This window comes from Scyliorhinus torazame, chromosome 1 (assembly GCF_047496885.1).
Source record: "Scyliorhinus torazame isolate Kashiwa2021f chromosome 1, sScyTor2.1, whole genome shotgun sequence".
Lineage (NCBI taxonomy): Eukaryota > Metazoa > Chordata > Chondrichthyes > Carcharhiniformes > Scyliorhinidae > Scyliorhinus > Scyliorhinus torazame.
Window position 1 is genome coordinate 267,919,005 of NC_092707.1, and position 72,089 is coordinate 267,991,093.

At 49.9% G+C, this 72,089-nt stretch overlaps 1 protein-coding gene across 1 annotated transcript; it reads right to left on the reverse strand.

Moving 5' to 3' along the window:
- Positions 1-25,908: 25,908 nt before the first annotated feature.
- Positions 25,909-30,194, reverse strand: LOC140421279 (complement component C1q receptor-like). Its single transcript, XM_072505871.1, has one exon. The coding sequence runs from the start codon at positions 30,056-30,058 to the stop codon at positions 28,238-28,240; it is 1,821 nt and encodes a 606-aa protein (XP_072361972.1). The 5' UTR covers positions 30,059-30,194; the 3' UTR covers positions 25,909-28,237.
- Positions 30,195-72,089: the final 41,895 nt, after the last annotated feature.

Consider the following 72,089-nt stretch of genomic DNA (forward strand, 5'->3'; position numbering starts at 1 on the left):
TGTGTTCTCAGCCACAGGCCAGTGAAAGTCCTCCTGCAAAAAGTGATTCAAAGTCACTTCACTTGTGGAAAGGCGTGGATTCTCCACACTCCTTTCGTCCGCAAAAACACCTCCCTGTGGCTCACTCCAGACCCCCCCCCCAACAAAAAAAAAAATACTTGTGAAGCTGAAGGTTTGAATTAAACAGAAAGGGCGGATATTTGAGCACTTTCCAAATCGCACTCAGCTCTGTTGGGCAAGTAAACACACTCAAACGGAATCGCAAAGGCGCTTTTTAACTTGTCCTTTTTTAAAAAGCATTTCCCGTTCACCGAACCACACACAGCAACACAAATCACAAAGAATTTGAATATTCAAGTTCCTGGAGAAAGGGGAGAATGATTCCCAACTCCGGTCTGCTGCTTTTCCCTGTTGTGCTCTCGATGGTTTTTGCAAGGCACAAATTCCGTGAATATCAGGTCGTGCTGGACGGGATCAATTTAATGAACGTGTTGAGCCCCAGTTGGTGACATTAAAGTCAGTGACTGAGCAGGAAACAAACAGCATTGTATAAATGGAGGAAGATCTGGAGAAGCCGAGTCGTGGCGTGTGGAGCGCACACAAACCAGAGTGATCACAATTATAGGACAAAATAAGTTATTGCAAACTTCAAAAAAGACGGCTTTCATTCCGTTTCTGCAATCTCCTAGTCAAACCCCTTGACTTAAACTCCACTGTGTCACAGCACTGTGAGTGACACACATCCTCTAATATATCAACTTATTGGCAGGTTGATGCTCCTGTTTATTTGCGCCGTGTCATTCGCGCGATTTTGACCGTGCTGAGCACCAACATGATTATCCGGAACAACCTCCCCCGTGATCGTCCCTTAAGTGCTCCGATGTCTCCTAATGGACGTTTTACATTTTTGTCTGCGCGCCCAGTCTTCACCATTGCCTGTGGCTGTTTCCTGAAAAGTTCAAAAAAAGCTGGAGCCCGCAGTTTGGCGGCGCTGTTGTTACTTTGTCAGCAGTTCTAAGAATACATTTCAAAGCAAACACCCTCAGCCTGGCTTACCAAGATATTGACTTCTTGCTGTTCCGTCAGTTGAACTTTCAGATGCAACTATTCCAGTTTAATGATTTGACTCTTCAGTCAATCTCTGACAACGCTCCCTGGTCCGGACCTGCTCAAAGACAGACCAGGTTATATTCTGCACTGTACACCAACCACCCCGCTCCTCTCTCCCCCTCACCCCCATTCTTCCCCCCACATCCCCCCGCAAACATTCTCCCCCACACACATTCTTTTCCCCACATTCTTCCCCAACAGTCTTCTTCCATATTCTTCTCCCTACATTCCTCCCACACATTATTTTCCCCCATATTCTATCCCCCAACATTCACTTCCCCTCACATCCCCTCACAATCTTTCCGCTCACATTCTTCCCCTCAAAAAAATTCTTCCCATCATCTTCCCAATCACCTCCCCTATTACCATCCCCATCGCCTCCCCTCATATCTTCCCCCTCCTCCACCTTGAATCTTCACCCCATCTCCCCCTCACATCTTCACCCCATCTCCCCCTCGCATCTTCACCATCCCCCTCTCCCATCTTCGTCCCATTTCTCCCATCTCCCCTCCCATCTTCACCCCCATCTCCCCCTCCCATCTTCACCCACACCTCTCCCATCTACACCCACATCTCCCCCTCCCATCGTCACCCCCATCTCCCCTCCCATCGTCATCCCCATCTCCCCTCCCATTGTCACCCTCATCTCCCCCTCCCATCTTCACCCACATCTCTCCCATCTCCCCTCTCATCTTCGCCCCCATCTCCCCCTTCCATCGTCACCCTCACCTCCCCCTCCCATCTTCACCCCATCTCCCTCTCCTATCTTCATCCCCATCCCTCCCATCTTCACCCCAACTCCCTGTCCTATCTTCATCCCCATCTCCCCCTCCTATCTCCCCTTCCCATCTTCCCCAACATCTCTCCATCTCTCCCCTCCATATTCACCCCATCTCTCCCCATCTTCATCCACAACTCTCCCCTCCCATCTTCACTCACATCTCTCTGCTCCCATCTTCATTCCAACCTCTCCCTCCATCTTCACCCCATCTCCCTTTCGCATCTTCATCCCCATCCCTCCAATCTCCCCCTGCCATCTTCACCCACATCTCTCTATGCCCATATTCACTCCAACCCCTCCCCTATCTTCACCCCAATCTCCCGCTCCCATATTCATCACCATTCCTCCCATCTTCACCCTATCCCTCCCATCACCCCCTCCCATTTCCCCCCTCCCATCTTCATCCACATCTCTCCGCTCCCATCTTGACCCCCATCTCCCTCTCCCATCTTCATCTCCATTTCTCCCATCTCCCCTTCCCACCTTCACCCCATCTCCCTCTCCCATCTTCATCTCCATCTCTCGCTCCCATCTTCACCCCATCTCCCTCTCCCATCTTCACCCACATCACTTCCCTCCCATCCTCACCCCATTTGCATGTCTTCATCCTCATCTCTCCGATCTTCAGCCCATCTCCACTTCCTATTTTCACCCCATCTCCCTCTCCCATCTTGATCCCCATCTCTCTCATCTCCCCTTCCATCTTCACCCCCATCTCCCCCTCCCATCTTCACCAACATCTCTCCCCTTCCATCTTCACCCACATCTTTCCGCTCCCATTTTGACTCGATTCCCCTCCCCATCTCCACCCCTCATCTTCCATTCTACATCCCCCATCTCCCCCTCCCATCTTCACTCCCATCTCCCCCTCTCCCCATCTTCACCCCCATCTCCCCCTCCCCATCTTCACCCCATTACCTCTTCCCCATGTACACCCCCATCTCCACCTCCCCCTATCTTCACCCCATCTCACCCTCCCCTACCATCACTTCCCTCCCATCCTCACCCCATTTGCATGTCTTCATCCTCATCTCTCCGATCTTCAGCCCATCTCCCCTTTCTATTTTCACCCCATCTCCCTCTCCCATCTTGATCCCCATCTCTCTCATCTCCCCTTCCATCTTCACCCCCATCTCCCCCTCCCATCTTCACCTACAACTCTCGCCTCCCATCTTCACCCACATCTCTCCGCTCCCATCTTCATCCCCATCTCTCTCATCTCCCCTTCCATCTTCACCCCAATCTCCCCCTCCCATCTTCACCAACATCTCTTCCCTTCCATCTTTACCCCAGCTCCCCCCATCTTCACCTACAACTCTCGCCTCCCATCTTCACCCACATCTCTCCGCTCCCATTTTGACTCGATCCCCCTCCCCATCTCCACCCCTCATCTTCCATTCTACATCCCCCATCTCCCCCTCCCATCTTCACTCCCATCTCCCCCTCTCCCCATCTTCACCCCCATCTCCCCCTCCCCCATCTTCACCCCATTACCTCTTCCCCATGTACACCCCCATCTCCCCCTCCCCCTATCTTCACCCCATCTCACCCTCCCCTACCCCATCTCTCCTCCCCATCTCCACCTCCACCCCCATCTCCCCCACCCTCACCTCCCTCTCCACCTCCCCCACATTCACCCGATCTTTACCCAATCCCTTCCCCCATCTTCACCGCCCATGACCCCCTTCCCCATCTCCACCCCAATTATACCTCCTCTCATCTCTCCCTCATCTCCCCCATCTTAACCACTCATCCATCCTTCCCCGGACATCTCCCCCTCCCCACATCTTGAGCACCCATCTCCCCTCCCCCATCTTCACTGTCCATCTCCTTCTCCCCCAATTTTCACCCCCATCTGCCCCCACCTTCACCCCCATTTGCCCCTCCTCCCACCTTCACCACATTTCCCCCTCCCCAGCTTCACCCCATTACCCCCATCTTTGTGCCCCATCTGCCCCTCCCCCTATATTCACTCCATTTCACCCTACCCATCTACACTGTCCATCTCCCCCATCTACACTGTCCATCTCCCCCATCTACACTGTCCATCTTCCCCCTCTTCATCCCATTTCCCCCTCCCCATCTCCACCCCATCTTGCCCTCTGCCATCTCCACCTCCCCCATCTCCCCCAGCCCCATCTCCCCCTCCATCTCCCGTCCCACATCTCCCCATCTTCACCTCCTCCCCCCATCTTCACTGTCCATCTCCCTCTACTCCCATCTCCACTCCAATCGTACCTCCCCATCTCCACCTCATTACCCCACCTCCCCCCATCTTCACCACTCATCCTTCCTTCCCTGCTGATCCCCCCTCTCCAGATCTTCACTGCCCATCTCCCCCTCCCCCATCTTCATCCCACATCTCCCCCTCCCCCATCTTCACCCCGATCTCCCCCACTTTCACTCCCATCGCACCCTCCCCAACTTCACCCCACATCCCCTCCCCATCCTAACCCCATCTCCTCCTCCCCATCTACACTGCCCATCTCCCCCTCCTCCCATCTCCACCACAATCATACCACCGCATATCCCCTTCATCTTCCCCACCTCCCTCCATCTTCACCACTCATCCTTCCTTCCCCGCTGATCTCTCCCTCCCCAGATTCTCACCACCCATCTCCCCTCCCCCAACTTCACCCCCATCTCCCCTTTCCCCCATCTTCATCCCCTTCTCCCCACCTTCACCCCATCTCCCCTCCTCCATCATCACCCCATATCCCCCTCCCCCATCTTCACTGCCCATCAACCCCCCCCATCTTAACCACCCATCACTTCCTCCCCCCATTTTCACCCCCATGTCCCCTCCCCATCTCTACCTCATCATACTTCCCCCATCTCCCCCTCATCTACCCCATCTTCACGCTCATCCTTCCTTCCCTTCCCATCTCCCTCTCCCACTCCCCCCATCTTTACCCCCATGTCCCCCTCCCCACCTTCATCCCCATAGCCCCCTCCCCATTTTCACCAATCTTCCCCTCCCCCCATCCAAACCACCATAACCCCCTCGCCATATTCACCCATCTCCCCCTCCTCTGTCTTCATCCCATCTCCACCTTCCCCATCTTCACCCCATCTCCCCCTCCCCATCTCCCCCTCCCCATCTTCACCCCAGTTCTCCCTCCCATCATAACCCCCATCTCCTCCTCCCCTGTCTTCATCCCATCTCCCCCTCCCCCACCTCCACCCCATATCCCCCATCCTCACCCTCATAACTCCCTCCAACATCTTCACCCGATCTCCCCCTCCCCTGTCTTCACCCCACCCCCCTCCCCATCTCCACCCAATCTCCCCCTCCCCATCTCCACCCCATCTCCCCCACCAACTCCCATTCCCCCACCTGCCCATCTCTTCCCATCTTCACCGACATCTCTCCCCTCACCACTTCACTCCATTGCCCTCCTCCCATCTTCACCTCTCAACTCCCCCTCCCCACCTGCACATCCCCCATCTCTCTCTCCCCATCTTCACCCCATTCCCTCCCCCATCTTCACCATATTAACCCCTCCATCTTTTCCCCATCTCCCCCTCATCTTCATTGCCCATCTTCCCCTCCACCCATCTTCAACCCCCATTTTCACCCCATCTGACCCTTCACCATCTTCACCCCATCACCTCCTTCCCCATATTCACCCCCATCTCCCCCTCCCCCCACCGTCACCCCATCTCTCCTCCCCATCTTCACACCCCATGTCCCTCTCCTCCATCTTCACCCCCATCTCCCTCAACCCCACCCCCCTCCATCTCCCCCTTCCCATCTCCTCCACCTTCACCCCATCGCCCCACATCATCACTCCATCCCCCCTCCCCCATCCTTACTGCCCATCTGCCCTGTCCCCATCTCCAGCCCATCATACCCTCATCTCCCCCTCATATCCCCCTGCACCTCCCGCCATCTTCACCGCTCATCTTTCCTTCCCCGCCCATCTGCCCCTCCCCTCATTTCCATCTCCATCTCTCCACCCCATCTCCACCCCTGCTCCCCCTCCCTCCATCCCGACCCCATCATACCTCCCGCATCGCCTCTCATCTACCACATCTCCCCCTGCATCTCCCCCATCTTAACCACTTATCCTTCCTTCCTTGCCCATTTTCCCCTCCCCACATCTTCACCACCCATTTCCCCTTCCACCCATCTTCACCCCATCTCCCCCTCCCCCATCGTCATCCCCCATCCCCCCTTCCCCATCTTCACCCCCCATCTCCCCCTTCCCCATCTTCACCCCTCATCTCCTCCTCCCCATCTTCACTGCCCATCTCCCCCTCCCCCATCTTCACCCCCCATCTCCCCATCTTCAACCCCCATCTTCCCCACCCCCATCTTCACCCCCCATCTCCACCATCTTCATCCCCCATCTCCCCCATCTTCATCCCCATCTCTCCTTCCCCATCTTCACCCCCATCTCCTCCTCCTCTATCTTCACTCCCCATCTTCAACTCCCATCTCCCCCATCTTCAACCCCCATCTCCTTCTCCCCATCTTCACTCCCATCTTCACCGTCCATCTCCCCCATCTTCAACCCCCATTTCCCCCTCCCCCATCTTCACTGCCCATCTCCCCCTCCCCCATCTTCACCCCACCTTCACCCCCCCATCTCCCTCATCTTCAGCCCCATCTCCCCCTTCTTTACCCCTCCCCCAGTTCTCCCTCCTCCATCTTCACCCCTATCTCTCCCTCCCCATCTTCACCCCCATCTCCCCCTCCCCACATCTCCCCTTCTATCATCTTCTTCTTTAACAATAAATGCCAGAATTGCTTGGGGCTTTTTTTGTCACTAAGGTAGAAATTATCCAATCAGCTGCCTCTGCAGTTTGCCTTTCTTCCCCCAGGCCACGTGGTGAAACTTGCATTAATGCTCCCAGCCAGCCCTCCTGCCTAGTTGACCCTTTTACTTTCTCTCCTCTGTGCCCCCATGTCCTCTCTGAGTTCACCTTGTCCCTGAGACCCATCTCCTGTTCCCTCAATCCTATTCCCACAAAACCGCTAACCACCCCCACCTTCCCCACTTGGTCCCCATGTTAGCCCATATTATAAGTGGTTCTCATTCCTCTCTCTTCATTAACTCTGCCATCACGCTTCTCCTTGAAGTAGAAAACCCTTGATGCTAGTACTATCCTTGCAAACTACCATCCCAGCTCCAACCTCTGTTTCCTCTCCAAAGTCCTTGAACATGTTGTCACCTCCCAAATCCGCCCCCTTTTTTCCATGTGGGATCCCTCCAGTCAGATGCCTTCAGTCGCCTGGAACTCAAGCGGAAATTGTGACACAGATTAGAGGAATTCAATTAGCACTGACCTGATCCAGGCAACCTTGCTGATTGATACTTGGAGTTGGTTGCTTCTCAATCATTGTAACGTAAGTGAGTTGATTCCCTAACTTTAAATCTATGTCCTCTGGTTATTGATCCCTCTTCTAAGGTGAAATGTGTCTTACTATCCATCATATCTATGTCTGTCATTATTTTGTATACATCAATCAGGTCCCCCCTTAGCCTTCTCCGCTCTATGGAACACTACCCCAGCCTAACCAGCCTCTTTTTATAGCTGAAATACTCCAGCCCAGGCAACATCCTGGTGAATCTCCTCTGCACCCTCTCTAATGCAATCACATCCTCCTTATAGTGTGGTGATCAGAACTGCACACAGTACTCCAGATGTGGCCTAAAAAGTGTTTTATACACCCTCATTATATCCTCCCTGCTCGTATGTTCTATAACTCTATCCTTCTCAAAACCAGAAGGTAATTAACCCTATGGTACTGAAAACCTAATTTGCATGCTCATTTTGTTTATGAAACCTAGTTTCTCCTTGTTATGTTTTTGTCACGTGCTTGTTGCCTGATGTTATCCATTGTAAATTCTTGTGCCCACATTTATATTGGAAACATCATGTTCTATTTATAACTCCTATCAGTGTAGCAGATCCACATTGCATCTCAGTTCCCCAACTTACACCACAGGCAAACCCCTATGCTGTCATGAGCTTGGCTTCTCAAATTGCAGTAGATTTTTGCCACTTAAGTATTTATAATAATTCAAAGGCAAGAAGTATGATATAAAAGTTAGGACAAAATGCATGACTTCAGATTACATCTGTTCTCCTCGTTCAGTTATTCCTTATCTTCAACCTTGTTTTACTACAAGGCTATACATGCCCTTGAGTTCCTCTGTGCAACATAGAATGCACAATGAAACAAATCTTTCAGCCCAACTATCCCACGCCAGAGTTTCTCTTCCCCTGGAGCCTCCTCCCATCCATCCTCAAGTGTTGCTGCTTCTAAAACAATAGATCTGTTTTCGAGGACCATCCAGGATTTGATGACCAAGGAAGGTGCGGTCAGAATGTGGCCAAACTGGTTGTTTAGCACCCTGCAAATCATTCTGACACATGACTGGTGGTAAGAATGGAAGAGATTCCTGGTCAAATATGTGTTGCAAAGAAATTGGAGCCTCTACCATCAATGTCCATAGCTCCAGACTACAATACGCATGTAAAATGCAGGTTGCTATAGCCATTCATACTCCCTGAGTGAACTGTATGCACCACCATTAATGAGTAGTGTTTCTCTGAACCCCAGAACAGGCTTGTCTAACCTTTCGTTTCTGGAACCACATTTCCATTTTTTTCTCACTCAAGGGGCTGATGAACACATTTCAGCAAGGTGTGATTTAATGGCCTCGTCGTGCCCAAATTGGTGACACGATGAGGCCATTTAATCTCGCAAGAGGCCTCTCATGAGATTCGCGAAGCTTGGATCACCTCGCAACATCTCACGAGACATTGCGACCTCATCCTCACTGGGCGAGATCCAGATTAACATATTTAAATAAGTCATTGTGCACATTTGAATATATCTATGCCAGATTCTCCCGAGGCCCGGGAACTAACGGCCTCACTTGGGAGACCTCGCCATGGCACCGTTTAGCATTGGTCCACACAAATGTGAACCAGGTGTAATAATGACACCTGGAGTGGGGTGCCTCAGATGCCATTGGAAGCCCCGGGCAGGGTGGTATCCTGGCACTCCTGCTGGCACCCAGGCACCTTGGCATTGCCAGCCTGGCACTGCTGCCCAGGCACCCTTTCACTGCAAATATGCCTGGGTGGCACTGACGGGCAGGCAGGGGCACTGCCAGGGTGCCAGGCCAGCAGTAGCAAGATGCCTGGCTGCCAGGTTACCCATGCCAGGGATCGGTGCCAGGATGGCTTGTTCTTAAGAGGTGGGTGAGGGGGGCTCGAGGACCTCCTCGGAGGTAAGTTGGAACAATGGGGAGGGGGTTCGGAGGCCACAGTGGCATGCCAAAGGGGGTCAACAGATTGGTGTGGCATTTAAAAATGACACTCCAACCTCTTCCTTAGTTTGTCAGTGCAGGAAATGAGGTAAGTGTGGCCTCGGCAGGCATTCCCCGCAGAGTCCCGTTAGATAGCAGGGTCGTCTCGGCACTGCAGGTGCTGATAAATACCGCGCTATATTCGTCCAAAATAGCACTCTTTTTTTTGTTAAATGGTTTTAATTTGTTAAATCGCAGCGGACGTTTGACACAATAATAAACTGAATTCAAAATAAAAGTTGAGGGTATCAAGAAAAGAAACGTTTTCTGAACAAAAGTGAAGCAATGTCACAACAATAAATTAAGTTAATAAAGAGTAATTAAACCAAAAAGGTGTGCAGGGTAGGGGAATTGGCCATGTTAAATTGCCCCTCAATTGGAAAAAATAGAATTGGATACTCTAAATGTATTAAATAAATATTAGATAAATATTTATTAAATAAATAAATATTTATTTAATTCAGCTCACTCCGAGTCTCAGGGTGCTCACTCACTCATCGCTCCCCACTGTGAGTGTGTACGTATAAGTGTTGAAGTGTGGTGGTGGGTGTGATTGAGAAACCTGAGACTATGAGCAAGTCAGACACTCACTCACTTTCTTCTTCACTCCAACGCACTCACTCCCACATTCACACACTCACACTTCCATACACTCACACACTCACTCGCCCACACAATCACTCTCTCATCCTCCTCATATACACACTCGCTTTTGCTCACACTCCCATTTACACACATTCACTCTCTCACACATACTCTCTCCCGGACACACAAACAGTCACTCTCACTCCCAAACACAAACACTCACTCTCTCATTCCCGCACATGCTCACTCACTCCTGCACACACTCACTCACACCTGCACACATTCACTCAATCATTCTCTTACAATCACACATGCACTCACACTCCCTCAGACACTCATTCTCACACTCCCACACAATCACTGTCACTCCCACACACACATTCACCTCACCCCTACATACACACACACTCTCACACTCCCACATACTCACTCTCATTCCCACACACATACTCACTCTCACACTCCTACACACACACAAAATCTCTCACTCCCACACACACACACTCACTCTCTCTCTCTCCCAGGCACACACATTCTCCCTCTCCCACACACACACACTCACTCTCCCTCTCCCACACACACACACTCACTCTCTCTCTCCCACACACACACACTCACGCTCTTTCTGTCCCAAACACAGACTTTCACTCTCGCTCCCACAAACAAACTCATTCTCACTCCAACACAGTCTCGTTCTCACTCCCTTTCATACACTCATTCTCACTCCCATTCACACACACACTCACTCTCTCACTCCCAAACACAAACACACTCATGCTCTCACTCCCACTCCGATAACCTCACACACACTAATTCTTCCACTCCCATGCACATGCACTCACTCTCAACCTGCACTCTCACTCAACAGACACTCACTCACTCTCTTGCTCCCACGTGCACACACTCACTGTCTCACTACCAGACACACACAATCACTCTCGCTCCCCCACACACTCATTTTGACTCCCAGACGCACACTAATTGTCACTCCCATTTACACATATTCACTCTCTCACTCCCGAACACTTACTCTCTGATAACCGCACACACTGATTCTCTCACTCCCAGACATATACACTCACTCTCTACACTCACTCTCTCACTCCCGCACACACTCACTCACTTTCTCACTCCCGCACACACATTCACTCACTCTCTCTCTCCCAGCACACTCACTCACTCTCTCACTCCCAGCACACTCACTCACTCTCTCACTCCCAACACATTCACTCACTCTCTCACTCCCGGCACACTCACACCCTCACTCCCAAAACACTCACTCACTCTCTCACTCCAGGACACACATACAGTCACTCTCACTCCCAACACACACTCACTCTCTCACTCCCAGACAAACACAGTCACTCTCTCACTCCCAGCACACACTCACTCACTCTCTCACTCCCAAAACACTCACTCACTCTCTCACTCCCTCTCTCACTCCCAGACACACCCACTCACTCTCTCACTCCCAAAACACTCACTCTCTCACTCCCTCACACACACTCACTCTCTCACTCCCAGACTCATTCACTCACTCTCTCACTCCCAAAACACTCACTCTCTCACTCCCAGACACACACACTCACTATCTCACTCCCAGCACACACTCACTCACTCTCTCACTCCCAAAACACTCACTCTCTCACTCCCTCACACTCACTCACTCCCTCACACTCACTCACTGTCCCTCCCTCAAACACACTCACTCTCTCACTCCCTCACACTCACTCACTCTCTCACTCCCTCACACTCACTCTTACTCTCACTCCCAACACACTCACTCTCTCACTCCCACACACACACTCACTCTCTCACTTCCTCACACTCACTCACTGTCTCACTCCCTCACACTCACTCACTCTCTGACTCTCTCACACACACTCATACTCGCACTTCCAAACATACTCACTCACTGTCCCTCCCTCAAACACACTCACTCTCTCACTCCCTCACACTCACTCACTCTCTCACTCCCTCACACTCACTCTTACTCTCACTCCCAACACACTCACTCTCTCACTCCCACACACACACTCACTCTCTCACTTCCTCACACTCACTCACTGTCTCACTCCCTCACACTCACTACTCTCTGACTCTCTCACACACACTCATACTCTCACTTAGAATCATAGAATCATAGAATCATAGAATTTACAGTGCAGAAGGAGGCCATTCGGCCCATCGAGTCTGCACCAGCTCTTGGAAAGAGCACCCTACCCAAGGTTAACACCTCCACCCTATCCCCATAACCCAGTAACCCCACCCAACACTAAGGGCAATTTTGGACACTAAGGGCAATTTATCATGGCCGATCCACCTAACCTGCACATCTTTGGACTGTGGGAGGAAACCGGAGCACCCGGAGGAAACCCACGCACACACGGGGAGGATATGCAGACTCCGCACAGACAGTGACCCAAGCCGGAATCGAACCTGGGACCCTGGAGCTGTGAAGCAATTGTGCTATCCACAATGCTACCGTGCTGCCCGTAACTTCCAAACATACTCACTCACTCTCCCACTCCCACACACACTCACTCTCTCACTCCCTCACACTCACTCTCTCTCTCACTCCCTCACACTCACTCACTCTCTACTTCCTCACACAGTCATACTCTCACTCCCAAACACACTCACTCTCTCACTCCCTGACACTCACTCCCTCTCTCACTCCCTCACACTCACTCACTCTCTACTTCCTCACACAGTCATACTCTCACTCCCAAACACACTCACTCTCTCACTCCCACACACACACACACTCACTCTCTCCCCCTCACACACACTCATACTCTCACTCCTGGACACACATACAGTCAATCTCACTAATTGTCGCTCCCGTTTACACATATTCACTCTCTCACTCCCAAACACTTACTCGCTGATAACCGCACACACACTGATTCTTCCACTCCCAAACACACACACTCACTATCTACACTCACTCTCTCACTCCCAAACACACACACTCACTCTCTACACTCACTCTCTACACTCACTCTCTCACTCCCAAACACACACACTCACTCTCTCACTTCCGCACACACATACTCACTCTCGACACACACTCTCTCACTCCTAAACACACACACTCACTCTCTCACTTCCAAACACACACACTCACTCTCTCACTCCCAAACACACACTCACTCTCTCTGTGTCTGGGAGTGAGACAGTGAGTGTGTGCACATGGGAGTGAGAGAGTGAGTGAGTGTATGTGGAGTGAGAGTGTGTGTAGAGAGTGAGTGCATGTGCATGGGAGTGGAAGAATTAGTCTGTGTGAGGTTATCAGAGAGTGAGTGAGTGTTTGTGGGAGTGAGAGCGTGAGTGTGTTAGTGTTTGGGAGAGAGAGTGTGCGCGTGTGAATAGGAGTGAGAACGAGAGTGTGTCTGGGAGTGAGAATGATTTTGTGTGTGGGAGCGAGAGTGAGAGTGTGTGTCAGGGAGGGAGGGTGTGTGTGTGTGGGAGAGAGAGTGAGTGTGTGTGTGGGGGTGAGAGAGTGAATGTGTGGAAGCGAGAGAGTGAGTGTGTATAAGCGTGTGTGAATGAAAGAGTGAGTGAGTATGTGCAGCAGTGAGAGAGCAGGAGTGAGCGTGTGGAAGTAAGAGTGAGTTTGTGTGTGTTGGAGTGCTAGAATAAGCGTGTGAGGAACTTGAGTGTGTATGTGGTTGTAAGAGAGTGAGTGAGTGTGTGCAGGAGTGTATATGTGCAGGAAAACGAGAGTGAGTGTATGTGTTTGGGAGTGAGAGTGACTGTATGTGTGTCCAGGAGTGAGGGTATGAGTGTGTGTGAGGGAGTCAGAAAGTGAGTGTGTGCGTGAGTGAGAGAGTTAGTGTGCGTGTGACTCGCTCTCTCACTCCCTCACACTCACTCACCCTCTCACTCCCAAAACACTCACTCACTCTCTCACTCCCAAACACACTCACTCACTCTCTCACTCTCTCACACTCACTCACTCTTTCACTCCCAAAACAGTCACTCACTCACTCCCAAAACACTCACTCACTCTCTGACTCACTCACACTCACTCATTCTCTCACTCCCTCACACACAGTCACTCTTTCACTCCCAAAACACTGACTCACTCTCTCACTCCCAAAACACTCACTCACTCTCTCACTCCCTCACACTCACTCACTCTCTCACTCCCTCGCTCACTTACTCTCTCACTCTCTCACACTCACTCTCTCACTCCCTCACACTCACCCATTCTCTCACTCCCACACACACACACTCACTCTATCACTCCCAAAACACTCACTCACTCTCTCATTCCCTCACTCACTCACTCTCTGACACTCACTCACTCTCTCATTCCCTGACACTCACCCATTCTCTCACTCCCACACACAAACAGTCACTCTCTCACTCCCAAAACACTCACTCATTCTCTCACTCCCTCACACACAGTCACTCTCACTCCCAGACACACTCACTCACTCTCTCACTCCCAAACACACTCACTCACTCTCTCACTCCCACACACTCACTCTCTCACTCCCTCACACTCACTCTCTCTCACTCCCTCACACTCACTCACTCTCTCACTCCCTCATACTCACTCACTCATTCACTCCCAGACACACACTCACTCTCTCACTCCCACACGCACACACTCACTCTCTCACTCCCTCACACACATTTTCTCTCACTCCCAGACACACTCACTCTCTCACTCCCTCATACCCACTCACTCTCTCACTCCCTCACACACACACTCACTCTCTCACTCCCTCACATACACTCATACCGTCACTCCTGGACACACATATAGTCACTCTCACTCACAAACACATACACTCACTCTCTTATTCATGCACATACTCACTCCTGCACACACTCACTCACTCTCTTACAACCACACACACACTCACACTTCCTCACACACTCATTCTCTCCTCCAACACACTCACTCACTCTCTCACTCCCAAATCACTCACTCGCTCTCTCACTCCCTCACACTCACTCACTCTCTCACTCCCAAAACACTCACTCGCTCTCTCACTCCCAAACACACTCAATCACTCTCTCACTCCCTCACACTCACTCACTCCCTCACATGCACTCACTCTCTCACTCCCTCACATTCACTCACTCTCTCACTCCCAAAAAACTCACTCACTCCCAAAACACTCACTCACTCTTTCACTCCAAAAACACTCACTCGCTCTCTCACTCCCTCACACTCACTCACGCTCTCACTCCCAAAAAACTCACTCTCTCACTCCCAAAACACTCACTCACTCCCAAAACACTCACTCACTCTCTCTCTCCCTCACACTCACTCATTCTCTCACTCCCTCACACTCACTCCCAAAAAACTCACTCTCTCACACCCAAAATACTCACTCACTTCCAAAGCACTCACTCACTCTCTCACTCCCAGACGCACTCACTCACTCCCAAAATACTCACTCACTCTCTTACTCCCTCACACTCACTCACTCTGTCAATCCCAGACACACTCACTCACTCTCACTCCCTCACACTCACTTACTATCCCACTCCCAGACACACCCACTCACTCTCTCACTCCCAGACACACACACTCACTCTCATACTCCCAAAATACTCACTCACTCTCTCACTCCCAAAACACTCACTCACTCCCTCACGCTCACTCACTCTCTCACACCCAAAACACTCACTCTCTCTCTCATTCCCTCACACACACTCACTCTCTCACTCCCTCCCTCACGGTCACTCACTCTCTAATCCCTCACACACACACTCATTCTCTCACTCCCTCACACACACTCATACCCTCACTCCTGGACACACATACAGTCACTCTCACTCCCAAACACATGCACTCACTCTCTTATTCCTGCACATATACACTCCTGCACACAAACACTCACTCTCTTACAACCACACACGCACTCACACTTCCTCACACACTCATTCTCGCACTCCAACACACACAAACTCACTCTCACTTCCACACGCTCACTCCTGCACTCTCACTGCTGCACACACTCCCTCTCTCTTTCATTCCCACACGCTTATACACACTCACTCTCTCGCTTCCACACACTAACTCTCTCACACCCACACACACACTCACTCTCTATCCCACACACACACACCCTCCCTCCCTCCCAGACACACACACTCACTCTCTCACTCCCTCACACTCTCTCACTCCCTCACACTCACTCACTCTCTCACTCCCTCACACACACTCACTCTCTCACTCCCTCACACATACTCACTCTCTCACTCCCTCACACATACTCACTCCCTCACACTCACTCACTGTCTCACTCCCACACACACTCACTCTCTCACTCCCTTGCACTCACTCACTCTCTCACTCCCTCACACTCACTCACTCTCTCACTCCCTCACGCTCACTCACTCTCTCGCTCCCAAAACACTCACTCTCTCTCTCACTCCCTCACACACACTCACGCTCTTACTCCCTCACGGTCACTCACTCTCTAATCCCTCACACACACACTCATTCTCTTACTCCCTCACACACACTCATACCCTCACTCATGGACACACATACAGTCACTCTCACTCCCAAACACATGCACTCACTCTCTTATTCCTGCACATATACACTCCTGCACACAAACACTCACACTCTTACAACCAAACACGCACTCACACTTCCTCACACACTCATTCTCTCGCTCCAACACACACAAACTCACTCTCACTTCCACACTGTCACTCCTGCACTCTCACTGCTGCACACACTCCCTCACTCTTTCATTCCCACATGCTTATACACACTCACTCTCTCGCTTCCACACACTCACTCTCTCACTTCCACACACGCTCACTCTCTCACTCCCTCGCACTCACTCACTCTCTCACTCCCTCACACTCACTCACTCTCTCACTCCCTCACGCTTACTCACTCTCTCACTCCCTCACACACACTCACTCTCTGACTCCCTCACACATACTCTCTGACTCCCTCACACTCACTCACTCTCTCACTCCCTCACACTCACTCACTCTCTTGCTCCCTCACACACACTCACTCTCTCACTCCCTCACACACACTCACTCTCTCACTCCCTCACACATACTCACTCCCTCACACTCACTCACTCTCTCACTCCCACACACACTCACTCTCTCACTCCCTCGCACTCACTCACTCTCTCACTCCCACACACACTCTCACTCTCTGACTCCCTCACATATACTCACTCCCTCACACTCACTCACTCTCTCACTCCCACACACACTCACTCTCTCACTCCCTCGCACTCACTCACTCTCTCACTCCCACAAACACACTCACTCTCTGACTCCATCACACACACTCACTCTCTCACTCCCTCACACACACTCACTCTCTCACTCCCTCACACATACTCACTCCCTCACACTCACTCACTCTCTCACTCCCACACACACTCACTCTCTCACTCCCTCGCACTCACTCACTCTCTCACTCCCACACACACTCTCACTCTCTGACTCCCTCACATATACTCACTCCCTCACACTCACTCACTCTCTCACTCCCACACACACACACTCTCTCACTCCCTCGCACTCACTCACTCTCTCACTCCCACAAACACACTCACTCTCTGACTCCATCACACACACTCATACCCTCACTCCTGGACACACATACAGTCACTCTCACTCCCTCACACATACTCACTCCCTCACACTCACTCACTCTCTCACTCCCACACACACTCACTCTCTCACTCCCTCACACTCACTCACTCTCTCACTCCCTCACACACACTCACTCTCTCACTCCCTCACACATACTCACTCCCTCACACACACACATTCTCTCACTCCTGGACACACATACAGTCACTCTCACTCCCAAACACATACACTCACTCTCTTATTCCTGCACATACGCACCCCTGCACACACTCACTCACTCTCTTACAACCACACACACTCACACTTCCTCACACACTCATTCTCGCACTCCAACACACACAAACTCACTCTCACTTGCACACGCTCACTCCTGCACTCTCACTGCTGCACACCCTCACTCACTTTCATTCCAACACGCTTATACACACTCACTCTCTCGCTCCCCCACATTCACTCTCTCACCCCCACACACACACTCACTCTCTCTCTCCCACACACACACACTCCCTCCCTCCCTCCCTCCCAGGCACACACATTCACTCTCGCTTCCCCACACACTTATTCCCACTCCCAGACACACTCTCGTTCTCACTCCCATTCATACACTCGTTCTCACTCCCATTCACACACACACTCACTCTCTCACTCCCAAACACTAACACACTCACGCTCTCACTCCCACAAACACTCACTCATTCTGATAACCTCACACACACTAATTCTTCCACTCCCATGCACATGCACTCACTCTCTACACACACTCTCACTCCACATGCACTCACTCACTCTCTCACTCCCACGTGCTCACTGTCTCGCTACCAGACACATACAATCACTCACGCTCCCACACACACTCATTTTGACTCCCAGACATACACTAATTGTCACTCCCATTTACACACATTCACTCTCTCACACATACTCTCTCCCGGACACACAAACAGTCACTCTCACTCCCAAACACAAACACTCACTCTCTCATTCCCGCACACGCTCACTCACTCCTGCACACACTCACTCACACCTGCACACATTCACTCAATCATTCTCTTACAATCACACATGCACTCACACTCCCTCAGACACTCATTCTCTCACTCCAACACACACAAACTCACTCTCACTCCCGCACTCACTTCGCACATTGACTCCCGCACACACTCACTCACTCTATCATTCCCACACGCATTTACACACTCGCTCTCTCGCTCCCCCACACACTCACTCACTCTCTTACTCCTGCACACACGCACACTCACTCTCTCACTCTTGCTCACGCACATTAACCCTCTCACTTCTGCACACACACATTCACTCTCTCCCTCCCTCCCATTCTTACTCATCCTCTCACTCCCACGCGCACACAGTCTCTCTGTCACTCTGACACACACACTCACTCTCTTTCTCACTCCCACATCCACAACACTCAGCCCTCCACGGACTCCAGCCCCACTGCACCTTCAAACCCTGGGCTCTGCCCGCCACACATTTATTTCCTGTGGGCTCAGCACCCTCAGCACACACACTGCCGCTGGTGTTCGCTGCTTCTCTAATCTGAGACAGTTTCCTGCCCTGATTTGCTCATACTGTGTCTCTCAGCAGCAAAACATGGGAAAGATGTGGTGCAAACATGTGGTGCATTATTCTTTGATAAATGTGTCTTTTTAAAAAAAACACATTTCCTTTGCATGTGGCTTTGAATTTCTCTCTCTCTTGCTGGCTTTACAGTTAAGAGTGCAAAGCAAGTTGTCATGTAGCACGTAGAGTCAGATCTCGAGTCCACTGCAGTAGTGGGGAGCCTCAGTGAGATGCGGGTGAACTGAGAGTGGTTCAACATTCTGGGGAGATGCTAAACTATGGTAGAACAAAGGTGGAACAGCAAAGATTTGGTAGCATGTGTGTGATAGGAGTGGGGGCATGAGTCTGGGGGAGCGGGGAGCTCCATTTGTCGGGCAGAATTCTTCACAGTTGGTTCAGCGTCTCCAGCATGACTTTCCAGGAATCCCTACAGTGCTGAAGGAGGCTTTCGGTCCATTGAGTCTTCACCAACCCTCTCAAAGAGCACCCTACCCAGGCCCAGCTCCCCGCCCTAGCCCCATAGCCACATCTGACCTGCACATCTTTGTACACTAAGGGACAATTTAGCATGGCCAATCCACCTAACCTGCACATGTTTGGACTGTGGGAGAAAAGCTGAGCACCCAGAGGAAACCCACGAGACATGGGGAGAATGTGCAAACTCCACATAGACAGTCATTCAAGGCTAGAATTGAACCGGACCCCTGACGCTGTGAGGCAGCAGTGCTAACAACTGTGCCACTGTGGAATGGAGCCAGATCTCCTTCTATGTATGTTTCCATTGTGCTTCTAAGAGAGGTATGATGGCAAAACTGGCATACCTCTGAAGAAGCTCTTGACCACAGATAGAGGGGAAGGCAGTCAGGGAGACAAACCCAGGGACACTCCTTCAAAGATCAATGACAGAGCACCCGTGTACTGTTTCTGGAGATCTAGAAAGTTACACACCAATGTACTCACACATGACAAACTGCCCCTGCTTCACCTCCACCAGACATGTGCCCTGAGAAACCCCTGCAGTGATGTCCTGAGGCTGAGGTAATTGGCCTTTGAAAACCACAACTATCTTCCTGGAGCTATGACTCCAAGTCGTTGAAGTGTTTTCCACTGGATCCCCATTTGCTTTACTTTTGCTAGAGTTTCTCTGTGCCATACTTAGTCAACGGTTGATTTGATGTCAAGGGCAGCCACCCTCACCTCACCCCTGGTGTTCACTTATTTTGCCATGTTTGGAGCAGGACTGTAATGAGATCTGGAGCTGAGTGTGCCTGGCAGAACCCAAAGCATTAATGAGCAGGTTATTCATGAGTAAATGCCACTTGATAGGACTGCTTACATCTCTTTTCACCATTTTGCTGATGATTGGGAGGAAGATGATATGATGGTAATTCGTCAGGTTGGCTATCTCTTACTTTTTGCGGGCAGGAGATACCTGGAGTAACTTTCCATATTGTGGGGGTAAATGTCAGTTTTGTCGCTATTCTGGGACATCTCAACTAGAGGTCCAGTTAGATCTGGAGGACAGATTTTCAGCACTACAGTCAAGACGTTACTGGAATCCATGGACTTTGATATAAACGTCCCATTTCTTGACATCCTGTGGAGCGATATTTGTGGGGCTTACACATCTGCTTTTGAGTTATTAAAGGCAATAGTCCCTGCAGACCCTGGGTCTGTGAGACTTAATCGCTCCACATTGCCTTTTTGAAGGGCATCTGCCATCTACCTGGAACCTAGGGGGTAGCACTTTCACGATCAGTCAAGACCCTCACAGCCCACAGTGCTTGTATCCAGGTGAGGTCAAGACAAAAACTGTACTATCAGCTCATGTACTCTTCACAAATATAGCAAGTAGATAATAGATAAATTGGTCAGAATGGCCACACTTGCAACACTGTCCCACGGCATTCGTCAAAGGCACATTCATTCCTCATTCATAATTCCATTGTCATTCAGGGTCACCGAGGACGATTGTTACAGCTTGACTATTACCTCAGGTAACACTGTACAAACTACTTTTAATATTTTGTTCTGTAATATCATGTGGAAGCATTTTCACAAAACCATGTGTGGACCATGCATTTGACTCAGTGGGAATGCAATACTGTAAAAAAAATCAGCCCTGTGATGTTTTACACGTTTATTATTTTCATTTGAGTTTTTAAATCATGGTGACACATGTAACAATTACATTTAGATTAGGCAGACACATATGAAAAAAATAATCACGCCAAAACAACGTACCAAGGCAAACTACACTATTTTACCAGATGCTGTGTCGCTGACAGCCTTTTGAGTCAATTCACATTGTGCATACGTTAAAACATTTTAACCATCAATGATCCTGGCTTACTCGTAACAGGAATGGTTCACTTTCCCGGAGCACTGCCAGCAGCCTGTCAAAGCAAGCTCTCGCACATTGCAGGTAACTGTTGTGCCGAACCACATTTTTGAATCCCTTTTTGAAGCCTTCAAACTGGGCTGGCTGGTGACCCTAACTGGGAAGAACGTGCATTGTTTCCCTTTCCCCTCTCTTCCTCCACAACTAACCGGGTGAAATGACACACCTACAAGTCAGGATGACGTTCCAGTGCTTCCTTCTGCCACTTGTTCGACAGAACATTAGGCCCAATTTTCCTCAGCTATTTTTCCACCGTCACACAGTACAAAGCAGAAGAATAAGGGGGCAGCTACCCAAGGTGCCTGGATTCTGCCCATTCAGCTGCCAGACCCTCAATCTTGTGCTGACCAATGTACCTTGACAGTGGGGGTGGGGCAGCTCAGTACATGTCAGGCGTAATGTAGGGTACCACTGGTCTGACAGTCTCAATTTGCTATTGGACCACGCTGCTGGTGGCCACTTGAAGGCACACCCTTCAAACTTAACTTTAGAAACTTTTGCCAGCTTTGCTTTGATCCCAGGAGAGAAGGCAGCAAGAAGATGCCAGGAAGAGGTAACATAAAAGTAACGGTTAACATTTTAAGCCATCACACTTTTTATAACACAGAGTTTAAATACAGCAGTACTACAGTTGAATGCCTATGTAACAGGCATTTACAGTGTTCACAGTATATGGGAATATGATACTGTTACAAACCTAATCAATATTTCTAAGTTGTCTCAAACTAGCACAGTGCATAAACATGTGTTTTTCAATTCAACAAAATAAATATAACCTCTCAGTTTTCTAAAGGTGTTGACTGGTGCTTTTAAACGTTTTATAAAAAGAGCAATTCCATGTCTGATATTTATTTGTTCTTGTGTGATGTAGCATCTAGGTGTTATTTTAAATCCATGCCTGAGAAGTTTCACTCACTAGGAGAGTATATCAGCAATTCAGCCATGCAAAGCAGTCAAAAACTTGCATTTATACAGCACCGTTCACAAACACTAGACATTTCAAAGTACTTCACAACCAAAAATGTACTTTTGAAGTCCAGTCACTGTTGTAATGTGGGAAACGTGATAGCCATTTGCATACAAACAGCAATATAACTATGACCAGATCATCTGTTTTTTGAGATGCTGATTTAGGGATAAACATAGGCCAGAATACCCCAGATAACCCCTCCGCCAACCCACCACCAAGCTTAGAGTTTTGATTCATGGCTCGAGAGCTATTGAAGCATTTATGGAACAGAAGGAAACTATTCAGCCCTTTGAGTCCATGCTAGTCCTCTATAGTGTAAACCTGCCAGTCCCAAGTTTATTTCCTTCAAATGCTGACGTAGCTCCGATTTGTAATCTTTGATTGTCTCCACATCCACTACCCTCGTAAGCCGAGAGTTCCAGGCCATTATCAGACACCATGCAAAAAAAAGTTCTCCCTCACATCCCCCTGCACCTCTTTCCCATAACCTTGAATCTTTGGACCCCTCGTCTTTGTCCCACCAGCCAACGGGTAGAGTATTTCCATGTCCACCTTATACAATCCTGTCATAATCTTATACACCTCTATCAAATCTTCCCTCAATCAAGGCAAACAGCCCCAGTTTCTCCAACTCAATCTTGAAGCTAAATGTCCTCATCCCTGGAACCTCCTCTGCACCGTCTCAAGGACCTTCACATCTCGACTGAAAAGTGATGACCAGAACTGGGAACCATACGCTAGTTGTGGCATAACCAGAGCTTTATAAACACTCAGCATAACTTTTCTATTTTTGTACTCCATAGCTCTATTTCTGAAGTCCTATATTCCATTTGTTGTGTTAACCACTCTCAATTTGTCCTGTCACCTTCAATGCTCTGTGCATGTGCAACCCCAGGACCCTTTTTCCCCACACACCCTTTGGAATTGCGCCATTAAGTCTCTATTGCCTCTCTCTATCCTTAAAGCATCAACTCAGAATTCACTGTATTAAATTCCAATACCACTTCTTCTTCCCTATTCTGCTAACCTATCTATGTCTTGTTGCAGTTGATTTACACAATCCAGTTACACGCCCAGTCCATCACACAAACCTGCCTCCCTTCCATTGACTCCATCTACACCTCCCGCTGCCTGGGGAAAGCGGGCAGCATAATCAAAGATCCCTCCCACCCGGCTTACTCACTCTTCCAACTTCTTCCATCGGGCAGGAGATACAGAAGTCTGAGAACACGCACGAACAGACTCAAAAATAGTTTCTTCCCCACTGTCACCAGACTCCTAAATGACCCTCTTATGGACTGACCTCATTAACACTACACCCTGTATGCTTCATCCGATGCCAGTGCTCATGTAGTTACATTGTATATCTTGTGTTGCCCTATTATGTATTTTATTTTATTCCCTTTTCTTCCCATGTACTTCATGATCTGTTGAACTGCTCGCAGAAAAATACTTTTCACTGTACCTCGGTACACGTGACAATAAACAAATCTAATCCAATCCAATTTGTATTATCCTCACTCTTTGCCACACTTCCAAAATTGGTTATCAACAGATTTTTAAATTTTAGACTGTATTCCAATATCAAGTCATTTTTCTATATCAAAACAGCAATAGTCATAGCCCTGACACTTGAGGAGCAGTATTGTCTACAATACTCCAGTTTAAAAAATAACCGTGAGCACCGTTGCTGTTTTCTCTTTTGAAACCACTTTCCAACTTCTCGAGCCATGATTTTTTTAACCAACCTTTAACATGATATTCTTGAGAATACTGCATGAGATATTTACTTTTACCTGACAGAGCAGCTGGGGCCTCAGTTTAATATCAGGTGGAGAGGGGTGGTAACATAATGGGCGGGATTCTCCTAGCCTTCGTGCCAGAATTGCACTCGGCGCGGGGGCGGGGCGTCTGACCAGAGATCAGGGGCGAAATTCTCCGGAAACGGCGCGATGTCCGCCGACTGGCGCCCAAAACGACGCAAATCAGTCGGGCATCGCGCCGCCCCAAAGGTGCGGAATGCTCCGCATCTTTGGGGGCCGAGCCCCAACCTTAAGAGGCTAGGCCCGCGCCGGACGAATTTCCGTCCCGCCAGCTGGCGGAAAAGGTCTTTGGTGCCCCGCCAGCTGGCGCGGAAATGACATCTCCGGGCGGCGCATGCGTGAGAGCGTCAGCGGCCGCTGATGGCATTCCCGCACATGCGCAGTGGAGGGAGTCTCTTCCGCCTCCGCCATGGTGGAGACCGTGGCGAAGGCGGAAGGGAAAGAGTGCCCCCACGGCACAGGCCCGCCCGCGGATCAGTGGGCCCCGATCGCGGGCCAGGCCACCGTGCGGGCACCCCCCGAGGCCAGATCACCCTGCGCCCCCCCCCCCAGGACCCCGGAGCCCGCCCGCGCCACCTTGTCCCGCCGGTAAGGTAGGTGGTTTAATCTACGCCAGCGGGACAGGCATTTTAGCGGTTTGACTTCGGCCCATCCGGGCCGGAGAATCGCTGGGGGGGGCCCGCCAACCGGCGCGGCCCGATTCCCGCTCCCGACGAATATCCGGTGCCGGAGAATTCGGTAACCGGCGGGGGCGGGATTCATGCCAGCCCCTGGCGATTCTCCGACCCGGCGGGGGGTCGGAGAATCTCGCCTTAGGTCCGACGCCACTCCCGCGATTCTCCAGTCCATGGAGAATTGCTGCCAATCGGGTGTGCACGGTCGATGCAGCGCTGGTCGGGGGCCATTGAAAGAGGCCACCGCGGCAATTCTCCAATTGCAGCTGGCCGAGTTCCCACCGGCGTGGTTCTCTCATAGTTTCACCCGGCGGGCACTCGGCGTGGCAGCTGCGGACTCAGTCCACGGCCAGGGGGCGAAATTCTCCCGAAACGGCACGATTTCCGCCGACTGGCGCCCAAAACGGCGGCAATCAGACAGGCATCGCGCCGCCCCAAAGGTCCGGAATGCTCCGCATCTTTGGGGGCCGAGCCCCAACATTGAGGGGCTAGGTCGGCGCCGGAGGAATTTCCCCCCCGCCAGCTGGCGGAAACGGCCTTTGTTGCCCCGCCAGCTGGCGCGGAAATGACATCTCGGGGCAGCGCATGCGCGGGAGCGTCAGCGGCCGCTGACAGTTTCCCACACATGCGCAGTGGAGGGAGTCTCTTCCGCCTCCGCCATGGTGGAGACCGTGGCAGAGGCGAAGGGAAAGAGTGCCCCCACGGCACAGGCCCGCCCGCGGATCGGTGGGCCCCGATTGCGGGCCAGGCCACTGTGGGGGCACCCCCCAGGGCCAGATCGCCCCGCACCCCCCCCAGGACCCCGGAGCCCGCCCACGCCGCCTTGTCCCGCTGTTCAAAAGGTGGTTTAATCCACGCCGGCGGGACAGGCAATTTATCGGCGTGACTTCGGCCCATTCGGGCCGGAGAATCGAGTGGGGGGGCCCGCCAACCGGCGCGGCGTGATTCCCGCCCCCGCCGAATCTCCGGTGCCGGAGAGTTCGGCAACCGGCGGGGGCGGGATTCACGCCAGCCCCCTGCGATTCTCTGACCCGGCCGGGGGGGGGGGGGGGGGGGGGGGGGCGGGTCGGAGAATGACGCCCAGGGTTCCGATCGGGGGCCACCGATCTGCGGGCGGGCGCGATCTGGGTGGGCCTATCTTCTTGGTGCCGGTCGCAGTGTGGGTCGGCCATGTCGCGCGGGGCGGCCGGCACAGGCCGCAGCCGTGCGCATGCGCGGACCCCCAACTGGAAGTGCATGGCCCGTTTCGGCAGCCGGAGCTGCGAGGAGCACTTCAGGGCCCTGCCAGCCCCCTTCAAATTGCAGAATTACCCTGGACTTACTCCAGGTAAGTCCAGAGTGAATCACGCACGTTTTTTCGTGGGTGTTGGGGATATAGCCCCATTATTGGAGAATTCCCCCATGTTAATAGAGAAATCTAGAGGGTCAGGCAAATGCTCTGGGGACTGAGGTTCAAATTCCATGTGCAGCAGCTGATGGAATTTAAATACAAGTAACGCAAGTAATGGTGACCATTGAAACTATCATCGATTGTCATTCAAACCTATCTGGTTCACTAATGTCCTTTAGGAGGGGAATCTGCTGTCTTACCTGGTCTGGCCGAAACGCAACTCTCGCCCAATGGCCTGACAAGCCACTCAATTCAAGACCAATTAGGGATTGTCAAACAAATGCTGGCCTTCAAAGCGATGCACACATCCCATGAAAAAGTACAAAACCTCCAGAGGGCTATGTCTGTGGCAGGCAATACAGCACACCCTCAATACTGAACTGTAATATCAATACCTCTAGCACTGCAGCACACCCTCAATACTTAACTGTAATATCAATACCTTTGGCACTACAGCACACCCTCAATACTGAACTGTAATGTTAATGCCTCTGGCTGTATAGCACTCTCTCAATATTGAACTGGAATATCAATGCCACTGACAGTACAGCAATCCCTCAATGTTGAACTGTAATATCAATACCTCTAGCACTACAGCACACCCTCAATACTGAACTGTAATATCAATACCTCTAGCACTACAGTACACCCTCAATACTGAACTGTAATATCAATACCTCTGGCAATACAGCACTCCCTCAGTACTGAGCTGTAATATCAATGGCTCTGGCAATACAGCACACCTTCAATACTGAGCTGTAATATCAATGCCTCTGGCAATACAGCACTCCCTCAATAATTAACTGGAATATCAATGGCTCTGGCAATACAGCACACCTTCAATACTGAACTGGAATATCAATGCCTCTGGCAATACAGCACTCTCTCAGTACTGAGCTGTAATATCAATGGCTCTGGCAATACAGCACACCTTCAATACTGAACTGGAATATCAATGCCTCTGGCAATACAGCACACCCTCAATACTTAACTGTAATATCAATACCTCTGGCAGTACAGCAATCCCTCAATACTGAACTGTAATATCAATGCCTTTCGCAGTACCGCACTTCCTCAAGACTATTATTATTATAACTCGGTAACCTACTTGGATTTTGGTGCTCTGCATTGGGTATTGAAATCGGAACTTCCCCGAACCAGCCCTGAGAACACAACCCATTGAACTACAACGAACACCATGGAGACTCTCTGCGCAAGACCTTCACGCTCCCTATGAATATTTTGAGGGAATAATATTTAGTATTTTAATGCTCAACAATATGCTTTGAAAGGGTTTGTCTTCACCCGAAAGTATTTGATGTTAGGTTAAGCATAGCAATGAAACATTTGTAGTATCATTCAATGATAATGCTTGGACTGTATCTTGAAAGGACCATCATAATATTACTTTTAAAATCTGAATTTGTAACACGTTATTTGGCCAGAGTTTAGTATCATGAACCTCAGAAAATGAGTGCTATTTGTGTAGCTGTGCACTGAGTTCACATTTCAGCTCGCGCTGCTGACCCAAGAAGAATGTAGGGAGCGAAGGGAAACTTCAGTAAACCCCATTCAATGTACAGAGAGAACATGCTGGAATCACTCCACTGAACAACTCTGACGAAAGGTCACTGACCTCCTCTCTGGCCACGGGTGCTGCCTGGGCTGCTGAATTTGGTTCTAATTTATTCTTTTTCAGGGTTTTTGGGCGGCATTAACTGTCCCATCCTTAACTGCCCTCAGTGTTTCCAGCATGGACTCATTTTGTATTCCCGATTTGCAGCGCCCGCAGTATTTTACATTGTAAAATTCAGACAGTCAGGTAAAAAGTAATCAGAATACACTGTTGTCTGAAACCATTTTTAAAAATACCAGCACAAACTTTCCCCTCACCAAAAAAACATAGTGAAGGATCCGAAAGCACACATTTAGTTCTGTTTCTGAAGGCGTTCAGGGGTTTTGAAAGTTGGGTCACATATTCTGAGGTCCGGTCTATATTGCGGTCTGATTTGCTTCAAGTTCCATGTAGTTATCGGCTGCAGTGTGGCAGCCGGCAGATGTGGCTTTCCAAGGAGTTCTAAATGAGGATGGTCCAGCCGCTTGAATCCAGCTGTAGAAGTCTGTAGCCTTCCCTTCCGCTGACCTGTGGCGACAGCACAGGACCAATACCAAGGAGCACAAGAGGAGGAGCACGGCGGCAGAGCCCAGGGCACAGGGCAGTAACCAGGCTCTGTGCTCCTGCTCTCCGCCCTGCGTGGGGGTCCTCACTCTGCCCGGGCGGGAAGTGATGGGCGGGCCGCGTCCAGTGCTGAAGTCCGCCACTGTCCCCTCCCTCTGCCCGCCGACGGTGGGCACACCAGGCCTTTCTGACTCAGTGGCCGCCGAGTCCATGTGTCCCGAGGTGGTGCCCAGGTGAGTTGTGTGGATCCCAATGCCAGCTGGCATGGGGGCACTCCAGTCCCCAGCCGAGGTCAGGTCCGGGGGGCTGGCAATCAGCGTGGTGGCCAAGTGCTGTGGGGCACATGACACACCATCTTCAGCCAGGGTGTAACCCCCAGGGCAGGAGCAGTGGAAGCTGCCCTCAGTGTTGGAGCACGCCCTCTGGCAGGGGTGCCCTGTGCATTCATCCAGGTCAAGGCAGGAGTGCCCGCTGCTCACATAACCCGCTCTGCAGTGGCATCGATAGGACCCCTCCGTGTTCTGGCACATCTGGGCACATGGCCAGGCAGCACACTCGTCCAGGTCCTGGCACTGCCCGTCCATCAGGACAAACCCCTTTGTACAGCGGCAGCTGAAGCTTCCTGGTGAGTTGATGCAGAGCTGGGGGCAGTGGGAGGCGTTCGCACATTCGTCGACGTCCAGGCAATTGTGCCCATTTTCTGCCAGTCCATAGCCCAGGGGACAGGTGCACTGGAAGCCAACGGAGAGATGAAGGCATCGGTATTGGCACGGTGCTGCCTGGCAGTGATCCAGTGGCTGGCAGGAGCGCTGGTCGCCCCCAAGCTGGTAACCCTCATGGCACTGGCAGTGGTGTCGCCTCCCCCTCTGACTCACGCAAAGCTGGGCACAGCCCCCGTTCTCCAGGGTGCAGCCAGAGGGAGGGGCACAGAATGGACCATCCTTGGACCAGCCAAACGACCCTTGGCTTTTCTCCAGGCACAGAACATATCCCATCGCCGGTGCCTCCTCACAGGACACTTTTGCCAAGGAGCCGAAGGGAACCAGCGTCAAGGAGGAGCTCTCTGCATTGAAGGGTGTGCTGTAAGTGACCAAGCCCGTCCCGTTCAGCCCGATCGCCTGGCACATGCCTTTAAAGCTGAATTTACAGAGGTACCCGTCCAGGTGCTGGGTGCACACCCCGTCTGACCATTTGAAGTCCTCCGAGCTGCTCCGGGAGTGGGAGACAGTAATGTGGACACATCTGCGGGCGGTACAGGTGCCCAGCGGCTCCCTGCCCCAGTTGGAGTAGGTGGTCTGGTCGCCCCCCGCGGTCCAGAGGAAGCCCCTCAGGGGTTTGTGCTGCTGGTAACAGTGCCTCTGGGGCAGGTGGAGGCCCATCCAGAACCTCCACTTGCGGCTGGGAGGAGGCCCCGGGGCGAGGGTGGAGAGCAGGTCCTGGATGTGCTGGGCCTCCCCCGGATCCTTGGCTGTCACCAGGTTGCCCCCGTTGGCCCTGCAGCTGGCCAGCGCCTCCTGGAAGGGCTTGCTGCCCGTGTGCGCGGTGTAACAGGCATTGTGGCCGCACACAGTGTGCGAGGGCACCGACAACTGGCCCGCCACTGCCACAAACAGCACTTGGAAGAACAGCAGCATCTTCCTGCAAGACACAACACCGGCAATAAAACACTCAGCCTGAAAGCACAGCAGCCACAGTGCCTCCAAACGCGCGGCCTCAAATACCGAGGCAACTGGCTGCAGTTTATTCTCATTGCCCCTCTTTGACAAGAGCTCAGTGTGAACTATGTTTGTTATTCAATGATTCTCCCACGGTTTCAGCATTGCATAGCGGAAGCAATGAAAAAGTCACTTGAGAGTTGTAATGTTAGCATTCCTTCACACCTCCCACCCTTACATTCCAATGTGGGAAACAGGGCTTCAAAGAAGTTAAATGCACTTCCACATGAATCCCCTCTGCCCCCCTCCCGGAGTATCTTCCATCACTCAGAGCTCTACACTAAATATTTAGACACACACATGCATATATATAGTGCTTCAGATGTTTCATTTAGAACTGAATTCGAACGGCTTTCAATAAAGTCTATCGAAGCTACCCTGAGGTGGGGGTGTAAAGATTCAGCTTGCGTTCTGGTTGACTGTAATGGAAAATTTAAGAGTGACCTTGTTAATGTGATAGCCTGGCTAGATGCTTTTGGAAAGTAGTCCCCTAGGCTAACCGCAGCCCCCTCACCCCTCCTCCCTGAGATCTTTATCATTGGAGGTCGTGGGAATGTTACATTTTAAGTGCAGCCCAACCAGAACAGCTGGACTCGCTACACTGAAGCGCGTTGGGAATTTTTATGTTTCAAAAGTAGATTTTACCTATGGATAATCGCTTTCAATTCAAACACTTATCAATCGAGGAAGAATGATTTGCTTACTTTCCACCAAGAAAAAAAAAGGGTCTAGATATTTCCCAAACTGATTTGATTTGGGAAAGGATTAAATGAGTTCCCAGGAGACCTAACATTCCTCATTGGGGGATGCTGTGAAACTTCAAGAGCTTATACACAGAATAATTATTGTGTCATCGAAAGTAAAACTATATGTGCCCAGGGAGCCACAATTCAAGAATGTCCGTTATTATAACTGATGAGCTTTAATAGTTTCTTGTATCAGTCAAATGCTACCTGGGATATAGCAAACAAATGTGAGCGACAGTTCACAGACCACGATTAGAAAACATGTGGTACAATCTTACATTGATTAAACCTGCAGAGTCGAAACAAGTCCGAGGCGCATAGAGAATTATTTAGAGGTTGCAATTGCATTGGGATAAATTGCTGTTCACTTGAGCTCTGTAGGATCCTGGATTGCTGGCGGTGTGTGACAATGCATCGGAGCAGATTTTGCAGTGGGAATAATGGTGGTCACGGTTATTTATAACAAAATCAGACAGCAACTTTCGGCGCGCCTGCATATGCAGTTAAATGTGGAAATCTGGAAGTTGTCCTAATCCTTCAAGATCTGTACAATACAGCACCTCACCATCTGACTCATCTCTCAAATGCAATGAATCTTCTGTATTTGCATTGTACAGAGGAAATACATGTCTGGCATAACCAGCCCATGACAGTGCCTCTCCCCTCCACCCCCCACCCCTTTCGCCGTAACCCGCACAATCTCTCTTTTCCAATTCCCTCTTGAATGCCTTGATTGAACCTACTTCCATCACACTGTCAGGCAGCCAGACCCCTGTTGATTTTGAAAATCTCTGTCAAACTCCTATCAATCTTCTCTCCTTCAAGGAAAACAGTCCCAACTGCTCCAGTTCATGATGCCTATGCGATGGTCCTTCGAAGATTCACATGAAGCAACATGAGAAAACACCCATCTTCTCTTATAATCAGATCCCAATATGTGACCCTTTCTATCTGGTTTCAGGAGAGAGCTACACATATAAGGCAGCAAGTGTATGTAGAACAGGGAGGAGCAAGTCTCTTAACATCTTAACATATGATGGGTCCTCATAGTATCCCTACAGTGCAGAAGGAGGACATTCAGCCCATTGAGTCTGCACTACCCACTGAAAGAACACCCTACCCAGGCCCACTCCCCTGCCCCATATTCGTAACCCTCCCTAACTTTTGCTGACGAGGGGCAATTTAGCATGACCAATCCACCTAAACTGCACATCTTCAGACTGTGAGAGGAAACCGGAGCACCCAAAGGAAACCCATGCAGATATAGAACATAGAACATAGAACAATACAGCGCAGTACAGGCCCTTCGGCCCACGATGTTGCACCGAAACAAAAGCCATCTAACCTACACTATGCCATTATCATCCATATGTTTATCCAATAAACTTTTAAATGCCCTCAATGTTGGCGAGTTCACTACTGTAGCAGGTAGGGCATTCCACGGCCTCACTACTCTTTGCGTAAAGAACCTACCTCTGACCTCTGTCCTATATCTATCACCCCTCAGTTTAAAGTTATGTCCCCTCATGCCAGCCATTTCCATCCGCGGGAGAAGGCTCTCACTGTCCACCCTATCCAACCCCCTGATCATTTTGTATGCCTCTATTAAGTCTCCTCTTAACCTTCTTCTCTCCAACGAAAACAACCTCAAGTCCATCAGCCTTTCCTCATAAGATTTTCCCTCCATACCAGGCAACATCCTGGTAAATCTCCTCTGCACCCGCTCCAAAGCCTCCACGTCCTTCCTATAATGCGGTGACCAGAACTGTACGCAATACTCCAAATGCGGCCGTACCAGAGTTCTGTACAGCTGCAACATGACCTCCCGACTCCGGAACTCAATCCCTCTACCAATAAAGGCCAACACTCCATAGGCCTTCTTCACAACCCTATCAACCTGGGTGGCAACTTTCAGGGATCTATGTACATGGACACCTAGATCCCTCTGCTCATCCACACTTTCAAGAACTTTACCATTAGCCAAATATTCTGCATTCCTGTTATTCCTTCCAAAGTGAATCACCTCACACTTCTCTACATTAAACTCCATTTGCCACCTCTCAGCCCAGCTCTGCAGCTTATCTGTATCCCTCTGTAACCTGCTACATCCTTCCACACTATCGACAACACCACCGACTTTAGTATCGTCTGCAAATTTACTCACCCACCCTTCTGCGCCTTCCTCTAGGTCATTGATAAAAATGACAAACAGCAACGGCCCCAGAACAGATCCTTGTGGTACTCCACTTGTGACTGTACTCCATTCTGAACATTTCCCATCAACCACCACCCTCTGTCTTCTTTCAGCTAGCCAATTTCTGATCCACATCTCTAAATCACCCTCAATCCCCAGCCTCCGTATTTTCTGCAATAGCCTACCGTGGGGAACCTTATCAAACGCTTTGCTGAAATCCATATACACCACATCAACTGCTCGACCCTCATCTACCTGTTCAGTCACCTTCTCAAAGAACTCAATAAGGTTTGTGAGGCATGACCTACCCTTCACAAAGCCATGTTGACTATCCCTGATCATATTATTCCTATCTAGATGATTATAAATCTTGTCTCTTATAATCCCCTCCAAGACTTTACCCACTACAGACGTGAGGCTCACCGGTCTATAGTTGCCGGGGTTGTCTCTGCTCCCCTTTTTGAACAAAGGGACCACATTTGCTGTCCTCCAGTCCTCTGGCACTATTCCTGTAGCCAATGATGACATAAAAATCAAAGCCAAAGGTCCAGCAATCTCTTCCCTGGCCTCCCAGAGAATCCTAGGATAAATCCCATCAGGTCCCGGGGACTTATCTATTTTCAGCCTGTCCAGAATTGCCAACACCTCTTCCCTACGTACCTCAATGCCATCTATTCTATTAGCCTGGGGCTCAGCATTCTCCTCCACAACATTATCTTTTTCCTGATTGAATACTGACGAAAAATATTCACTTAGTATCTCGCCTATCTCTTCAGACTCCACACACAATTTCCCATCCCTGTCCTTGACTGGTCCTACTCTTTCCCTAGTCATTCGCTTATTCCTGACATAACTATAGAAAGCTTTTGGGTTTTCCTTGATCCTTCCTGCCAAATACTTCTCATGTCCCCTCCTTGCTCGTCTTAGCTCTCTCTTTAGATCCTTCCTCGCTACCTTGTAACTATCCATCGCCCCAACTGAAACTTCACACCTCATCTTCACATAGGCCTCCTTCTTCCTCTTAACAAGAGATTCCACTTCCTTGTTAAACCACGGTTCCCTCGCTCGACGCCTTCCTCCCTGCCTGACCGGTACATACTTATCAAGAACACGCAGTAGCTGATCCTTGAACAAGCCCCACTTATCCAGTGTGCCCAACACTTGCAGCCTACTTCTCCACCTTATCCCCCCCAAGTCACGTCTAATGGCATCATAATTGCCCTTCCCCCAGCTATAACTCTTGCCCTGCGGTGTATACTTATCCCTTTCCATCATTAACGTAAACGTCACCGAATTGTGGTCACTGTCCCCAAAGTGCTCTCCTACCTCCAACTCCAACACCTGGCCTGGTTCATTACCCAAAACCAAATCCAACGTGGCCTCGCCTCTAGTTGGCCTGTCAACATATTGTTTCAGGAAACCCTCCTGCACACACTGTACAAAAAACGACCCATCTATTGTACTCGAACTATATCTTTTCCAGTCAATATTTGGAAAGTTAAAGTCTCCCATAATAACTACCCTGTTACTTTCGCTCTTATCCAGAATCATCTTCGCCATCCTTTCCTCTACATCCCTAGAACTATTAGGAGGCCTATAAAAAACTCCCAACAGGGTGACCTCTCCTTTCCTGTTTCTAACTTCAGCCCATACTACCTCGGAAGAAGAGTCCCCATCTAGCATCCTCTCCGCCACCGTAATACTGCTCTTGACTAGCAGCGCCACACCTCCCCCTCTTTTGCCTCCTTCTCTGAGCTTACTAAAACACCTAAACCCCGGAACCTGCAACATCCATTCCTGTCCCTGCTCTATCCATGTCTCCGAAATGGCCACAACATCGAAGTCCCAGGTACCAACCCATGCTGCCAGTTCCCCTACCTTGTTTCGTATACTCCTGGCATTGAAGTAGACACACTTCAAACCACCTACCTGAACACTGGCCCCCTCCTGCGACGTCAAATCTGTGCTCCTGACCTCTATACTCTCATTCTCCCTTACCCTAAAACTACAATCCAGGTTCCCATGCCCCTGCTGCATTAGTTTAAACCCCCCCAAAGAGCACTAACAAATCTCCCCCCCAGGATATTTGTGCCCCTCAGGTTCAGATGTAGACCATCCTGTCTGTAGAGGTCCCACCTTCCCCAGAAAGAGCCCCGTTATCCAGAAATCTGAATCCCTCCCGCCTGCACCATCCCTGTAGCCACGTGTTTAAATGCTCTCTCTCCCTATTCCTCATCTCACTATCACGTGGCACGGGCAACAACCCAGAGATAACAACTCTGTTTGTTCTAGTTCTGAGCTTCCATCCTAGCTCCCTGAAAGCCTGCCTGACATCCTTGTCCCCTTTCCTACCTATGTCGTTAGTGCCAATGTGGACCACGACTTGGGGCTGCTCCCCCTCCCCCCTAAGGACCTGGAAAACACGATCCGAGACATCACGTACCCTTGCACCTGGGAGGCAACATACCAAACGTGAGTCTCTCACGCTCCCACAAAATCTCCTATCTGTGCCCCTGACTATAGAGTCCCCAATTACTAATACTCTGCTCCTCTCCCCCCTTCCCTTCTGAGCAACAGGGACAGACTCCGTGCCAGAGGCCCGTGCCCCATGGCTTACCCCTGGTAAGTCCCCCCCCCCAAAAGTATCCAAAGCGGTATACTTGTTTCTCAGGGGAACGACCACAGGGGATCCCTGCACTGACTGCTTTTTCCCAGTCCCTCTTACAGTTACCCACCTATCTCCAATCTTTGGTGTAACTAATTCCCTGAAGCTGCTATCTATGACCCCTTCTGCCTCCCGAATGATCCGAAGTTCTTCCAACTCCAGCTCCAGTTCCCTAACTCGGTCTTGGAGGAGCTGGCGATGGCAGCACTTCCTGCAGGTAAAATCAGCAGGGACACTAACTGCATCCCTCACCTCAAACATCCTGCAGGAGGAACATTGCACTCCCTTCCCTGCCATTCCTCTAACTTTCTACCAAGATCTGGCTAACAACTAAATTAAATTTTTTATAAAAAATAATAATATAATATAATAAAATATGGTACTTACCTCACACCAATGGGTTTTATTATTAGGTTAGAGGAGGAGGGCGGGTGGGAGACACTACATGTGTAGTGTCTCGGGTTTCCTCTCCACCAGAATTTATTGGTGAGGGTCTTCCCAGACGTCCGCGGGTCGACTTCCTGTTCCCGCCTAAAATACTAATTCAAAAAAAAATTCTCAGCTCCTGCTGAAATTGACTAACCAGCCAGCTCCACTCCCGCCGAAATCTACTGACCTGCCCCTGCAAAGACAAGTGCTTTTAAAGGACAGAATTACCTCCCAGCAGCCACTTCCGCACTGCTCCCGCTGAAACTGACTCACCAGCTGTTCTCCCGCTGAAATCGACTGGCCTGCCCCTGCAAAGACAAGTGCTTTTAAAGGACAGACTTACCTCCCAGCAGCCACTTCCGCACTGCTCCCGCTGAAACTGACTCACCAGCTGTTCTCCCGCCGAAATCGACTGGCCTGCCCCTGCAAAGACAAGTGCTTTCAAAGGACAGACTTACCTCCCAGCAGCCACTTCCGCACTGCTCCCGCTGAAACTGACTCACCAGCTGTTCTCCCGCCGAAATCGACTGGCCTGCCCCTGCAAAGACAAATGCTTTCAAAGGACAGACTTACCTCCCAGCAGCCACTTCCGCACTGCTCCCGCTGAAACTGACTCACCAGCTGTTCTCCCGCCGAAATCGACTGGCCTGCCCCTGCAAAGACAAGTGCTTTTAAAGGACAGACTTATATGGGGAGAAAGTGCAAACTCCACACAGACCGTGACCCAAGGCCGGAATTGAACTCGGGTCCCTGGCGCTGTGAGGCAGCAGTGCTCTAATGGGCAGGCATTGCCAACATTGCGAACACAACAGCAACCCTCTCCATGGGCTACATGGAACAGACTTCCCAAAGCTGCAAACAAATTGCTAATCCTGATTGAATGGGGATCTGTGAGGTAGTCAATTAAGAAACCAATCTTGGAAGATTGCGGCACTGTCGTCCCACCACAACCACTTTCAGGTTCCCGAACTGGAATTCATCCTCACATTGGGATCGCAATCCACCCGTGAAAATCTTAAATCAGGAGTATGTTTTTCAGACTGTCAACCCCGTTCTACAATTCTATTACATCATGATTGCTATGTTATCTACCATAAAGCTATTAATCTCAGTCTCGAACATTTCATAGAATCATAAAATCTAGAGTGCAGAAGGAGGCCATTCGGCCCATCGAGTCTGCACCAGCTCTTGGAAAGAGCACCCTACCCAAGGTCCACACCTCCACCCTATCCCCATAACCCAGTAACCCCACCCGATACTAAGGGCAATTTTGGACACTAAGGGCAATTTATCATGGCCAATTCACCTAACCTGCACATCTTTGGACTGTAGGAGGAAACAGGAGGACCCGGAGGAAACCCACGCAGACACGGGGAGGATGTGCAGATTCTGCCCAGCCAGTGACCCAAGCCGAAATCGAACCTGGGACCCTGGAGCTGTGAAGCAATTGTGCTATCCACAATGCTACCGTGCAATGCTACCAATGCTACTTGACTACATCGAGTGGGGGGACAGGGTTCCAGATTTACAATATCTCTTTGTGTCAAAATGTACTCCCTGATTTTGCTCCTCAACGGTCAAGCTCAAATTTTAAGATTATGTCCCCATGTTTTTGAATCCCAAGCCAGGAAAAGTAGTTTCCCTGCTTCTCCCCTGCCTAATCCTTTCATCATTTGTACCACCTCAGTTGGATCATTGCACAACATTGAGAGCCAAGGGAGTGCATAATCAGTTTAAACAGATACTCTCTTATTACAATCCTAGACCAGACACCAACATTGTTTAGGATACCGGACATGAATACCAATACTTTCTTGTAATCTGTAAAGATGTGAGGAAAGGACACTTCACTCCTGGAGTGATTCCATGCAAAAATAGGGATATGGTATATTAAAACAAGTTTTATTATTAATACAGTATTAAACAACTTAACATCATAGAGATATAGCTCGCAGTTACCAGTTAAGCAATGCTTAACAATAAAAGGAATGACTTTAACATCTAACTGAAACTGTCTTCATCTCCAATCAAGCAAAACCCATCACAGGTCAAAAACCACTTTTAAACAGTGTTTAAATAGTGGTTATAAAATTGTTAGCAAACACAGCATTACTTGTCTATCGTTAGATAGAGAGAACGTTTGAGAGACTGCTTGAAGAGAGAGAAAGTTCCTGTCAGATTCATGCTGAATCCTTGACAGCCTTCTGCACAAACTCCTTTTCAGCTCATAGCTTCAGGGAACTAAACAAAACCTCTGCCTGCAACAGCCCTCACTCCTCACATCATTCCCATTCTACTCAAATTCCATGACCTACTTGCTTAAATTTAAAACAAATGTCTCTAATTATCTCATCCCCAGAAATCATAACAAACACCCATTAGGCCTCTCCTTGAAAACATAAGCATGGCTTGAAAAAAACTATGATCACACTTTTAAGACATCTTAATTGCACCTTTTCCAGGCACCCAGTCTGTCTTTCTTTTAAACCAGGATTTTAAAAATATATTGCTGCAGCAGATATATATACACCCTAACCCAGGCTTTTAAAACCATTACTGCACCAGATACATTTTTACAATATATATATTATAATTTCTTATATTCATCACACTCTCCACAGATTATTTCACCCTTTTACCGGGTTACCATGCTGGTGAAACTGTGTTGCACCCCTCCAAGGTTTCTTCCCAAAGTCCAATGCTCAAAACTGAATGTGACATTCTAGAAGGGGACTGATTAAGATTCTGTACAATTGAAAAATCACTTCCTCGCTTCTGCATTCCAAATCCTTTGAAATATAACCTTTATGATTCACCTTTTCCAACCACTTTTATGGACTTGCTTTTAACAAGTACATGTGCACACAGTCATTTGCTCTTCTGTATTTTCTACTTACTGAGCATTAAGAAAATATTTTTATTTCTCCTCCTTTGGTCCAAAGAACCCACTTCACTGCACATTGAACGCAATCTGCTGTAGTTTTACCGGTGATTTAATCTGTCTCTCACTTTGTAATTTCCTGATCCCATCTATTTTGTTTATTGCATATTCTAGTGTCAATTGATAACATGGCTATAAAATTTTCTATTCATTCTTCCAAGTCTTTAATATGTGTCTCAGCATGACCTTGCTCCAGCAACAGCCATATTTCCTGCAACCCTCAGGCCTAAACACTCTTTATTTCTGGTATAACTTACTAGAAGTTACTGGAATGGCATCACTGTAGCACAGTGATTAGCACTGTTGCTATACAGCTCCAGGGTCCCAGGTTCGATTCCCGGCTTGGGTCACTGTCTGTGTGGAGACTGCACGTTCTCCCTGTGTCTGCGTGGGTTTCCATTGGGTGCTCACACACTCAAAAGATGTGCAGGTTAGGTGGATTGGCCATGCTAAATTGTCCCTAGTGTCCAAAAAGATGAGGTGTGTTTACTGGGTTGCAGGTATAGAGTGGAGTTTGGGCTTAGGTAGCATGCTCTTTCCAAGGGCCGGTACAGACTTGATGGGCCAAATGGCCTCCTTATGCACTGTGAATTCTATGATCCTGTGATAAGTGTGAACTGAAAATGGTGTAGCATGGGAAACTGGACTAGTAGGGTATTCGTGACTGGAAGCAGCAATAGTCTATCTCTTTAGCCAGTGAAATTAAATGATTGACAGAAAAAATTAGGGACAATAGAGTGGGAGGGTGAATTAGAGTCCGAATTGGGCATAGAAAGGGAAATAAAGAGAGGGAAAGGAAGATTGGATTGCGAGAGAGTGGAAAAGGACAATGAAAGAAGTAAGAAAAATATTAATGATTTATTTTTTAAAATATTTTTATTCAAGGCTTTTTGCATAGACATGAAAATATCAAATACCAAAACATCAACATGAACAGAAACCACAAACCCCAAACCTCCCCTGATACCAACACACCACCACAACCCGTCTTCCTAGTCTTTTCCCCCTTATAATGTTTTATATTTTTGTCAGCTATGGTCTAAAGTTTCTTTAAGATGGTTTGCTAGGATGCCCAAAAGATCTTGAAATGCTCTCTAAATTGTGGCATCAATGCATTTAGCCGCCTAGGCCTTGTGCTCTGGAATTCCCTTCTTAAACCTCAGCTCCTTTTTCTCCTCATTAGAGGCAGTGGCATAGTGGTATTGTCACTGGCCTGGTGATCCAGCAACTCAGGATCATACTTTGGGTTCGAATACCGTCACGGCAAGCGGTGGAAATTGAATCCAGTAAACATGTGGAATTAAAAAGTCTAATTATGACCATGAAACTATTGTCGTTCAAAAACAAAACAGCTGGTTCACTAATGTCCTTTAGGGAAGGAAATCAGCCACCCTCAGCTGGTCTGGCCTACATGTGACTCCAGATCCCCAGAAATGTGGTTGACTCTTAAAGACCCTCTGAAATGGCCGAGCACGGCACTCAGTTGTATCACAAGAGACTGTACCTGGGTCAAAATCCTGGAACTCTCTCTCCATAATAGCACAGTGGATATACTTACACCTCAGGGACGGCAGCGGTTCAAGAAGGCAGCTCCCCACCACCACTTCCTCGTTGGGCAACAAATGCTGGCCCAGCCAGCGTTGCCCTCATCCTGTAAAACTGAATTTAAAAAATACACTGCTGGTAGGGTTTTCTAGCCATTTATGCTGGCAGGACCTGAAGATCCCACCACCGGCCACAGGTGAGTCGCCCTCCACCGCTGCAGAACACGCCATGATGGGGGAGGAAAATTCCGCCCTTCCTATTTGACCAAACTTCTGGTCATCTGGCCTATTGCAACATTATAATTGGTAATAGTTTCTGGCAAATACCTGGTGCTGTGTGCACTGAGCGGTGGAACTGGAAGTGGCTGCGATTCCTGGTCCCACCTGAGGTCAATTCAGAATGGCGATATTATGCTGGCGGGACACTGAAGCGGCAGCCATCATAAATTGCGGCCGAAAGGGCCAATGGGTTCGGCGGGGTCAGGCGTGAAATTTAAAGGGGGGGCTGCAGAGGCATCACTGTCTGCAGGCTGGCCAGAACTGGGAGACACAGCAGGGAGGAGGGGAATTCTGGCAGGTAGCAATGTCCTGAGCACCCCGCACTGTGCTGAGCCCACCACACATGTGTGCCCAATGTCATCACACCCTATTTAATACACTTCCGCGTTGGGCATTTACCCGCCCGGTGGATGTAAAATTCCATCACTTGGGATATTTCGGTATATTAAACCTGACGTAGTAATGCTGCCTGTTGGGGCGTGGCCAGTTCCTTGACAGGTTGGTCATATCCTGGTACTCGTGGACAGTTTCAAGTGGCCTTCTTGCTCAGCAGTTTGGGCAGGGTAGCCTATGATTGCCCTTGGGTTTGCGTCCAACTTTGGGCGTGTATCAGTTACGAGGGCTGGGACTTTCCGGCCCTTCATGCCAGAGGATTTTCTGTTCCTGTCGAAGGTGACCCCTCCCCACCACCACAGAGGGTTCCCGGCAACAGGACGGGTGAGCAACACAAATGGCCATTGACTTCGGCAGGACAGGAAGATCCCTCCGGCGGACTGCCTCCTTCATAGGAAAACATACCGGGGGCGAGGATCTCGGCCTTGGTCTGACGCCCAACATTTGTTGAAAGGTATTATAAAGTCACTTTGAACAATGACAAGAGAACAATGAATCCCCTGACACCCTGCCTTTTTCCTGTTTTATAGTGCAGAGTCTGCAGCTTCAAACCGTTCACAATAATCTTTGAAGCAGAGTTAAATGAACGACCTTTGCTGATGTGGCTGTGGGACTTGAGACATCCATTTGTATTCTGTGAAGTAGGAAGCCTGGCCCCTGACATCATGAGACAACAAATTATTCCTATTTGTGGTTAAGCTGTGAATACACATATTACGCATCCCTGGTGCTGTGCAATAATGATCTGACCTGGCCCTCCTGTCACTCAACGCTCAATATTATTCTGCACTGCTGATATCATCCACTCTTCGTCATCAATCAGTTTGGTTCAAACACTGCCACTAAATGCAATTGGTGCTGCTTTCATTAAACCAAGGTCACAATTTAATATTATTGAAATGATAGATGGCGGACTGAGTGTTTGACATATCACTAGTAAAACAATTGAATTCAGCTCATTGCATGAACAGCAGTATCAGAAGCCTAGCCTTACTACAAATATTCATAGACTTTACAGTCATTACAGTTTAGAAGGAGGCCATTTGGCCCATCAAATTCATTGCCAGACTTCCTTATTCTTATTGTTTGGCTTTCACGTTCAATCATCCAGAACGTTCCATCAAATTCGTTTTGTACAGATTAAAACCAAATGAAAAAGTGCTCCTTGGAAGTGCTGTTGCCTTCATTGCCTCAGTGAATCGCCCAAGTATCTGGGCACGCAACCCAGGTCAAGAACATCACAGGTATCATCCTATCCCACTGTTACCTCATGGGGGTGAAAGATCCATATTTAAATACCACTCAAACACACACGTTCACTCTCTCCAGTCCAGCTGCGTGGAGGAAACACCACAGTATCGCTGTGTCTCAGAGGAAAGCTGCACCAAGGTTCAGCAATGACTCCCTGGAGGCTTTTACTTCATGGAGTCTGCCAGCAATGGGACGTCCTCTACTCAAGGTATGGCTCCAGGAGGCTCGCCTCACAGGACTGGGAGGTGGTTGCAAGAACGGTCAGCTCGTCAGGTACCGAGAAATGCCATCCAGTGCATGAAGAAGATGAATGAGCTCATCCTCTCCGCCAGGGCAAGTCAACCTTCAGCTCACTCCAATGACACATTCTCATTTTGGCATCATGCACTCAAAGGGTTATATTGCTGAGGGATCTCACACAATATTAATGGGGGACACATCAGCGCTGATTGTTTCACGGGTACTTTAACATAACCAGCACCTCTTTTATCATCCTTCACCAGCTGCATCCCAGCTCTTGCTGGGAAGGGTTCCGTACACACAGCTGGTATGCATGATTCCCAACCTCATCTCTTCTCACCACGTTCCATTCAATTTGTCGTCATCCAAGCCAAGCTTGCTCCCAACAAGAGGGAGAGATCCCAACTGGAGGAAGAACGGCCAAAATCCTGGAGCTGCCAGGGGAGGACAGAGATCGCTCCTGTGGGGAAGACAAAATTGGTCTCTCCAAGAAAATCAGTGCTGATGAGACCTCTATGAGTCAATCACGTCCTGACAGTCTCACTGAGTGATATGCAATGTGGCATTCAGCCTGTCCATGTACTAAATCGATCTCCTGTTCTTTTACAGGCACCTGCAGTCCAGACACACCAGCAGAGCCAACATAGACCCACCCCCCCAAGCCACCTCAGAGGAGGCTGAGGAATCACTGCGTTGACCTGCAACCTCGACCAGTGCACACAGACACAGCCTGGTGGGCCTTAGTTATAGAGTAGGCTGGAAATAATGATACTGTCTACATCCAGGTACTGTACTGGAACCCCGGTGGGCTCCGCCTCTAGCTCCGCCCTCACCGGGGCAATATATAGACCGGCCATCTGTGGGTGGCACTCATTTGTCCAGCCGACACTGGCAGGCGAGTTCATGGATAATAAAGCCTAATGTTCACTCGTTCTCGTGGTCTCATAGTGAATTGACGGTAGAAAAATTTATTATCCATCGACAGCATCATGGAAGCCGCTCTAAAGCCAGATAAGCTCAAACTTGACGCGCGAGTGACAGAGGCCAAGGAGATCTTCGAACATTGGCTTCGCTGCTTCGAGGCCTACCTCGACTCCTCCACAACGCCTCCCACTGAAACCCTCAAGCTGCGACTCCTCCACGCTCGGGTGAGCCATCGAATCTCCGTGATGATAGAGAAAGCTGCCACGTACGAGGCAGCGGTCGCAACCCTCAAGGCACATTTCGTGAAGCCCGTAAATGAGGTGTTCGCCCGACACCTTCTCACTACTCGCCGTCACCGCGCCGGGGAATCACTGGACGAGTACCTGGAAAACCTGACCCTACTCGCAAGGAACTGCAGCTATCGGGATGTGACGGCGGAGGAACACATGAACCTACAGATCCGGGACACCTACGTGGCTGAGGTCCGATCGAACTACATAAGGCAAACTGGAAAACGGGACCTCTGACCTGCGGAACACGGTAAAACTAGCCCCCTCGTTAGAGGTGGCCTACCAGAGCCTCAGTGCGTTCCCCACAGGCCCGGCGAATCACTCGCCGACACCATCGTTTTGGCCCCCGTTGGATCTGACTATGTCACAGGCCTGTGCCACGCGGCTGCCAGTCCAGCCCGGGGAACCGCAGTGCTACTTCTGAGGCCAGGGTCAACACCCCCGGCAGCGAAGCCCAGCCCCAACAGCGACGTGCAGCGACTGTGGCAAAAAGGGACACTTCACCAGAGTCTGTCTGGGCCGAGCCAAAGCCCAGAAATCGAAAACTCACCAGGCCCATCCCATGGACTCGCAGGCCCGCAGACCCCGCAATGTGGCTGCGTGCCTGCCCGGAACACCCCCTTTAGACGCGTCATCAGTCTCGTGCGACTCGTGGGGACCGCCATCTTGGCCGCTGGCTCCAACACCGACCGACATGTGCGACTCATGGGGGCCACCATTTTGTGACCCCGATACCGCCGACCATGCTGGCTACCCACAGCTTGGCGCAGTCACCCTCGACCAGTCGCAACCAAAGCACCTGAAAAACTCAATGATGGTCATCCGGGTCAACAGGCACGAGACCCCCTGTCTTTTCGACTGCGGGAGCACGGAGAGCTTCGTTCATCCTGACGCGGTAAGGCACTGCTCCCTTCACATCTACCCTGCATCCCAAACAATTTCCCTTGCCTCCGGATCCCATTCGGTTCAGATTCGGGGGTACTGTACCGCTAATCTCACGATGCAGGGCGCCGAGTATGCTAGTTTTAAGCTGTACATCCTCCCCCACCTCTGCGCCCCCCTACTGCTTGGATTAGACTTCCAATGCAGTCACCGAAGCCTGACCCTACAGTTCGGCGGACCCATGGCCCCCTCACGGTATGCAGCCTCGCGACCCTCAAGGTCTCCCCCCCTTCGCTCTTTGCGAACCTCACTCCTGACTGTAAGCCCACCGCCGCCAGGAGCAGGCGGTACAGTTCCCAAGGCATGGTTTTTATCAAGTCGGAGGTCCAGCGACTGTTGAGTGAAGGGATCATAGAGGCCAGCAACAGCCCCTGGAGAGCGCAAGTGGTGGTCGTCCGGACCGGGGAAAAGAACCAGATGGTTGTGGACTACAGCCAGACCATTAACCACTTCACGCAACTGGATGCGTACCCCCTCCCCCGCATAGCGGAGATGGTCAACCAGATCGCACATTACCGTGTGTTCTCAACGGTCGATCTGAAGTCGGCCTACCACCAGCTCCTGATCAGCCCGGGAGAGTGCCACTACACTGCCTTTAAAGCAGCCGGCCGACTCATCCACTTCCTCAGGGTCCCCTTCGGCGTTACTAACGGGGTCTCGGTTTTTCAGAGAACGATAGACCGAATGGTAGACCAGTACGGTTTGCTACATACTACATACCCGTACTTGGACAATGTTACCGTCTGCGGCCACGATCGGCAGGACCATGACGCCAATCTTCAGAGGTTCCTCCAGGCCGCCCAATCCCTCAACCTCACATATAACAAAGAGAAGTGCGTTTTCCGCACTACCCGACGGTCCATCCTCGGTTACGTTGTGGAGGACGGATTCCTAGGGCCCGACCCCGACCGCATGCGCCCCCTCACGGAACTTCCCCCTCCCCACAGCCTCAAGGCCCTCAATCGATGCCTGGGGCTATTCTCCTACTACGCCCAGTGGGTCCCCAACTATGCGGACAAACCCGCCCACATTTCCCCTGACGGCTGAGGCCTGCTTGGCCTTCAGCCGCATCAAGGCCGACATCACCAAGGTCGCAATGCACACGGTGGATGAGTCCATCCCCTTTCAGGTAGAGAGCGATGCGTCAGACGTCGCACTGGCCGCTACATTCAACCAGGCAGGCAGGCCAGTAGCCTTCTTCCCTAGGACTCTCCACGCTTCCGAAATCTGACACTCCTCGAGAAGGAAGCACAAGCCATAGTGGAAGTCGTTCGGCACTGGAGGCACTACCTAGCCAGTAGGAGGTTCACCCTCGTCACTGACCAGCGGTCGGTCGCCTTTATGTTTGACAACGCACAACGGGGCAAAATTAAAAATGACAAAACCTTGAGGTGGAGGATTGAACTCTCCACCTACAATTACGATGTCAAGTATCGTCCTGGGAAGCTCAATGAGCACCCAGATGTCCTGTCCCGTGGCACATGCGCCAGCGCCCAAGATGACCGACTTCGGGCTATGCACGATGACCTCTGTCACCCGGGGGTCACCCGGCTTACCCACTTTGTTGAGACCCACAATCTTCCCTTCTCCACCGAGGAGGTCAAGGCCATGACCAGGGACTGCCAGGTCTGCGCGGAGTGCAAACCGCACTTCTACCGGCCAGACAAGGCCGACCTAGTAAAGGCCTCCCGGCCCTTTGAGCACCTAAGTATTGACTTCAAAGGGCCCCTCCCCTCCAGCAACCGTAATATATACTTTCTAACCGTCGTTGATGAGTAGTCCCGCTTCCCCTTCGCTGTCCTCCCCTGACATGACCTCGGCCACTGTGATAAAGGCACTGCACAGCATCTTCACACTGTTCGGTTTCCCTGCGTACGTCCACAGTGACCGGGGCACATCGTTCATGAGCGATGAGCTGCGTCAGTACCTGCTCAGTAAGGACATCGCCTCGAGCAGGACTACGAGCTATAACCCGCAGGGAAACGGGCAGGTGGAGAGGGAGAACGCGACGGTATGGAAGGCCGTCTTTCTAGCCCTCCGGTCTAGAAGTCACCCGACCCCCCGCTGGCAGGAGGTCCTCCCCGACGCCCTCCATTCCATTAGATCCTCTGCACAGCCACAAACGAGACCCCTCACAACCGTTTGTTTGTCTTCCCTAGGAAGTCCATCTCCGGGGTCTCGCTTCCATACTGGCTGACAGCTTTGGGACCCCTCCTTCTCTGGAGGCATACAAGGAGCCATGATCGAGAGGGTCCAGCTGATGCACGCCAACCCCCAGTACGTCTACATCGCGCACCAGGACGGACGGCAAGATACGGTCTCCCTACGAGACCTGGCGCCACCTGGTTCCCCTGCCAACATGCCCCTCTCCCAGCTGTCCACCGCAACCCCCACCTGAGTGTCCTGTATTGTCCCGCGCAGACACTGCTGCAACCCACCACCCCTCTGCCTACCCCCACCCTTCAACCGTCTCCGACACGCCGGACTGAAGCTCAAGCTCCAGACACAATGCCCCTGGCGTCATCACCTGCAACAACCGTGACCGCCGCACCGCCAGGGCTGAGGAGGTCGAAGAGAACGATCCGGCCTCCAGATAGACTGAATATGTAATGACCCCACGTTAACCCCGCTGGACTTGATTTTTTAACAGGGGGTGAATGTGGTGAATGTATTCACCTAAGCATCAACTATCTGTATAGTGCTGTGACCTATGACCTGGAAGTGATGATACTGTCTACTTCCAGGTACTTTACTGGAACCCCGGTGGGCTCCACCTCTGGCTCTGCCCTCACCGGGGCAATATATAGACCGGCCACCTGTGGTTGCCACTCATTTGTACAGCCGACACTGGCAGCGACACTGTTCATGGATAATAAAGCCGAATGTTCACTCGTTCTCACGGTCTCACAGTGAATTGACGGTATAACATTAGCAGTCAGTTCTGGAGTTTGGGCAATAGTATAAAATGGGTGAGGCAAAATCAAGATCTACTCGACAGTAGGCCCAGATTTTTACGTTACCCCAGGTGCGTTCTGAGGTGGGGGGCAGGGAGCATAAAATTTCATGGATTGCAGTGTCCTGGACCCACCTATCCCGACCCAGATGCAATTTTGCAGTGGGGTAGGCAGGGCCTCAGGTGGGAAGCCCACCCTTGGCCCTTAAGTCACTGCTTAATGGCCACTCAAATGCCTTTTCCCACCAGACCTCAATTCTTGGGCTCCCAGACACTGGTTGGAGCAGGGTGGGAAACTGAAAGAGATACAAATCGCCATCTCGGGGGCTGGGGCACCTCAATCCAAAGGCCTTTTCAGATTTGGGGTGGCCACCTCTCCAGCACCTGGGAGTTCCAGCCCTCCATTCACCCCCCCCCCCCCCCCCCCCCGCCCTCCCCTCTCCACCCACTGGGCACAAAGTTCATCCCTCTTCATCTGATTGGCTGACAGTTCTCCAAGGCAGGACTTCCTTACAGGCACAGGCAGAAGTCCTGCCTGTTGTCAATCAATGCTCAATTGAGTAAGGAATGGCAGCAGGCCTGTTGGGGTAGGCGGGGATGGGTTACGTGCCAACTCTCAGGATGGCAAGCGTTGTGAATAGTCAGACCTAGGTTGTTACATTGGTCCAGTCATCAGGGAAATGCAGACCTCCAGAAAACTAATGTCTTTGTACTCCAATGTATCAGAAAATATCACATACTATCATGTACACACCTTTGTTTTATAGGAGAATATAAGCTCTGTCCGACTAGAGCTACGTCAACACAGATGTTGAATACAAACAGGCGGATAAACAGTATTCAGTGCAAACAATGTATTTACAGAGATCATAAACCTTATCATTCTGTTTGAAACGTGAAGACAAAAAGTCACTTTTCCTGCATTAACTCTCAGCAGAACACAAGACTTGCTGCTACAATGGAACCCTCCGGTTAGCTGCATAACACTGATGGCCTCACATTTATGTTTTGTTGTAAAGTTTTGAAAAAAATATCTCTGACCTTTTGGATGACATCCCAGGTGCAAATCAAAAACAGAAAGACTTGCACCTTTCATGATCACCGGATGTCCCAACATACAGCCAATGGTGCACTTTTGAACTGTAGTCCCTATTGTAATGCAGGAAATGTGGGAGTCAATTTGCGCACAGCAAGCTTCCACAAACAGGAATGTTCGGGCAACCCGTTTTTGTGGTAAAAAGGGAACTAAAAGCCAGTTTTACTCTTTGATCCACTTAAGATTCAAAATGGCATTTGTTCAAAAAAGTAATGATGTCAAAACTGCTGGGAGGAAAATTCAGTTTCTGAGCAGGAATTTGAAGAGCTGTGAGTGACGAGTGAAGAAGGAGTTGGATGCGAGGAGAGTTTTGGAAATCGGGAGAAAGATAGCAAGTCACAGGAGTTTTGGGAAAGAATTCTAGAAAGCAGGGTTTTAATGGCAGAAACTTCGATAGTTGCTGGCAAACCAGAAAAAGTTAACGTTTTGCATAATTAAATCAGAAGATTATGGTTGTGGGTAAAGCACCTGAATTTTTATAGTGCCAAGATACCTCAGATTTTCACCCAATGAAGTACTTTTGAAGCGTTGTCACCGTTGTATTGATTTTCCAGCCACCCCCAATTTGATTTCCGGTAGGGGAAGCAGCTTGCCATTGGCCACTGACGGGATGTTCGGTCACGCTAAAGCCGATGGCATTTCACGTGGTTCACCCGTCCCGCCGCTGTGGACCCCACCATGTGGGGGGTCACCTTCAGCAGGACCATGCCATCCTGCTGCTGGGAAGGGCCAGAAATGGGCAGACTGTTCCCGCCACCTCACGGTGTGTCTTCCGGCAGTGAAGGTGGTTTGCTTTAGGTCGCCGGTGGGATCCTTTGGTTGTGCTGAAGGCGACCCCCTGCAGCATGTCCCCTGGCGATGGGATTGACGAGCCACCCAAAGTGCCGTAGACATCGGCGGGACCGGAACATCCTGCCGGCGGCCAATGGTGAGTCACCTGTCCTGCTGGAAAACATGTTGGGGGGGTTGTGGAAAACCCCACCCATCGTTACATTTAAAGGGTGCTCGAAGTTTGAACTTTTTTCTACAAGTGACATCTGATACCATAACTAATTTTAAATAGAATTTTAATCAATGGTATTAAAGGGAATGAAACACATGCAGTGAGATGGAGTTAATCACAGATCAGCCATTATCATATTCAATAGAGGAATAGGCTCAAAGGGCTGATAGTCCAGAATAGTTCTTATGTTTGTGTAAGAATGTCGGTATTGAACAGTGTACAATATATTATTCTCATATGTTTGACAATTACTTGCCTCTTGTGACCATTTCCTCCATAAAGATCTTTAGAGCTGACACTTTTCCATTTGGCACATTATCACTCTCTGCAAAGGCCATTATGTCTTGAAGGAGAATGTGAAATCCAGACACCTTGGGCTTGATTTTCACTCTACCTAAATCAATGGATTGTGAATGAGTTAGAATCAGGCCAGAAAATGGTTTAATTTGCATTCAGTGTCATCTGATGTTCATCTATTAATTTAATATCATGTAAGGTGCTCCGGAGAGTGAATGCCTCCACCTCGTGCGCGAGGTTGGGGCTGATACAGCTGAAGGTAGTTTACAGAGCACACCTCACGAGGGCAAGGATGAGCCGATTCTTTCAAGGAGTAGAAGATGTGTGTGAACGTTGTGGGGAGGGCCCCGCTAATCACGTTCATTTGTTTTGGTCCTGTCCTAAGCTAGAGGATTACAGGAAGGAGGTTTTTCGGGTAATTTCTCAAGTAGTGCACGTGAAACTGGACCCGGGCCCCCGGGAGGCCATATTCAGGATGTCGGACCAGCCAGGGTTGGAAACGGGTGCGGAGGCAGATGGTGTAGCCTTCACCTCGTTGATGCCCGAAGGCGGATCCTGATAGGTTGGAGAGCAACCTCTCCGCCCTGTGCCCTGGGGTGGCGGGGGGACCTGTTGGAATTCTTGACTCTTGAGAAGGTTAAGTTTGAACTGAGGGGAAGGATGGAGGGGTTCTACAATTCATGGGCATAATCATTATGCACCTTCAAGAACTGGATAATATCGAACATTAGTCGGGGCGTGTCGGTGGGAGGGTTGTGGGGAGGGGGGCTGTGTGTGTTAATGGGTGATCCCTAATTCCTTTTTGTCATTTGTTTGTGTGAACATGCAGGCTAATGTCTGGGGTTTGGTGGGAGGATGGGATCGTTGTTATTTATATGGGGATTGACATATTTGTTACTGAGTATTTTTTATTGTCGGTGGGTTTAAATTTGGTAGAAAATGTGAAAAAGGAGGAGAATAAAAAATATGAAAATAAAATAAAATTTAATATCATGTAATTGGGGTCACTTTGTGCTTTGTGTTCAGTCATCATTTGATCACTTAGATCATTTAGATAAAACGAAATGCATTTTTGCTGAATCTTCTCAATTTCAGAACATAAAAACCCCAACGGCTTGTCTCATGACTTGATCTGAAAATCTAGAAATACCGAGCAATGCAGTTATACTCATCCCGTGTTCAATTTGTGCTCGAGTGACCTTCAGTGGGGAAGAAGAATTACAATTGATCTCAGTGTTCGGTCGTTTGCAAAGTGAAGAATAAGCATTTGTGTCCACTTGTTGTTCTCTGGTGAACTGGATGCATATTGACTTGTTCACCACTGACTACGAAATCCTGGTCATAAATCACCCAAAATAGCTCGAAAACACAAAAGGCGGAATCCTCCCGTTTTCAGACTAGGCAGGGGTGGGAACGTGAAATGTTTCCACTGCGGAGTCTGGTGGGACAAAATGCCAGATCTTCCGGCCCTGACCTCATTAATTATGCAACCAGATGTTTTGTTCCATATTCTACAGCTGGGCCGGCCTGATGGTGCGTATTCCACGTGTTCTGTCCAGGTGCCACATACAAAACACCACTGACCCACTATTAAAGAAAGAAGATGGACCTCCTGAAAATGAAGACGGATCTCCGGGAACATGCCAAGGCTAGAAGATGGACCGCCTGAGGAAAAAAATAGATCTCCAGGGACAGTCTGAGGCTGGAAGATGGACCCCCTCCAGGACATTGACAAGAAATAAAGATCCACCTGTAGACGCTTCCCCCCACCCACTGCTGTGGTGTTACAGTTTCCAGGGTTGCCAGCGGTGTCCATCCTGAATTCTAGAGGCAGCCCCAGCCATTGTTTAAGTGATTCTCCACATCTGCACGCCACATTGTTCCAGATGTGCTTTGCACCAGTGTGTTGTCCCAATCACGTCACTGAGATTCGGGCAGTCAGACCTTCGCCTGTATTCCATTAGCGAGATGCAAACCTGTTTCATGTTGGCCTCCAGCGGGTTTTCAGATCTGCCATGGTGGGCCTTAGTGGAAGATCCCGCTGTAAACTCACGGCGGTGTAAAACTGATTTTTCGTTCTGACGCCGAATTCTATATCTCACCGCAACCGCAACGCCCTCCCCTCAGCCCACTATTGAACCCACCTGCGGGGGCTTGGGAAAATTTCGAGGTTGTTGAAGAACAATATACCATGGGGCACTTCAACTCGGTAGCACAGTGATTAGCACAGTTGCTTCACAGCTCCAGGGTCCCAGGTTCAATTCGCGGCTTGGGTCACTGCCTGTGTGGAGTCTGCACGTTATCCTCGTGTGTGTGTGGGTTTCCTCCAGGTGCCCCAGTTTCCTCCCACAATCCAAAGATGTGCAGGTTAGGTGGATTGGCCATGCTAAATTGTCCTTAGAATCCAAAACGGTCAGGTGGGGTTACTGAGTTACGGGGATAGGGTGGAGGCGTGGGCTTAAGTCCTCTTTCCAAGGGCTGGTGCAGACTCGATGGGCCGAATGGCCTCCTTCTGCACTGTAAATTCTGTGATATGATTCTAGGGCAAGTAAGATCGTGCCTCCGAAACCAATCAGTGCCATTCCCTTGAGGCAGGCAGAGTCTGAACCAAGAACTGTCCATTCGAACAGTAAATTCAATGTAAAATCATGGACATGAAGTCAAAGAAAGAGACAGAACATTAATTTTCAGTGCCAGAGATTTTGTTTGACAGTAATTTAGATTTACCAGTTGGACAATTCCTAACTTCTTCTGGCATGCTTTGTGAGTAGCAAACTACCATGAACTCATTCCCTTCATATGTAAATGCTGAGTTTCACAACGAAGGCTGGGTGGCTTTCACAGAAGTTTCTGATTTCCTCTTTTACTTGTGCTTGGTGCTTGCTGGAAGTTAGTGTCTGACTTATTTCTTGATAATGATGAGCACTAATAATCTAGCCATTATTTCTACCTGCAAAGTTCAGGTCAATAACTATTTTGTTTCCCTTTCTAAAGATATTTCAGTCCTAAGAAAGTGTAATTTAGAATTGATTGCAGAGAGGGTGGCATGGTGATTCAGTAGTTAGCACGGCCGCCTCATGGCGCCGAGGACCCAGGTTCGATCCCGGCACCGGGCCATTGTCCGTGTGGAGTTTGCACATTCTTACTGTCTCTGCATGGGTCTCACCCCCACAACCCAAATATGTGCATGATAGGTGGATTGACCATGCTAAAATTGCTCCTTAATTTTGAAAAAAAGTTAATTGAGCACTTCAAATTTATATTTTTTAAAAATTGATTACAGAGGTTTATGACACTCTCGTCAATTATTTTTTTCACAATATTGGTACGGTAGCACAGTGGTTAGCACTGCTGCCTCCCAGCACCAGGGACCCGGGTTCAATTCCGGCCTTGGGTGACTGTCTCTGTGGCATTTCCACATTCTTTCTGCGTCTACGTGCCGTTGAGTGCTCTGGCGTCCTCCCAAAGTCCAAAGGTGAGCAGGTTAGGTGGATTGGCCATGCTGACTTGCCCCTTAGTGTGCAAAGACGTGCCAGTTAGGTGGGTTTACGGGGAGAGGGCGGGTACCCTATGTCGGGTGCTCTTTCAGAGGGTCGGTGCAGTCTTGATGGGCTGAATGGCCTCCTTCTGCACTGTCGCAGGAATCATAATTATCCTAAATGTGAATCGGTGCGAATCTGAATCTGCAAGTTGGTCTGTCAATTGATTTCTAATTGCTTATGCACAAAGAACTTCACAGAGTTTCCTCTGATGACAGGCAAATGCTTTTTTTCAACCAAGCTAAGGTCATTTCCTCTACCTCTTTTACTGGGTTCATTCTCCGGTCTGAGGATGTATAGTCTGCAGAAGGGAAATGAGTTTGATATGGCAAATTGTACTCAGCTTCTGAAATTGCTGGCTAACCAACTCTCAGGGAATGACCTGTGGTAACCTAAACAGCGAGCAATTTAACTGTTACAAACCACTGACTTAATTATGCACGTAAGTTTTTGATTGATTCTTTTGCTGTTGTGACATTTTTGACATCGAATTGTTTCATCTGTCGGTGGGTTTATTGTCTCCGTTTGCTGAACATAGGTTACATGTTCCATGATAACCATTCATCCATTGAGGGAAACAGTTCTGTCTCCTGTGAGAATGAAGTCAACTTAAGATTTGCTCTTATTCTAACATTTACCTCATGCCCAGCAAACCCATAAAATCATCAGAAACAAGGGTAGGAGTAGGTCATTCAGCCCAATGAGGCTGCTCCACCATTTCATAAAATCATGGCTGATTTGATTGAGGCCTCAACTCCACCTTATTATGCTTGTCCGCCGTAATGTTTGACTGCCCTGCCAATCATAGACCATAAGATATTGGAGCAAAATTAGACCATTTGGCCCATCGAGTCTGCTCTGCCGTTCGATCATGGCTGATAGATTCCTCATCCTCTTTCCCCCTGATCATCATATTACTCAAGAATACCAGATTTGTGCTTGAGGTGTTATTACCTACAGGGCTGCAGACCAAGAGCTGGATGGTGAAATCAGACACAATAGTTCTTTCTTAGAACATCAAAACTAGAAGCAGGAGCAGAAAATAGCCTCTCACGCCTGCTCCACCATTTAATACTCTGATCTCATCCTGGCCTCAACTCAATCGTCTTGCCTGCTCTACAAAACCCATCAACCCATTATCAATTAAAAATCTGTCTAACTCCTCCTTAAATTTACTCATTGTCCCAGCATCCACTGCACTCTGAGGAAGCGAATTCCACAGATTCACGATCCATTGGGAGAAGTAGTTTCTCCTCATCTCTGCTTTAAATTTACTACCCCTTTTGACTTCTCGTTCTAGAATGCCCCACAAGAGGAAGTATCCACTCCACATCAACTTTATCTACACCTTTTATCATCTTGTACACCTCAATTTGATCTCCCCTTATTCTTCAATCAATAATCTGTCCACCTCAACCTTGACTATATTCAATGATCCAGCCTCCACTGCATTCAGTGAAGAGAATTCCAAAGACTAACAACCCCCTTCGAGAAGAAATTCCTCCTCAACCCAGTCTTAAATGGGAGACCCCTTGGGTGGGATTCGGCGATTCCACTCTAATGCTCAAATTGGGGCCGGCGGCGGTTTGTCGCCGATCTGCCATGCTCCGCCTCCTCCGAAATGGCATCATCACGTGCCATTGCAACGGCATTGGAATGTCATCGGAAGGCCCTTCCACGATGCTCCGCCCCCGATGGGTCGGGTTCCCGATCGCGCAGGACACGTGTGGTCTGAGCGGTCGGGAATCTGTCGTGGTGGCTGCGGACTGTGTCCAGCGCCGCAACACTCGGCTGGGGTCCGTGCCGCTGGCCGGGGGCTTTCTGCGAGACCTGATGGGACTGGTGAGGGGTGGCCAGGGGGTGGCCTGTGGTGTCACAGGTGGCGAGTCAGGTCCACGCGCAGCTGGCGCCATGTTGTACAGCGCGACCGCTGCAGGTCGGCACCGTGCACATGCGAGGCCAGAGACCCGGCCATTTTCCATCCGTTCCAGGCACGGGAGCTGGGAGTTTCACCTGTCGCTGCTGCTAGCCCCTCACTGGTCTCAGAATCGGTGAGGGATCGGCGCTGATTTTGACGTCATAAAATGCCTGGGAATTCTCCGTTTGAGCCGGCACTTAGCCACTGAAACGGAGAATCCAGCCCCTTACTTTTAAACTGTGCTCCCCAATTCTAGATTCCCCATGAGATTAAATATCCTGTCAGCATCTACCCTGTCAAGCCTGCTCAGAATATTATATATTTCAATAAGATTGTCATTAAGATTGTTCAATAAGGGTGTCCAAAAAATATGGTGGGATTACTAGATTATGGGGATAGAGTGTGGAGATGGGCCTAGGTCAGGTGCTCGTTCAAAGGGTTGGTGCAGACTTGATGGACTGAATGCTCCCCTTCTGCACTGTAGGGATTCTATGATATTCTATGAAGATCATCACTCATTCTTCTAAACTCCATTGAGTATAGGCCCAATCTGCTCCATCACTCATCATAAGGCACTCCTTTCTCCCAGGAATGAGCCATGTGAAACTCCTCTGAAATCCTTTCAATGCAGCCAATCCTTCCTAAAGCCAGAAGACCAGAACTGCACACAATACTCCAGGTGCGATCTCACCAATTCACTGTACAGTTGTAGCAAGACTCCCCTACCTTTATAATCCAGCTCATTGAAGGAAAAGCCAACATTCAATCTGTATTCCTAATTACTTGCTTTTCAACTTGTTAACTTTTTCTGACTCATATACAAGGACACCTTATCGGATGCCTCTTGGAAATCTAATGACACTACACCTACTAGATCTCCTTTGTCCACCCTGCTTATTATATTCTCAAAGAACTCTAATAAGTTTGGCAAATACAATTTCTCTTTCACAAAACCATGTTGACTTTGCCTGATTTTGTTATAATTTTCTAAAATTCCTACTATTGCCTCCTTAATAATCAATTCTTGCATTTCCCAATGACATATTTTAGGCTAACTGGCAGGGGTCAAATAATTTTCCTTTATCGAGGGCTGTTCTTGAGATTTTATCAAGAGCTCCATTTAGATCTTTGGGGGCTATGTTTTGGTTTTCAGGGACTCCCTTTTCATTCTCATTAACTCCTTTAATAGGCAATGCAGTCAGATAGCAACACCATCTTCTCTATTTGTGTTGACAGTCACAAAAATGGCAAATTTCAAACGACCACTGTGATTTACATGATATGGCAGCTGGTTGGCAAGTCGAATCTGATTGGCCACGACGGAATTATAAGTGCCCAACCTTCTGGGTAATTCTAAAAAGACACAAGGCATAAACATACCCCTTTATTTGCAGAGAACTGTTAGTGCTTATGATATACATTGCTTCTAGCAGGTGTAAATGAGCCATGTTATGATCTCGATTAATTATCTTAAATTGGTGTTAGCATAGCTATTTACCCACTCAGGATTGTTCAGCAAGCCCCGCCCAATCTCAGAATCACATCTAACAATGGAAGTATTGTTTTGGATTTTGGCAGGGCACGTTGGTTGAGTACGATGTGTACTCAGCCCGTTACAAACTGTTGGAGAAACATGGGGCGGGATTTTCCGACCCCCGCGCTGGGTCGGAGAATATCCAGGGGGGTGGCATGAATCCCACCCTGCTGCTCCGAGACCGGCTGCCGTATTCTCCGGCGCCGGTATTCAGGCTGGGATGGGGTTTACATCGCGCCGGTTGGGGGCCATTGGCAGTGGCTCCCCCGGAAATTCTCCGGGCCCTGATGGGCCGAGCGGCTGCACTTTCTTGGCCAGTATCGCCGGCGTGAAATGGGCATTGTCCATCATGGCGGGATCTGTCTTGGAGGGCAGCTAGCGGAGTCTTTGGGGGGGTGCGGGAGGATCTGGCCCCGGGGGGGAAGGAGGGGGGGCACAGTGGCCTGGCCCGCGATCGGGGCCCACCAATCTGCGGGCGGGCCTGTACCGTGGGGGCACTTGTTCCCTCCATGCCAGCCTATGTAAGGCTCTGCCATAGCCGGCGTGGAGAAGAACCCCCCCTGCGCATGCGGAAGAACACGCCGGACGGTCTGCGCATGTGCGGAACCACGCCGGCAGTTCTGCGAAAGCGCCAATCCCGTCGGCGCCGGCTTAGCCCCCGGAAGTGTGGAGGATTCTGCAACTTCCGGGCGGCCCGACGCCGGAGTGGTTCGCACCGCTCTTGGCGCCGGGGTCGGGCCGTCCCGTCAATTGCGGATGAATCCCGGCCATGGTGTTTGATTCTATCAGCCAATCGTTGGGACACTCGATCTATGTACCTGGCATCACACCAACATTGAAGATCACACAACATTGCTCAAATGTCTTTTTAAATTGATGGCAGCATCCTATAAGTGGAAAATATGATTCACGTAGCCATTGGGTAGAAGCAACATGAAATGGTTCACTTAACCTGTTCAAAAGTTTGAGGTATTTTGCCCTTCCATGATAATTTGAACAAGACCAGGCACTTTTCAGGTCCAAATCTGACTCTTTTTGGTCCATTTGTGATAATGATCTGATCAGGATCGCCATTGTTTTGCAAGATAGCTTTGAAGCGCTTTACTTCTGTGTTGAGCTTGCAAGAGCCTGAATTACAAAATTACTAAAAAGGTCACTATATATCGTGTGGAGCTATACAATTTCCCAATGTGTGTATTGACCAGTGAAACTGTGGGGAGGATACAAAAAGCTTGCAACGGGATATAGGTAAAGTGAGCGGACAAATATTTGGAGGGTGGTGCATCATGTGGGAAAATGTGAGTTTGTCCACTTCGGCAGGAAGAATATAAAAGCAGTGGGCAGGATTCTCCATCCCACTGCACCCATTTTCTGGTCTGGCAGCAGGATAGTCCATTCCAGCAGCCGGCCAATGGGGTTTCCCATTGTGGGCACCCGCACACCGTCGGGAAATCTGCAGGTGTGAGTGCACACTGCCGGCGAAACGGAGAACCCTGCCGACGGAGAATCCAGCCCCAGACATTATTCAAAACATTATTCAAATGGAGAAAAACTGCAGAATTTTGTGGTACAGAGGGATCAGGGTGTCTTTGTACATGAGTTACAATAGGTTAGCATTACATCAAGTAATCAGGAAAGCAAATGGAAGTTTTGCTGTAACTGTACAGAGCATAGGCAAGACCACACAAACAGTTCTACGCATGTGCCAGAACACGCTGGCATTCCCGCCCTTGCGCCAACTCGGAGGATTCCGCACCTTCCAGACGGCCTGACGCCGGAGTGGTTCACGCCACTCCTCGGCGCTGGTATGGCCCGCCGGCCGGATATCGGAGAATCCCAGCCCTTGATGGCCACCGGGAGCAGATATCCTCCTCCTCAACGTGATGCCAAGTTCGCGAGTACATGGCACAAGTGCTTCACCATCACCTTGTTGAAACAGAGCCTCCTGCAGCACATGCTGTCTGTCACCTGTTCGAAAGACCAGCGACGCCTGTACACCTTGGACCATGGGCGGCCTCCCCTTCTGGGACCCTTTTTGGCCAGTTGGGCGGCTGAGTCCGCAGAGTGTGGGACGGGACCCCACACATGGACCGCCACCTCGCCTCCCTGCTGACGCTGCTGCTACTGACTCCTCTGGCATTGGCTGCCTGGCCTGCTAGCAGCACCACGAGGGCAGCTTCTGCGGGGTCCAAGATATCGTCCAAACTGTGTAATATCTGTAAGGAATTGGTGAGGGCGTGAAACTGAAAACCAATGGTGTCTTCCACCCCGGGACTCTCTATTCCCCCATTGCCCCCCCCCCCCCCCCCCCCCCCCCCCCCAGATCGCCTTGCCCACGCAGCCCCCAGCCGCAGCAGGGGCCCCTGCTCACCGGACCCCACACCCTGTACTCCAGATACTCGCAAGTGACTTTATCTGGACCGGGCGCTGCTCCCCTCCCCGGTGCACACACCCACACTCTGGTTGCGGAGATGTCCCTGATGCTCAGCCCTTGGGTGTTCGGATGTTGGCTGCTGCATCCATGGTCTTGCCTCCCACATGGTCCAGGCACAGTGTCCGGCATCACGATCTGATTGAAATGCTAGGCAATAACCCACACATGCTGCATGGCACACGTACCCTGAGGAATCCATTGGCAGCTGTGAAGTGCTTACTTAACTATGATTGCCAATTTCTATTAGCAATAGCCTTCAGCGCGCAGCCAGAGGCCTCGGCAGTCAGTGGGAGTTATACGTGGTCAGTGGGGCAGGCAGACAGGTGTTGATGTTGCCCCCGGAACTGAACCACACTATCCAGGGGGTGGCATGGTGGACCTTGGACGCTGAGACACCCATCTACCGCCCCCCGCCCCCCACAACCCAGGCCAGCCGAGCCCAGGCCATGGGCACCACCACGCCTGCTCCGCGCACCACTTCACGCCCCCAACTCCACTGATGGTGGCACACCCTGACCAAGGCTGGCCCCTCCAAGGCCTCCCCCACATCCCTCCAGCAACCCCGGTGCCACCGGGTACATTGCCTGTGAGCAAAGATGGCTACTTACCTCCTCAACTCTCCGCAACTGCCCTTCCACCAGCTTCACATTTTTAAAAACTAATTTCTAATCTGCGCTGGTGTGACCACTTACTGGGGAGGCCATTAGATAGGGGGTTGCTTTCATTAATTGCATGGAGATAGGGCTTAATTGGTGATTATTGGTTTCTCGCCATGCTAAGTTGGGATCCTGATTTCAACTACGGGAGTGGGCCGGCCGATACATGGCACGGTTCTCAACTTATATCATAAATAATCAGTCTCCTTACTTCTATCGTGCGAACTCCTCTGTGGCCACAATAGTAATCAAAGATAGAGCAGGTTCAATGGGCCAAATAGCTTATTCTGCTTCCAATTCCTATGACCTTATAGTCTTCTTCATTTGAGAATGTACTTCTTCTCAACACCTTTCGTCAGTGGTCAATGTTCTTGCTATTTTATTCACCAGTTCTACTTCATCCCTTGACAATCACTTCTCACAGGTCCAAATGTTTGTTATTCTATTATCTTGTCGTACTGTAGTACCTCTTAGTACCTGTTAGAAGTCTCCATGTGCATGCACATATGTATTTGCCACATAACATTTATCCATTGGAATTCCTATTTGAAATTGTTGAAAAACTTCTAAACACTAAAATGTTTCACTGCCAGACAAGTGTAAAGAGAAGCTGGCTTGGCTGCTGGCTTTTGCATTGGCAGAGTGTTATCTTGTTTTTATAAGAGCAGTTCCCAGGCAGGATTGAAAGAAACTCTGTCTGCATTAAGTATAAATTTTACTACGGTTAAGACAATGCTCTGGAGCCAAGATGATCAAAATGGCAGTCATGGGAGGCTGCTATGAAAACGACGTTCCTGATAAAATCTCTTGGAAACAATAACAGAATGAAGTGGGCCATAAAGCATCTTTAATCCCCTGTCCGCCTTGGAACAGAAGAAATGAAGTAATGACTTCATTTATCATGATGACCTTTTACTAACAGTAACCATACCCTGAAACATGAAATGAGAGCTCATCGTTTAATTTAGTGTCTTGCTTGCTGTTAGGAAGATATCAGTGATGTCCGCTTGCAGGGTCATTGGCAATTTGAATAGTAGAAGAAAGTGGAAGTTTTTGAACACATTGCAGCAGTTTAAACATGGTCATTTTTTATTCAGGAATGTGCTAGGCTCAATTATTTTCTCTGATTACCAATTGTCCAGTATACTAAATATGTGTCACCATGGCTGTTAAATTGTCCAAACATACGTTTTGTGAAAATTTCCCCTGTCAACTCCTTAATTTGCAGTCTCCAAAAGGAAATGGTAAAAGAAATTGAAGAAGAATGGAGAGAAATGACGAGTGCACAACCGACCTATGCGTTGTAAAGACGGACAATGCTAACAACATTTACAGAGGTGGAAGGAGACAGATTTCTAAGTGAACCCTTCAATTGCCAATTCCTGGCTTGCTACATTCATCAATTCTGTGTTTTTTTCTATCCATCTCACTCACTGGAAGTTCATTTTTACTTTTCTGCGTGAATATCCATAGGGGAAAGCGAACCCACTTCCCCCACCCTCCCAATTGTCTTTTCATTCATTTCTTGCCTATTGATGAAAGCTAACATCCATCACACCATGATGTGCTCACTGAGGATGGAACAAGATATTTACTTTGATAGCAGATTATAATGATAATTACTATTTGTAATTGAATCCATCTGCTAGGCACAAGTCAGAAGTGTGATGGACTACCCTCCACTTGCCTAGATGCGTGTAGCGCCAACACTCAAGAAGTTTCAACTCCATTCAGAACAAAGCAGCACCCTTGACTGGCACCCCATCCACCACTTCAAATATTCACCCACTCCATTGCTGATGCACAGTAGCAGCAGTGTGTACTGTCATGGGAATGTCACTTGAAGAAATGTTTGTCTTCTCAAGTGGCTGCAGTGATGCCAGTATATGGGTGGAGCTGGGCTCTAGCTCTACTTTTTACTTTTGTTTTGAGCTGGAAGCTATTTTGTAGCTGAGGTTTAGTTTAGTTTTCAGTTGGAGAGCTGCATTCAAACCAAGGAGGTGTATTTTGGGTCATTCTCTCTGCATGCAAAGAATGTCTCCAGATCACTTGACGATCTCATAGTAATACCTGTTTCTGTAAGGAATGCAAACCTATTGTCTTTGTTAAAAAGTGTTTTTGACTTATGGATGTTGTTAAGAAAGTTAGTAAGGGTTACCTATAGAGTATTGTATCTTTGGGGGGAGTATCAGTGTTGGTAGTAGATAAGATGTTTATTGTGTGTTAATAAAGTGTTAACTGGATTCATAGAATAAACATTGTTTTTGTTTAAAAAATACTTTAGATCTCTGTTGCATCACACCTGCAAAGTGGGCCCTTGTGCTCCCATCACTAAAATCTATTCAAAGTTGTGGGTCAGGTGAACTCCATGATATACTTTGGTGTTCTCTAAACCCTGGCCCATAATGGTACCATCTACAAGATGTACTGCAACAACTTACCAAGATTCCTTTGCAGCACCTTCCAACCCCACGACCTCTACCACCTAGAAGGACAAGGGCAGCAGACACATGGGAACACCACCACTTCCAAGTTCTCCTGCAAGCCTCATGCCATCCTGACTTGGAAATGTAACGCCGTTCCTTCACTGTCGCTGGGTTAAAATCCTGGAACTCCCTTCCTAACAGCACCGTGGTTGCACCTACACCACCGGGTCAAGAAGACGGTTCACCACCACCTTCTAAATTACGAATGAGCAACAAAAGCTGGCCTAGCCAGTGATGCTCACGTCCCATAAAAGAGTAGGATAGGGACACAAACAAATCACATGTCTTCTGAAAAATAACAAACCATTAATCTTTTCTTTACCTCTCTTGTTCCATATTTCCAATTCGCCATCTCCTTTTCTCAACATAATTTTCAACTTTCCTTTTCACTTATCCCAGTGTTCTCAGACCACTTAGATGGGGCAAAAGACCCCAAAGGCTTCATCAAAACAATTGTCAGCCATTATGATTTGAAACGTTTTGTTCAGACCTTCCGGCTTGTCCTGATAATTAAACAGGAATGATATTCTAACCACAAACTATGATTCATCATTTACTCCCGCTTGAGCTGATTTTATTTGGGGCCAGGTAAAGAAATTAAATACAAATATCAGGACGCCTACCCACACAAGTTGAATGAATTGTGTAATCCCCCCTCTCGAGTGATCAGATTACTGAAAGCAACCGTTCATTCTCACAACTGGATACTACCGGCGTGCTGAGTGGAGCCTGGATGTATCAAGAAGGCTGACATAAGACCATGAGACATAGGAGCGGAAGTAAGGCGATTCACCACTGCACCATTCAATCATGGCTGATTTCAACTCCATTTACCCGCTCTCTCTCCATAGCCCTTCATTCCTCGAGAAATCCAGAATTTATCAACTTCTGTCTGAAAGACATTCAACGTCCCGGCCTCCACCGCCCTCTGTGGCAATAAATTCCACAGACCCACCACTCTCTGGCTGAAGAAATTTCTCCTCATCTCTGTTCTAAAGTTACTCCCTTTTATTCTAAGGTTGTGCCCCCGGGTCCTAGTCTCCCCTGCTAATGGAAACAACTTCCCTACATCCACCCTATCTAAGCCATTCATTATCTTGTAAGTTTCTATTAGATCTCCCCTCAACCTCCTAAACTCCAATGAATATAATCCCAGGATCCTCAGACGTTCATTGTATGTTAGGCCTACCATTCCTGGGATCATCCGTGTGAATCTCCACTGGACCCGCTCCAGTGCCAGTATGTCCTTCCTGAGGTGTGGGGCCCAAAATTTCTCACAGTATTCTAAATGGGGCCTAACTAATGCTTTATAAAGCTTCAGAAGTACATCCCTGCTTTTATATTCCAAGCCTCTTGAGATGAATGACAACATTGCATTTGCTTTCTTAATTACGGACTCAACCTGCAAGTTTACCTTTAGAGAATCCTGGACTAGGACTCCCAAGTCCCTTTGCACTTCAGCATTATGAATTTTGTCACCGTTTAGAAAATAGTCCATGCCTCTATTCTTTTTTCCAAAGTGCAAGACCTCGCACTTGCCCACGTTGAATTTCATCAGCCATTTCTTGGACCACTCTCCTAAACTGTCTAAATCTTTCTGCAGCCTCCCCACCTCCTCCATACTACCTGCCCCTCCACCTATCTTTGTGTCATCGGCAAACTTAGCCAGAATGCCCCCAGTCCCGTCATCTAGATCGTTAATATATAAAGAGAACAGCTGTGGCCCCAACACTGAACCCTGCGGGACACCACTCGTCACCGGTTGCCATTCCGAAAAAGAACCTTTTATCCCAACTCTCTGCCTTCTGCCTGACAGCCAATCGTCAATCCATGTTAGTACCTTGCCTCGAATACCATGGGCCCTTGGTGTGACATTGGTGACATGATGTGACATTGGTCTTCAAAGGAATAGTTGTAGAAATCATGAGAATCATAGTATTGGAGTCTTTCTACCCTGGAGCAGAATTTCCACATTGACACACTTGGGAATTTGCAGCTAAAATTAGCTAAAATTCGTGATAGTTAGATTTCAATTTAAATTGGCACTATTCATTTGGGTGATCACAAATGTGGGCAGTGGGATACTCCGATCCTGAGACTAAGTGTTGACTCCGGCACAGGATTTGTGGACTTCCTCGACAGCAAAACAGGCGCCGCACCAGCTACTGTTGGGGCTAGCACCAACGCCACGTGAAACACAATCGATTCCAATGAAAAAATGGTGCCAGATTTACCGTTTTCACAATTGACACTCAGGAGGCTGACAAGCTGCAGCTGCATACACACACTTCACTCCCCACGCACACCATCCCAGCCAACAAGGCGGCAGTGAGGAGAGCAGAACGTCATTTCACGGACGCCGAGCTGTAGACCCTCCTGGATGCGGTGGAGGAGAGGCGGTTGACCTTGTACCCCGGGCGCAGGTGGCAGAGGCGGTCAGTGCTGTGAGCAAAGCCCTCCTGGCCGGCCAGCAGTGCCAGAAAAACTGCAGGACCTGCTCAGGGCGGCCAGAGTGAGTAGGCAACACTGTGCCCCTGATACCAACCATGTCCCACACACCAGTAACACGGCCCACCTGGAGGATGGCCGAACCCCCACCCTGCACACATGCCGGCCAACATGGATGGGTGCCCTTGCCACTGAGGTACCAGCTACCCACCCCCTGAGCTACATGTGTCATATTGCCTAACACTGTCGTTTTCTGTTTCCCCCCCCCCCCCCACCAATCAGGAGAAGGCCGCTCATGACAACCGGGAGCAGGAGAAGACTGGAGGGGAATTCCGGACCTGTGGCCCTCTCACCGTGGCAGAGCAGAGGGCCCTGGATGTGGTCGGAGGCCCGGAGGAAAGCAAAGTCGCCGGGGTGGAGGTCGGCCTCGGGCGAGTTGCAGTTCCCCAGGACACGTGTGTCAACGCCCCCCCCCCCCCCCCTCCCACACACCACTCCCACACAACCCTCACTCCACACCACTCTCACTCCGACACCACCCCACCCTCAGCATCACCCTCACCCCCACACCCACCCTCATCCCCACCACCCTCCAGCCCGCGATCTAATCATGCGTCTTGCCTTGTGTCTTGCAGGACCTGCTGATGATGGGGTGTACCAAAGCTTAAGTGTATATTTGCCACTAGATAACCAGACACTATTGAAACCGCAGCCGATTTGCATTCAAATGGCCCATTTCCCCAGGACAAAGGACTGGTACTCAGGTATCAGATACAGATCCAGACGCATCGGCGCCACTCCCTTCACCCAGGAAGCACAAACAGCTAAGGTCAATGACCGCTCAGGACACGCCCAACCATCAAGGCACCCTCCCCTATATCGGCTAAAATCGAAGGCAGTAATCAAAGCCTGACGAATTATTGGGTCCAAAGCTAAGGACCGCCCAAAAGACAGCGAAACCCCCAACGGATAAAAAGAGACACTGCCATGTGTTCAGTCTCTTTTGGCCCCGGCGCACCGGCACTCTCTTGGTGCCTACGCCTGATACCAACTGCAGCACCACGACCAGAAGCAAGTTCAAGATCAACGTTCGCTACCAGACGGATGAGCCCAGCAGATCCGAAGTTACTTCTCCAGACCCAGCCACTCCAGATCCGAACAAAGGCCTTGTTCCTCTGCCAAAGCCGGGTGCCTGAAGTTAAGTACAGGTTGTTGTGGTGTTAGGTATAATTTAGCTTGTAGTGTTTTTATGTTGCATGTGTGAGTTAATCCTGTGTGTAAATAAACTATTATTGAAATTGAACTAACTGACTGGTTGTTGGGTCTTTGATCAATATCCGGTTAAACCTTGTGGTGGTATCATCTGATACCCGGCGACTCTGAAAGCAATATCCTCATTAATAACTGTCAGATTAATATCTGAATAAAGTACATACACCAAACTTGGCAACATTATTGGTGACGCTGGTGGGATAGTATTCCACTCATTACGAAGAGCAACATTCTTGGCATCTCCGGTGCTGATTGGCACCAGGTGGATCAATCTGATGCCCCCGGCCCCCAGCCACTGCCACAACCGGAGCCCCTACATGAGCCGAGCAACAGCGAGGAGAGCAGCACGGATGGCAGCGCTCGGCCAGACTCAGCACACCCCTGAGTTCATTATTGACACAGATTTGCATCACAGCTTTCTCTACCACCCTCCACCATCCCAGAGACACTCACCTCGGTTGGGCACTTTAATGAAGAAGCTCCTGGGACACTCTCTGGTGTGCACCACAGAGCTGGTGCAGCAGGTAGAGGTTGGAGGGTGGGCCGACCCCAGGAACTAGCTGCTGTCCACATGGGTTTCAGGCTTCTGGAACAGATAGTCCATCAACCGTGGAGATGCAGTCACAGAGCCAGGGACTACATGAGGGGTTGTCGGCGAGCATTCAGTACCTGGAGGCGCAGGTGAAAGAGTCCAACTGTGTGCAGGAGCTGGATGTGGTGCCAACAATGCGTGCTACCCAAGCCAACACTGCATAGGTGGCATCCGCGAGGAGGCATTGAAGGCGAGGGTTGTGGCTATGGATCAGCATGTCCACAACCTGGGGTGTTTTGTGCAGGCACTGGCCGAGGCCCAGGACACAATTGCCTTCTCACAGTCAGCCGTGTCCCAGAGCATGGCCCAGTCACAGTGGGCCATGGCTTAGAACGTCGGCAGCATTGCCCAGAGGCTAGCCGACGTGGCGCAGACACAGAGTGAGGTGCTCCAGTCCCAGGGAGAGATGACGCAGTCACTGGCAGATGTGGCAAAGACCCAGAAGGTGGTGACATAGTCAATGGGTGATGTGGCGTAGTCCCAGACTGAGGTGGTTCACGCCCTGTGCTCCATGGCTAAGAGCATGCAGACCCTGGTCGAGACCAGAACAGGCGTCCTGGACTGACAGTGCCAGGTGGCCAGGGAGCCTCAGGGTTTCGCTCCGTTCACGACCCCATCCCATGGAGTAGCCCGGGGGCCACCGGGATCCCCGAGGGACTCCCACAGCATCTTGGACTCCCCCTCCTGTCCCTGGCACATCTGGTGGGCAGCGAGCAGAAAAGGGGGGCACCATGACGCCTGAGTAGCAGTCGGGCCTGTCATAATATCCACTCATGTATATAATGAGATGCAGACAGGCAGTGATTGACACATAGGATAACCAATGAACACACACGACACAGAACAATCAATCACCAGACAGGACACCACCACTATAAAGCACACAGGGCATTAAGACTCTCCCTCTCTCACAGGACAAAGCTACTGAGATAGTTAGAGTGCATGAGCCAGTGAGCACCATCTCCATGTGGTAGAGGGCTAGTCTGGTCAGGCCAGTAGAAGGTTATCAGTTAGATTAATAGAGTGTCAACCCACAGCAGATTATGTACAGCAATCAGCAAGTTCAATAAAACAGTGTTGGACCATCTCCTGTGTCAGTCGCCTGTTTCTAGTTTCACTGCATCCAGTTGCAGTCAACGTTGAACCAACTCACATAACACATCATGGTATCAGGGAGCTATTAATTCTAACGAACCTACCTCGAGTGAATCTGCAACGACCAGCAAGCAGCCATCCAGCGGCATGGAAAAGATTTAGCCTCCTCCGCAACTCCGGATCTCCGGCAACCTCGGCGCCAACTGGAAAGTCTTCAACCAGAAGTTCCTCCCATATATCGAGGCCTCCGACCATGAGGCAGCATCGGATGCCAGAAAGATCGCGCTGTTCCTGTCGACTGCGGGGGATCAAGCCATCCACATCTATAACTCGCTCACGTTTGCCGATGGCGAAGACAAGACGAGGTTCAAGAGAAAATTGCGAAATTGAGGTGAATGAGAGCTTCGAACGGTACATCTTCCAACAGAGGCTTCAGGGTAAGGATGAACCTTTTCAGTCCTTCTTGACCCATCTCCACATCCTAGCGCAGTCATGTAATTATGACTCGACGGCTGATTCCATGATCCGGGATCAGGTCGTTTTTGGGGTCCAGTCCGACTCCCTACGGGAGCAGCTCCTCAAAATCAAACAGTTGACCCTCTCCGCCACCATCGAAACGTGCGTCGTCCATGAGCATGCCAGAAATCCCTACTCCCGCATCAGGGCGGCAGAAACTGCAAAACTGGCCTCCCACGAGGCAGAAAGGGTGCAGGCCATCGCAAAAATGCAAGGCCTGAGCATCGAGGAGAGTGGCCGTTTCGCACGCTTTTCCCGGGTCCCTACGCATGCGCGCCACGATCGGGTGGACGATGAGGCCGAAGACCCTAATGCGTATGTGCGAACGTCAGCCGGCCACACTGCGCATGCGCGATGGCGCACAGAACGCGCTGGCGTCAGCGTCATGACGTGTCCAAATTATGGCTCCGCCCATGTAAAGAGGCAATGTCCAGCCGAAGGAGGGCGAAGTCTACAGTGTGGAAAGCCTGGGCATTACGTGGCCTTCTGCAGGTCTGCTCCACCGAGCAACAGCCAGCGATCCCAAGTGCAGCGCAGACGTGTCCACTGCGTACAACAAGGCATGTAGGATTCTGATCCTGACAACCCAAAGGACCCCGCTGTTGACTGCCTCGAGTCTCCATATCGGGTGGGCATCATCACCACATGCGAGCTGGTCTCCACCGTGCCTGCAAACTGCCTTTCAATCCTGAGTGTGGATCCTGACGACGAGTGGTGTGCTGTCATCACGGTCAACCAGTCTCGCATCCGATTTCAATTGGACACTGGCGCGTCTGCAAACCTCATATCACAGTCGGACTTGACAGCATCCAAGACCAACCTAGCATTCTTCCACCAGCCTGCCAGCTCCTTGACTACAATGGTAATGCCATAGCTGCCAGTGGATCATGTCAGCTAGGTGTCTCTCACAAGGCAATCAAGGCGACGTTAAGATCGAGATCATCTGGCCTGACAAGGCATCCCTGCTCGGTGCTCGCGCATGCAAACCCCCAAATCTGGTCCAGCGAGTCCATGCCATGTCCTCGACACTGGCGACTGCCTCGACCAATGTGAATCTCCAAGCTGAGATAGACGACATTCTCACGCAATACCACAATGTGTTTGATGGGATGGGCACGCTCCCATATCGCTACAAAATATTGCTCAAGCCGAATGCCACCCCAGTCATCCATGCACCACGCCGGGTGCGGGCTCCCCTCAAGGATCGTCTGAAAACGCAGCTACAAGAGCTCCAAGACCAGGGCATCATCTCAAAGGTCACGGAACCAACAGACGGTCAGCTCCATGGTCTGTGTCAAGAAACCCTCTGGCAAACTCCGCATTTGCATTGATCCCAAAGACCTGAATCGCAACATAATGGGAGAGCATTACCCGATCCCGAAGCATGAAGAATTAACCTGTGAGATTGCTCATGCCAAATTCTTTACCAAGCTGGACACCTCCCGCAGTTTCTGGCAGATACAGCTGGATGAGTCCAGTCGGAAGCTGTGCACGTTGAACTCTCCGTTTGGCAGGTATTGCTACAACCTCATGCCTTTTGGTATCATCTCAGTTTCCGAAGTATTTAATCGCATAATGGAGCAAATGATGGAGGGCATCGAGGGGGTTCGAGTCTATCTGGACGCCGTGATCATCTGGTCCACGACGCCCGAGGATCACATCGCTCGCCTCAAACAGGTTTTCCAGAGGATTCATGAAAATGGCCTCCAGCTCAACAGGGCCAAATGCTCATTTGGGCGGTCTGCTATCAAGTTTCTGGGTGGCCACATTTCACAGCAGGGTGTGCAACCTGACGCTGACAAGGTGCTGGCAATCAATGCCATGAAGACCCCAGAGGACAAAAAGGCGGTCCTCCGTTTCCTCAGGATGGTAAATTTTCTCGGAAAATTCATTCCCAACATAGCATCCCACACCACGGCCCTCCGGCATCTCGTTAAAAAGTCGACAGTGTTCCAGTGGCTTCCCGCACATCAAGCGGAGTGGCTTGAGCTGAAGGCGAAGCTCACCACAGCGCCAGTACTGGCGTCCTTTGACCCGACAAAGGATACCAAGATATCCAGAGACGTAAGCCAGGACGGCATTGGGGCGGTGCTCCTCCAGCGAGACAACTCCTCGTCCTGGGCTCCAGTGGCATATGCATCCAAGGCCATGACACCGACCGAACAACGGTATGCCCAGATCGAAAAGGAGTGCTTGGGTCACCAGACAGGAATAGTCAAGTTTCATGACTACGTATACGGTCTGCCAAAGTTCACGGTGGGAACAGACCACAGGCCTTTAGTCCACATAATCCAGAAGGATTTAAATAACATGACACCTCGGCTGCAGCAAATTCTTCTTCGTCTCCGCCGATATGACTTCAAACTCGTCTACACACTGGGTAAGGAGCTGATCATCGCGGATGCCCTATCCCGATCCATCACCACGCCGTGTGAACAGGGCGACTTCATTCGCCACATTGAGGCATAGGTGCAGTTGTGTGCCAGCAACCTCCCAGCCACTGATAAACGAGTTGTCCAAATACGCTAAGAAACTGCCAAAGATCCTCTACTGCAGCGCGTGATGTAACACCTCGCACATGGCTGGCAAAAGGGGCAGTGCCCCCAGTTCCTCAACGTTAAGGACGAGTTAATAGTTGTTGAGCGGATCCTTCTTAAACTAGATAGAATCGTCATTCCCTAAAGCATGCAAACCATGGTGCTCAGACAGATCCATGAGGGTCACCTTGGGGTCGAGAAATGTCGACGCAGGGCTCGGCAGGCAGTTTACTGGCCTGGCATCAGCCAGGGCATTGCCAACACGGTCCTCAACTGCACAACATGCCAGAAATTTCAACCAGCTCAGCCCAAAGAAACACTGCAACAGCACGAGATTGTGACTTCTCAGTGGTCCAAGGTGGGGATAGACCTCTTTCACGCAAATGGGCGTGATTACGTGCTCTTGGTCGACTACTTCTCCAGCTACCCGGAAGTGGTGAAACTGTCGGACCTCACGTCCAAGTCGGTGATTAAAGCCTGCAAAGAGACGTTTGCCAAGGCACGAGATACCACTCACAGTAACGAATGACAACGGTCCATGATTCTACAGCCAAGAGTGGTCCGACTTTGCACGATCCTACCACCTCAGACATATCACACCCAGTCCCCATTACCCGCAATCAAACGGAAAGGCCAAAAAAGGGGTCCATATTGTCAAGCAGTTGCTGTGCAAGTCTGCAAACTCAGCCTCGGATTTCAACCTGGCGCTGTTGGCATACAGGGCAACCCCTCTGTC

Bases quoted from the DNA above. Each gene is read 5' to 3' on its own strand.
- LOC140421279 (XM_072505871.1), bottom strand. From the start codon at position 30,058: ATGCTGCTGTTCTTCCAAGTGCTGTTTGTGGCAGTGGCGGGCCAGTTG.